This window comes from Schistocerca cancellata, chromosome 6 (assembly GCF_023864275.1).
Source record: "Schistocerca cancellata isolate TAMUIC-IGC-003103 chromosome 6, iqSchCanc2.1, whole genome shotgun sequence".
NCBI lineage: Eukaryota > Metazoa > Arthropoda > Insecta > Orthoptera > Acrididae > Schistocerca > Schistocerca cancellata.
Genome location: NC_064631.1, coordinates 626,131,104 through 626,203,192, shown reverse-complemented (window position 1 = coordinate 626,203,192; position 72,089 = coordinate 626,131,104).

Here is a 72,089-nt window from a genome sequence, read left to right as displayed (position 1 = left end):
CCACAACAGTTCCCGAGCCGGCACAGTGCGACAGCATATTTGGTAGCTATGGGACGGTCATCGTCTTGTGTCAACAACTTCAATGTAAGACGAGGACCCACAGTCCAATATACTTTTAATTATGTTTTACTACATGGACTTTCCAACTATTTGTGATGGTATTTTGTCTTTTTAGTCCGTTTAATTTCATGACATAGATTTTACAACCTGATGATGGGAGCATTGTCTTTGAAACGCGTTGTTAAAATATATGTATAAGAATCGCGGTTGAATGCTAACTGTGATAACCAGTATAACGACAACTGCTACCTCGACTCCACAATGGATTATATTTTAAAAAAATAAAATTGTCAGATTTTTTTCTTTTTTTGAGTCATCTGTCCGCTGACTGGTATCTTGCAAACCCGAGTTACAACAGCACCCTACGTCTTCTATTATTTGCTGGATGTATGCCAGTTTCTGTCTTTCTCCACAGTTTTTACCCTCTGCACCTCCCTCTAGTAACATAGAAGTTATCCCCTGATGCCATAACAATCCAATTAATTTTCAACGTTCTTCTGTAGCACCACATCTCAAACGCCTCGATTCTCTTCTGATTTCCCAATGTCCACGTCTCACCACGATGCAAAGTTTTGCTCCAAATATACATTCTCAGAAATTTCTCCCTCAAGTTAACACCCTCATTTCATACTAGCAGATATCTCTTGTGCTAATCTTCTTTTTACATCCTTATTCCTTTGTCCATCACTGGTTATTTTGCTGCGTAGATAGCAGAATTTCTTAACTTCATCTACTTCGTGATCCTCAGTTGTAATGTTAACTTTGTCGCTGTTCTCATTTCTCCTACTTCTCATTACTGTCGCCTTTCTTACATTTACTCTTAAGTCATTTTCTGAACTCATCACACTATTCATTCCATTCAGCACATTCCTCAATTTTGTTTCACTTTCACTGAGTTTAGCAGGGTCATGAGCAAGTCCTGTCATTGATATCCTTTCACCCGGATTTTTAATCTCACTCGTGAACCCATCTTTTATTTTCTCCGTCGCTTCGAAGATGTAGATATTGGACAGTAGAGGCGAAATATTACATAACTCTCTTACACCCTTTTTAATCCGAGCACTTTGTTCTTCGTGTTCCAGTCATAGTCTTGCCACTTGGTTCTTGTACATATTGTATATTACCTGCCTTTCCCTATAGCTTACCCTTATTTTTCTCGAATTTTCGAATGTCTTGCACTATTTGATGTCATGGAACGTATTTTCCAGCTCGACAAATCCTATGAACCTGTCTTGATTTTCCTTTATTTATTTATTATTTGGAGACAAATCCAAAAGGAACTATTGAATGAGTTTGAGGAACCACCTGTACAACCTAGAATAAACCTCCCTATAATAATAGTGAATATGTTGGGTATCAATGTACGTTGTCTGTTAGACAGTGGAAGTGAGGTGAGTGCGATATCTCAGTCCTTCTTTGATGCATTACCTAGTAAAGAAAAGCTTACCGTAATTAGGGTATCAGGATTAAGAATAATTGCTGCTACTGGCAAGGTGTCAAAAACGATAAAACAAGAAGCTTTGCTGCCCTTTAGCATTAATGGTAATTTAATTGATCATCCATGCTTAATTGTAAATAATCTCAGTATTGAGGTTTTAATTGGCATAGATTTCTTGTCAAAAATCAGAGTGTTGTTGACTTTCAAAGAAGCCAGTTAAAAATGGTCTTGCCGATAACCGGAGTAATTACGGTACCTTTTGAGGTTGTTCTGTAACCTCTACACAGTGTGGCAGCTGTGCAGTCCCACCTGTGTGAGATCTTCTTTCCCATTTCATATTTCACTCTCTCTTCATCTTTTCTGTCCACCTAAAATTTCGACCTCTACTTTCCAACACATTAAATTTTCCGTTATGGATATCAGGCCAATAATAAACTAAAATTCTGCCGCAACGGCAGAGTTATTTATCTGGTGCCTTAGCCTTTCCTACAGTCGAAATGGTTGTCATCTAACACAACCTCAGTTTTCTTTTCCATTCTTCTGTATACTACTTTTGTCAGCAACTTGAATGCATAAGCTGTTAAGCTAACTCTGTGATAATTGTCACATTTGTCGGCCCTTGATATCTTAGGAATTGTGTGAATGATGTTTTTCCGAAAGTTTCATGTTACATCGTCAGTCTCACACATTCTACATACCAACGTGAATAGTCGTCTTATTGCCACTTCCCCCATTGATTTTAGAAATTCCGATCGATTGTTATCGATCCCTTCTGCCTTATTTCATCTTAAGTTTTCTAAAGCTCTTTTAAAATATGATTCTAATAGTGGACTCCTATTTCCCTGCCGACTTCTGTTTTTTTTTTTCTATCATGTCATCAATCAAGTCTTCCTCCTTCAATGTACTCTTTTCCCTTATCGGCTCTCTCCTCTGAATTTAGCAGTAGTATTTCCTTTGAAGTTCTGCTGTTTCCACCCATGCTTTTAAGTTCACAGCAGGTTGTGTTTACATTCCTAAATGCTGATCCCATCCTTCCGATACTTATTTCTTTTTCAGTTTCTTCATCACATTTTCCATTAAGCCTTTTTGTTTTAGCTTCAGTGCGTTTCCTATTTATTTCATTCCTAGGTTACTTGTATTCCTGAATTTCACTGAACATTTTTGTACTTCCTTCTTTCATCGACCAGCCGAAGTAGGATCCATAGTTCCTACAACTGCATTCCAGTCCCCATGACTATTTGCTTTTCTTCTCCCTTTACGTACTGAACAACCCTTCAAAATCCTAGTACACTTGCTCTATCTCTTCATCTTCGGGTTGCGACGTCGGCATGTATATCTGAACTATCGTTTTCGGTGTTAGTTTATTGTCGTTTCTGATGAGAACAACACTATCACTGAACTGCTCACTCTAACTCACTCTCTGCCCTACCTTCCTATTCGTAACGAATCCTACTCCCGTTATACAATTTTTTTGCATCTCTCGATATTACCCTGTACTCGTCTATTCAGAAATTCTTGTTTTCCTACCATTTCACTTCATTCGCCCCCACTACACGTAGATTGAGCATTAGCATTTCACTTCTCCGATTTTCTAGCTTCCCTGTCACGTTTGAACTTCTTACATTCCACGCCCCGACTCGTATAATGTTATTTGTTCGATTTTTATTCAGTCTTTTTCTAATGGTCACCTCCCCTTAGACGGTTCCCTCTTGCATATGCGAATGGGAGACTATTCCGGAGTCTACTGCCAATGGAGAGTTCATTATGATGCTTTTTCAATTACAGGCCACATGTCTTGCGGATACACATTGTGTCCTTAATGAAGTGGTTTTCATTGTCTTCTGCATCCTCATGCCGTTTATCATTGCTGATTCTTCAGCCTTAAGGGCAGCTTCCCAGCCCTAGGGCGAGAGAGTGCCTGAACCAGTATCCGCTCCCCTCCCTTATTGAAGAAGCGGTTAGTTCAACAATGGTGACTTTTTATTATGGAAATCTTCGGCCGCTACTGTTGATAACCTTCGTTCAAAACTAAGCGCGGGTGTGGCTCGAAACCCTGGCTGAGGACGTTCAGACTACTAATGAAAGACCCTATCCCTTGACTGTAAGCCAAATACCTGCGTCTAACAGTTATTGTTTAGATCTGAGAATGGCTGCATAGCCGCCGATTCATGGTAGGAACAGTGAGAAATAGTAGGATGAATCATTCGAAACAAAGAAAGGGATTGTTGGGAAGCCGCATACTCACGCCTCATAAAATTCACATCAGTCTTTCCATTGTGTGCCAGCCTAGTCCGCTGTAACTAGCTCTGACGTCATCAATATTGCGCAATACTTTAAAATGAAGTAAATAACCTGAAACGTTTCTAGCATGTCAGGAGTAATACAAAATCAATATGTGTTGGATATCAGTTCAATAACTTTAACCATTTTCGAAATTTGGATGTTTTTCTCTAAAAATCATTGGCGCAACAGAAAAGAGGTAGAAACTTAAAAATTTATATTTCGATTCCTTTTGCATAATAATTTAGTAGAAACAGTGTTTGGGATCTCACAAAATAAAATTTTATTTGAAATTCATGATTTTCTAGTTTTTGTCTTAAAAATTAAGGAAGCCAGATAGATTAAGTAGGCGAATAAATAAAGCTCGGATGTTTAAATTTAAGTAGAAGGGAGATCCGCTATAATCATAAAAATGTGAGAAGTTTCAACAGAATAACTATAAAACTATAGCTATAGCGTATCTCCAAAGAGCAAGTTCAGAGCTCGTCTACTGCGTGTAGTGTAATTAAATTAATTCTCTCGCCAAAAATATTTGACTTAGCCACGTCAGACTTTTATTATGATTACTTACCCGTGTGCAGATTGCACATTTGAATTGAGAGCTTCATTGGCCATCAGCAAAGGAAGCAATGATTTATTCGATAACTTGAAGTGGTGCATTACTAGCCCAGCGGGTAGTCCGGAGAGCAGATTTGATCAGGCGTTCTCTCAGCCGTCCGCACCGCGGCTTTATATGTAAGAACGGTGCATGAGAGGAAGAAGGCCTCAGTTCTCTCCAGATGCTGATTAGCGCACCGCCTGTGCCGGGAGTCACGTCGCGTCGGTATCGTCGATATAAACAGCCTCGGATGCAGTAATGAGTTACTCGGGATACGAGTAACCATGAAATCGTTTTCGAGTGAAGTGTTAATTTTAGGATGACGTTAATGATCTATCTTTAGTTTGCATATGTCGTACTTTCACTTGCCGGCGCAGAACAGACATTCTACCATTATTTATCGTGGCGTTTGATGAACATTATCATCAAATTATGGCGAGCATTTACTTTAACATTTAATTTGAACAGTTATAGTTGCATCAGCACATTAGGCTCTGAACTGCTCTGGTAGTTGGATTGTGTGGATTCTTTTTGGTCTGTGTCTTTCAGAATATAGTAAACATTTTAGAGAGAATGGTTTTTGATTATGAATCCCAGATAATCTCCTAATTCCTCAGAGCTGTAAACTGTAGATATAAATGTATTTCTCAGATGAAGTGGCCACTACGAATTCTAATTACAGGCTTCGCGATTTGCTAATCAATTTCTGGTTGCCGATATTGTAGTTAGACAACCAGTGTTGATAACGGCAAACAACAGCAATAAATAAATAAAAGGAACATTATCAATTATTCCACCCGCCGCCCCACATATGGTGCTAATCCGCTGGGAAGGAAACTGAGTAAAAGTTAAAGTGATTTTTACATATTCGGATTCGGGAGTGAAATGCAACACACAACTGAGTAATAGAGCAGTGATAGTGTTACGTGTGCATGTGGACGACGCAATTGGATTAACAACGCATCTGGATTGACGGAGGTGGCACTGAGTCTAGCCGTAGCTAGTTTCCCTCACCGCAGTCGTCCGCCAGAGCAACCGGAGCCGCGCCTGTAGTTGCGGGCCACGCAAACACACAGCAGCCGTCGAAGTGCCGTCTGCAGTTCAACGCGCCGCGTCGCATCAGTAATGCTGGTACGCCGTGCCGGCAACGCCATACGTCGTGCAGAAGGAACTAAGTTAAGTGAAAAGCTGTTAAAATTTTTACTAACCTGCACTAAAAGACTGTTGGAGATGGAACTGCCAGAAGAAACTGAGGTTAAACTTAAATCAGAACCTAAGTCTGTTGAGGGAACTGTAAATCCAGACTACGGTTCAAGTGTAAATATGCATGAAAATAGTAATGTTAAAGAGAAATCCGAACTAGTGTCTCCTGACAGTTGTGTGAAAAAGGGTATCGATTCAATAGTAGAGACTCCTGTAGTAAAGCAGAAATCAGAAATTGTTAAGTTATTGGATGATAGTTTCTCTGATGAATTAAAAATGAAACAATCATCAGAATTGGTAGAGCTTAAAAAGGAGAAGTTAGATATGAGTGATCAATCAGAAGTTTCATTTAGTTTTGATGGTTCTGGTGTTGGAGCTAGTTTTTCGTCACCTGAGTGTGCTAAAAAGCCAGCTAGTGCGCAACCAATAGATACTGGAGCTATTGATTTAAATGTAATATTACAAGCAAAGCTGCCAGTAATGCTAGAATGACATCTGAGTTAAAATCTGATATAATTGAGGTAAATAACAGGATTGTGGCCAGCCAAACCAATTTTAATAAACGGTTTGAGGCAGTGGACAATGAATTAGAATCCAATAAAGCTGAATTAGAAACTTCCTTCAAGACTGGCTGCAATAAGTTGAAAGAGGATCTGGACAGTTTAAATTATAAAATTGATTACAACCATGAGGATATTAAGAAAAAGGTTGCTCAACGGTTATCTGAGATGTATAACACAGTAAAATCCGACGTTTCTGAGGTTCGCAAAGACTTCCAAATGGAGGATGCGAAGCTGGAGCACAAGTTAACAGAAAAGATCGAGGCGGAATCTGAACTGTGCTCAGATAGGTTTAAAGATGTTAATATAAAAGTAAACATATGTCAAGCAGAAGTAGACGCAATCAGAACTGATACTACTCATATTGTACAAAGAGTAGATAATGTTGAAATGAGAGTGGAAAATATTAGTACTAACATTGCTAACATTGAGAGTAAAGTAGCTTCAGTAACTTCTGGTAATGGTAGTATGCAACAAGTTGTAGCTGCCAACGCCGCTTTTATCGGGTGTCAGCAGTTCTTGCGGTTCGATCCAGATAAAAATATCCACCCGCTAGATTTATGGAACGATTTTGAAGATGTGATTCCACCAACTTGGTCTGAACGAGAGAAAATCTCATTTATTAGAAGCCATTTAGCGGGTGACGCCATGCGTTGGTCAGCTGATGTAATGTTGAAGTGTAAGACATTAGCGGAATTTAAAACAGCTTTCATTAATGAGTATTGGTCGAGCAATAAGCAAAATGAAGTGTTGAGAGAATTTTGGAGTGGAAAACGCTTCAATGCAGGCAAGGAATCTATTAAAGAATTTGCCATGTCATGGATCTCACGTTTGTCACATTTGGCCGAAAAGCTAAAACCTGAGATGATAATACTAGGTCTTGACGCCAAACTGCCATGGTATTGGCAAACTAAACTTATATCTCCTCTATAAACAATCTGGATCGTTTCATTGAATATTTGGAACGTGTAGAGAGTGTGCCTCCCAATTAGGAGCAAGCACGTAATAACAGAAATGCTAATAACACTAGTAGTAACTTTAAGAACGAGCAGAATGGCAATGTAAACATCAGAACAGAAGGTGTTCGTCATCCTAAGAGAGGTAGGAATTGGAGAAATAAATATCAGAACCAACAACGGCTTCCAAATGATAGTAATTATGTTCCGAAGAAAATTATGCATGTAAACAATAGTGCGGAAAGCAATGCTGTGCCAGTTAACTATAATGGAAATAAAGGAAACAGTAGTAGGCCGAGGTAGGAAAACTAGTTACCGTCTATGAGGACACTGGCGCTCACCAGTCGGTTACTTTTCCTATGCCAGTAATTACAGTAATTGGTAAGACAGATCAGAATACTCAGACTGAACATGTGGATGAGGGGTCGGTAGCATCTAAGGATACAGCAGAAATACTACATCACTCACAGTATTTAATAGATACCATGTTAGTGGGAAGAGAAAGAGAATGCGCAGCAGTGTAACGGTAGGGAAGAGCTACAAAATACTGAATTGTCAGGTGAAGAAGCAGAAGAAATTCATGCTTATATTTACGACAAGGATGGTGTGCTCTTATTTAAAGTGCCTGTGCAGGATGTTGATACTGTACTAATAGATTTAGGACAGGAGGTAAGTGAGAATATATAGGATAGCCTGTTGTGGGTCGATGAACCCAGTAGCTGTGACCAGTTGTCACTTGAGGAGGAACCCGACGATAATAGTGAAATTGGTTTAGCTGTAACTAGTGTTAAGCCCGGTCTGGAGGCGCAGAATAGCTCAGACTATAGTAATTTTGGTCATGTTCAGCAAACTACATCTAATGAAGCCGTGTAGTGTTTCGATTTAAAATTAATAGACCGACTGGAAAAGGCAGCTGAAAATTTAATTCAGGAAACCCCTACACACTTTGACCTAAATGTAATGAAGACAGATGTCGATCACTTTAGTTGCAGACAAATCCAAAAGGAACTATTGAATGAGTTTGAGGAACCACCTGTACAACTTAGAATAAACCTCCCTATAATAATAGTGAATATGTTGGGTATCAATGTACGTTGTCTGTTAGACAGTGGAAGTGAGGTGAGTGCGATATCTCAGTCCTTCTTTGATGCATTACCTAGTAAAGAAAAGCTTACCGTAATTAGGGTATCAGGACTAAGAATAATTGCTGCTACTGGCAAGGTGTCAAAAACGATAAAACAAGAAGCTTTGCTGCCCTTTAGCATTAATGGTAATTTAATTGATAATCCATGCTTAATTGTAAATAATCTCAGTATTGAGGTTTTAATTGGCATAGATTTCTTGTCAAAAATCAGAGTGTTGTTGACTTTGAAAGAAGCCAGTTAAAAATGGTCTTGCCGGTAACCGGAGTAATTACGGTACCTTTTGAGGTTGTTCTGTAACCTCTACACAGTGTGGCAGCTGTGCAGTCCCACCTGTGTGAGATCTTCTTTCCCATTTCAGATTTCACTCTCTCTTCATCTTTTCTGTCCACCTAAAATTTCGACCTCTTCTTTCCAACACATTAAATGTTCCGTTATGGATATCAAGCCAATAATAAACTAATAAAATCTGTAGGAAGGAGGTTGTTCTGTAACCTCTACAAAGTTTGGCAGCTGTGCAGTCCCAGCTGTGTGAGATCTTCTTTCCCATTTCAGGTCTCACTCTATCTTCATCTTTCCTATCCACCAAAGTTTCGACTCCTCCTTTGCAATACCAAAATTTTCCGTCATGGCTATCAAACCATGAGTTCCGTAACCATTCTATCCACCGATTAGTGAAGAAAGTACCTAATGTGACAAACCTAACAGTGACGTAACAACAGACGAGTATGATGTAATTAAGATACAAAGCTATTTGAGTCACAAGTATGTACAGAACCCTGGTAATATTATAAGTACAAAGTTGTTTTTTTATTGGAAATGTTCCACCAACAGTAATTTAAAAAGATATACAAATTCGTGTACAAGCAGGATCTGAAGTGGCAGTGAAACCCATTGTATGCTGTAGAGCTAACTAATTAATAGTAAAAGAGATTGCTTAGTGTTATGAAAAATATGCAGATAAGTTGTAAGAATGAACTCACCTTGTGTTGCAAGGAATGGCAGTGTAATAGATTTGAACAGTGTTTGTGGTTGAGACGTGAAGGACACGTCCTTGAAATATTTATAAGATTGGAGCTGGCCATTATTTGGTGTACTGTGTGACAGGACACACCTACACGTATTGAGGTTATAAGTTGGAGGCGTGAATGCGACCATAGGTACCCTTATGTTAGATGAGACAGAGCAGCTCATGTTGTCCTATAGGTTTAAGGAATTTAGCATTACGCTCGGCCATAATTACTTAATGTACTTTAGCGCTAGGCCGAGAGAGACTACCTGTGGTTTCAGCGCCCGATCGAGTGGAAATGGATTGCCACGTGAGCAAACTGATCAGCTGCAATACAATATAGCTATAAAATAAATGGGCTATCCTATGCTTTAAATTTTAATGGAGTGAGTATTACTTAAGTTCATACACTATCAAAGTAAGTAAGTACATAATTGCAGATGTGGAACTGACACAGCAGCAGAAGGCCAATAAGTGGATTTAGTAGGCAACTAAACGTAGTGTGTTTTGAACACTCAGAACTGTTCTATTACCACAAGTCACTCACATGTACAAAGAAGCTGAGAAGACAACTACTAATCAAATATACTCATACTATCTCTAAGAATAAGGTAATCGAAGATGAGTCAGCTAAGTAAATAAAATACAAATGTATCAAGAATGTACCGAGCATTGGTTCAGCGTTCTTGCCCAGAAATAATAAATTGAGATTAAATTGGATTTATGATTGCATGCCCTGAGCATAAATTTTCTCTAGTATGTGACCAACGGCGTTTTGAGCCATTTGTTTACCGATTTTATGACAGTTAAGTAACCGTGAGAGTAAAATTGAAAAAGTTGTGTTAACTTTGTTCCAGTAACATATTGAAAGATAAAATGTATATATCCCCATTTCATTGTGACCCACCCTTAGATATTAAGTAAATAGAGTCTGAGGCACTTTTTTGTTTGTTCTACAGGACAAACCAGATAATGGCAGCCTGGTAGCTGCGGGAAAGCGTGGAGTGACTTAGACACAACTCACGGTGACCCCTCCCTTTCCCCATGTAATTTAGAGTGAACCTGAAGGACGCACACCATAGCAACTTCCCCTCCTCTACCCTTGTAAGTGGAAGTGTAGAACGACAGCAAAAGCGGGTGCAACCACGTGTGTAAAAATGAATTGTCATGATTTGTGAAGTTTTGTTTCAGGTTTAGAAAAGACTGCTAAGATATAGTTATCTGTATATGTATCATGAATAACTGTGTTATTTTCTATGAAATTGTGTATGTAAAAATATTTACAGAAAATTTAATGGATTTAATATTTTCATAATTTTACATATTTTTATGTGTTTCTCTGTCTAAGGCAATATGTATGCCAAAGTGTTTAATTGATTTTGCTTAAATTTTGAGTGATACTGTTGCTTAAGAGGCAGTGAACATCGCAGCAATTTGAATAATTGAAGTAGTTAATAAGTTTTCTCTTAATATTTCTATATGTTTACATATCAATTTTAATTTTTCATAGGGAGCTAAGCTGTACTCTTGCTTCCCTTTTTGTAATTAATTTTTTTTCATTTACATTAAAAAAATTAAGTAGAGGGTGATGTAGGGAAGCAGCATACTCTTGCCTTATAAAATTCACATCAGTCTTTCCATTTTGTGCCAGCCTAGTCCGCTGTAACTAGCTCTGTCGTCATAAATATTGCGCAATACTTTAAAATGAAGTAAATAACCTGAAACGTTTCTAGCATGTCAGGAGTAATACAAAATCAATATGTGTTGGATATCAATTCAATAACTTTAATCATTTTCGAAATTTGGATGTTTTTCTGTAAAAATCATTGGCGCAACAGAAAAGAGTAAGAAGCGTAAAAATTTATATTTCGATTCATTTTGCATAATAATTTAGTAGAAACAGTATTTGGGATCTCACAAATTAAAATTTTAGTTGAAATTTATGGTTTTCTGGTTTTTGTCTTACAAATTAAGGAAGCCAGATAGATTAAGTAGGCGAACAAATAAAGCTAGGATGTTTAAATTTAAGTGGAAGGGAGATCCGCTATAATCATAAAAATGTGAGACGTTTCAACAGAATAACTATAAAACTATAGCTATAGCGTATCTCCAAAGAGCAAGTTCAGAGCTCGTCTACTGCGTGTAGTGTAATTAAATTAATTCTCTCGCCCAAAATATTTCACTTAGCCACGTCAGACATTTATTTTGCTTACTTACATGTGTGCTGATTGCACATTTGAATTGAGAGCTTCATTGGCCATCAGCAAAGGAAGCAATGATTTATTCAATAACTTGAAGTGGTGCATTACTAGCCCAGCGGGTAGTCCGGAGAGCAGATTTGATCAGGCGATCCCTTAGCCGTCCGCACCGCGGCTTTATATGTAAGAACGGTGCGTGAGAGAATGAAGGCCCCAGTTCTCTCCAGAGTCTGATTAGCGCACCGCCTGTGCTGGGAGCCGCGTCGCGTCGGTATCGTCGATATAACAGCCTCGGAAGCAGTAATAAGTTACTCTGGATACGCGTAACCATGAAATCGTTTCGAGTGAAGAGTTAATTTTACGATGACGTTAATGATCTATCTTTAGTTTGCGTGTGTCGTATTTTCACGTGCCGCCGCAGAACAGACATCCTACCATTATTTAGCGCGGCGTTTGATGAACATTATCATAAATTATGGCGAGCATTCACTTAAATATTTGATTTGAACAGTTACAGTAGCATCAGGACATTAGACTATGAACTCCTCTGGTAGTTGGATTGTGTGGATTCTTTTTGGTGTGTGACTTTCAGAATATAGTTGACATTTTAGAGAGAATGATTTTTGATTATGAATCCCAGACAATCTCCTAATTCCTCAGAGCTATAAGATGTATTTCTCAGATTAAGTGGGCACTAGGAATTCTAATTACACGCTTCACGTTTTGCTAATCACTTTCTGGTTGCCAATACGGTAGTTAGAGAGTCAGTATTGAGAACGTCAAACAACAGTAAATAAATAAATAATAGGAACATTAACAATTATTCCACTCCCCGCCCCACACCATGAAGAAAGATCTTATGAATTACACATTGTTTAAACACAGAAGGATATTTGTTGCTCTTATACCACCATCTCAACCCGTGACATATTGGACAATGAGCGAGAGAGTCAGCTACTGCATCAGCAAACCCTAGTGCATCTGTATGAACTGAGGAGTCAAAACTGACAGCAAAATAAACATTCAGAGCGACGCAAGCCAAGCTTCTATAACCACACTGTACAATACCTGCCAATTTGGAGATCCTTTGTCAATGAATCTCCGATTGAGCTCCTTGACTCATCTACACTGCTAAATGGCCAAGGCAGTGTGTGGAGAATGGTTACTGCAAAAGGGGCAAATTCCCAAATGCATATTACTTATCTAATGGCTTGCAGGGTCCCTGCCGCCGTTGGATAAGCAGCTGCCAGCAGAAAGTCGTATACTCCTAGCTCACTTATTTGTTACATAGTTTAATTCTTAATTTCTTTGCGTGCTTTTGGTACTTGCATTGTTTAATTCATAAATTTCCGGCGTATTATAGTATTTGAGAGTTGCAGCATCGCGTTATCGTACCTGAATAGTTTAAAATCGTATAGTCTCCTTCCGCTGCCGAGCAGTGTGTCAGCAGTGCGCAAGTAGCAGCATTACTGCATTTACTAGGCAATCTTGTATTTTAATAATCATTTAAATTTTGGGTCGATTTGTTTGTGCTCTTTATAGATTAGTTCAGACGTTCTTTGTACAACAGTTTTTAGCACGGATAGGGACTGCAACTGCTGTGTTCGAATGCAGGCTGAGTTGGCATCCCTTCGCTCCCAGCGTCAGGCAGTGTTGTCTTCGGTCACACGGCTTGAGGCTGTTGCCAATGGGAATCACCGTGGGGGTCCGGATGGGGGTTTGTTGGGGACAGCCAGCTCGTCCCACGCATCTCCTGATCGGACTACGACTGTGGCTGCCCGGGATGCTGCCCACATTGAGGCTGATCCCTCACATGTGGTAGAGTGGGAGGTCGTCTCAAGGTGAGGCAGGGGGCGAAAGACATTCCGAAGGGCTGAACGGAAGGCCTCTCCAGTTTGTCCGACGAACCGGTTTCAGGCTCTGTCTCAGGCTGATACTGATATTTGGCCAGACATGCCTGCTTGTCCTGTTCCAGAGGTTGCCCCTCTGTCTGCAAGATCCGGGCGGTCGCAGAGGGTGGGCTTACAGGTAGTTGGGAGCTCCAACGTCAGTCGTGTAATGGGACCCCTTAGAGATGGCAGCAAGACAGGGGAAGAAAACCAATGTGTACTCCGTGTGCATACCGGGGGGAGTCATTCCAGGTGTGGAAAGGGTTCTTCCGGATGCCATGAAGGGTACAGGGTGCACCCATCTGCAGGTGGTCGCTCATGTCGGCACCAATGATGTGCGTCGCTATGGATCGGAGGAAATCCTCTCTGGCTTCCGGCAACTATCTTATTTGGTGAAGACTGTCAGTCTCGCTAGCGGGATGAAAGCAGAGCCCACCATCTGCAGCATCGTCGACAGGACTGACTGTGGACCTTTGGTACAGAGCCGAGTGGAGGGTCTGAATCAGAGACTGAGGTGGTTCTGCGAACGTGTGGGCTGCAGATTCCTTGTCTTGCGCCATAGAGTGGTGGGTTTTCGGGTTCCGCTGGATAGGTCAGGAGTCCACTACACGCAGCAAGCGGCTACATGGGTAGCAGGGGTTGTGTGGCGTGGACTGGGCGGTTTTTTAGGTTAGATGGCCTCGGGAAAGTACAGAAAGGCAACAGCCTCAAAGGGTGCGGGGCAAAGTCAGGACTTGCGGAGACCAAGCAGCAATCGGTATTGTAAATGTAAACTGTCGAAGCTGCATTGGCAAAGTACCGGAACTTAAAGCGCTGATAGAAAGCACCAAAGCTGAAATCGCTATAGGTACAGAAATCTGGCTGAAGCCAGAGATAAATTATGCCGAAAGTTTTACAAAGACACAGACGGTGTTTAGAAAGGATAGATTGCATGCGACCGGTGGTGGCGTATTTGTCGCTGTTAGTGGTAGTTTATCCGGTAGTGAAGTAGAAGTGGATAGTTCCTGTGAATTATTATAAGTGGAGGTTACACTCAACAACCGAGCTAGGTTAATATGTGGCTCCTTTTACCGACCTCCCGACTCAGCAGCATTACTGGCTGAACAACTGAGAAAAATTTTTGAATACATTTCACATAAGTTTTCTCAGCATGTTATAGTCTTAGGTGGAGATTTCAATTTACCAGATATAGACTGGGACACTCAGATGTTTAGGACGGGTGACATTATACTCAGTGCACTATCCGAAAATTACATCGAGCAATTAAACAGAGAACCGACTCGTGGAGATAACATCTAGGACCTACTGATAACAAACAGACCCGAACGTTTCGAACCTGTAGGTGCAGAACAGGGAATCAGTGATCATAAGGCCGTTGCAGCAACCCTGAATATGGAAGTTAATAGGAATATAAAAAAAAGGGAGGAAGGTTTATCTGTTTATCAAGAGTAATAGAAGGCAGATTTCAGACTAACTAACAAATCAAAACGAAAATTTCTGTTCCGACACTGACAATGTTGAGTGTTTCTGGAAAAAGTTCAAGGCAATCGTAAAATTCGTTTTAGACCGGTACGTGCCGAGTAAAACTGTGAGGGACGGGGAAAACCCACCGTGGTTCAACAGCAAAGTTAGGAAACTACTGCGGAAGCAAAGAGAGCTTCACTCCAAGTTTAAACACAGCCAAAACCTCTCAGACAAACAGAAGCTAAACGTTGTCAAAGTTAGTGTAAGGAGGGCTATGCGTGAAGCGTTCAGTGAATTCGAAAGTAAAATTCTATGTACCGACTTGACAGAAAATCCTACGAAGTTCTGGTCTTACGTTAAATCAGTAAGTGGATGGAAACAGCATATCCACACACTCCGGGATGATGATGGCATTGAAACAGAGGATGACAAGCGTAAAGCTGAAATACTAAACACCTTTTCCCAAAGCTGTTTCACAGAGGAAGACCGCACTGCAGTTCCTTCTCTAAATCCTCGCACAAACGAAAAAATGGCTGACATCGAAATAAGTGTCCCAGGAATAGAAAAACAACTGGAATCACTCAACAGAGGAAAGTCCACTGGACCTGACGGGATACCAATTCGATTCTACATAGAGTACACGAAAGAACTTGCCCCCCTTCTAACAACCGTGTACCGCAAGTCTCTAGAGGAACGGAAGGTTCCAAATGATTGGAAAAGAGCACAGGCAGTCCCAGTCTTCAAGAAGAGTCGTCGAGCAGATGCGCAAAACTATAGACCTATATCTCTGACGTCGATCTGTTGTAGAATTTTAGAACATGTTTTTTGCTCGAGTATCATGTCGTTTTTGGAAACCTAGAATCTACTCTGTAGGAATCAACATGGATTCCGGAAACAGCGAATGTGTGAGACCCAACTCGCTTTATTTGTTCATGAGACCCAGAAAATATTAGATACTATTGATGCTATTTTCCTTGACTTCCGGAAGGCGTTCGATACAGTTCCGCACTGTCGCCTGATAAACAAAGTAAGAGCCTACGGAATATCAGACCAGCTGTGTGGCTGGATTGAAGAATTTTTAGCAAACAGAACACAGCATGTTGTTATCAATGCAGAGACGTCTGCAGACGTTAAAGTAACCTCTGGCGTGCCACAGGGGAGTGTTATGGGACCATTGCTTTTCACAATATATATAAATGACCTAGTAGATAGTGTCGGAAGTTCCATGCGGCTTTTCGCGGATGATGCTGTAGTATACAGAGAAGTTGCAGCATTTGAAAATTGTAGCGAAATGCAGGAAGATTTGCAGCGGATAGGCACTTGGTGCAGAGAGTGGCAACTGACCCTTAACATAGACAAATGTAATGTATTGCGAACACATAGAAACAAGGATCCTTTATTGTATGATTATATGATAGCGGTACAAACACGGGTAGCAGTTACTTCTGTAAAATATCTGGGAGTATGCGTGCGGAACGATTTGAAGTGGAATGATCATATAAAATTAATTGTTGGCAAGGCGAGTACCAGATTGAGATTTATTGGGAGAGTCCTTAGAAAATGTAGTCCATCAACAAAGCAGGTGGCTTACCAAACACTCGTTCGACCTATACTTGAGTATTGCTCATCAGTGTGGGATCCGTGCCAGATCGGGTGGACGGAGGAGATAGAGAAGACCCAAAGAAGAGCGGCGCGTTTCGTCACAGGGTTATTTGGTAACCGTGATAGCGTTACGGAGATGTTTAGCAAACTCAAGTGGTAGACTCTGCAAGAGAGGCGCTCTGCATCGCGGTGTAGCTTGCTCGCCAGGTTTCGAGAGGGTGCGTTTCTGGATGAGGTATTGATTATATTGCTTCCCCTACTTATACCTCCCGAGGAGACCACGAATGTAAAATTAGAGAGATTCGAGCGCGCACGGAGGCTTTCAGACAGTCGTTCTTCCCGCGAACCATACGCGACTGGAACAGAATGGGGAGGTAGTGACAGTGGCACGTAAAGTGCCCTCCGCCACACACCGTTGGGTGGTTTGCGGAGTATAAATGTAGATGTGGATGTACTATCAATATTTCGTACAGTAAGTCACCGAATTTAAAAAATTAGAATGAAATCATAATATACTAATTAAAAAGTATAATCCTATGTTATAGGCTTAAAACAGTCAGCCAAATGTTACAATTGGAAACTGTGTATATGCCTTGATACATGGCGCTCCAGTTTCACAGATTATATTCATCCAGCTTACGAGAATGAGATCACTTAACGGCTTCCAACGAACGTTAAACATAATTTCAAATCCTTTCCTAAACTTTATCTTGCCTGCATGTTTAACGACAACTGTGTGTTGTGGTCTTCAGTCTCGAAACTGGTTTGATGCAGCTCTCCATGCTATTCTATCTTATGTAACCCTCCTCACCGCAAAATAACTACTGTAGCCTACATCTTTCTGAATCTGCAGACTGTATTCATCTCTTGGTCCCTCCCTACGAAATTTGCCTCCCACACTTCTCAGCAATACTGAATTGGTGATCCCTTGAAATCTCAGAATGTGTCCTACCAACAGATCTCCTCTTTTGTCCTGGTTGAACCACAAATTTATTGCCTCCCCATTTCGACTTCCTCCTTAGTTACGTGAGCGACCTGTCCAATCTTCAGCATTTTTCTGTATCACCACATTTCGAAAGCTTTTAGTCTCTTTTTATCAAAACTGTTTGTCGTCCATGTTTCACTTGATGGCAGCACTCCGGAGAACTACCTTCAGAAAGGGATTCCTATCACATAAATCTGTATTCAATTTTAACACATTTGTCTTCTTAAGATATGTTTTTCTCGCCTTTGCCAGTCTCCATTTTATACTCCCTCTATGTTGTTGAGCATTAGTTCTTTCGCTGACAAATAGCAAAACTCATCTACTACTTTAAGTGTCTCGTTTCCGAATCTGATTCCCTTATCATCATCTGATTTAATTTGACTACATTACATTATCCTTGTCTTGCTTTTGTTGATATTCATCTTGTGTTCTCCTTTCAACTGATTTTCCAACTCCTTTGGTGTCTCTGACAGAATTACAATGTCATCGCCAAACCTCAACTTTTATGGTGTTTATAAATGAATTGTGAGGTTTTAAAAATTATAATAAATCTATTTATTAATTAATGTGGGCAAAGGTTACAGCTTAAGGAGCAGAAACAGTCACGCGTTCAATCACAATCCCGCAACATGTGCACTCTTGGTCACACGACAAACATCTACACAGCAATCAAATTCTTCCCATACACTGTACAGCATGTTATCCGAGATGGTAAGGTGTGCATGCTCCACCCAATCACGCATTTCCTCAAGGAACACGGCCACGTGCTGTAAGTAGACTCGGTCTTTAACAGACTCTCACAGAAAGAATTCGCAGGGCGGTAAATCCAGAAAACGGGATGAACAATACAGCGGTGGTAAAGGACACGATTAGGAATTTCTGGTACGTTCTTGTGAAAATGGGCCGAACATCGTACAGTTGCAGCGTGTAATCACCATAAGTGGTGTTCAGCTGGGATAACAACCAGGGTTCCAAAATTTCTCGAAAATGGACCATGCAGCTCCTCGAGCGACACGGCACAGAATATGCTGTTTTGGAGAGTCACGCTGATGCTCTATCAGCGTTTGGGTTTATCCCTTCCCCAGACACAAATACTGTGTGCTTTCACCTTGCCACATACATGAAAAGTGGCTTCACAGCAGAAGATGAATCTTTCCAGAGAGTCCTCCATTTTTAACTGCAGCTCTTCACAAATGTCGCCCCTTTCGCCATTGTCTGCTGGTTTAATGACCTGCAATAACTAGGTCTAAAACATGGGCACCTGCGCAGTACCTTCCACACCACAATCTTTGGCATGAACAATTTCCTTCTTGCTTTAATAAGTGAATTGCAAGGACTTCGGTGAAACACCTCGCGGACTCGTTCGACGTTCGCATCAGAAACCCGAGGTCGAGCAGAGCTCCTCGCCTTACAAGGGTTTCCAGTTCCCGCGAAATCTCAGTGTCATCTAGAGTTAAGCTGGGACAAATGTGTACACGGGGAAACCGCCGAACCTACTGTTCTTCTTGCTTCTTAGCGTAACGTGGCAGCCCTGCATCTTCAGTTGACAGATTTTAGGTTGCAAGACTATGCTGTGTTATTTTAGTGGTTTGCACTTTGAAGCTTTCAAGATACGAGGTAATTTAGTTTCCTGGAACTTTCGATCAAAGTATTTGCCATAAAAGTATTTCGTATGTAAGTACATAAACTAATTCACGGTTGATGCTTAGTTGTTATTTGTACAAGTCGTCGTATATGGCAGCTAATACCTGAATTTCGGAAATCAGCGCCACGGGTAAAGATTCCACGAACTAGCTAGGGAAATATCCGAATGCGTATCTTTGCGCTGAAACGTTTGTTTTTCCTTTACCCGCTTTTGATAACGAACGCTTAGGTTTATTTAACATATTTCTGGATCTTAATTTACAATTAACTCTTTCACATCGACTGATTCAGTATGAATAAGACTAATTCAGCTTGATGTTATAGAAAGTACACACCATTGTTTTCTACAACTTTAGAAGAGGCTAAGAAGGTAACTGAAAATGTATCCTCCATTAGATATGCAGCTGAAAGATTTTGGTGTAATGAATTCACACTACATAAAAGACGAAAAGGAGAACATGAAGTGGGGTTTCAGGGATGCTTCAAGAGAAAATTTTCTGAGACAGAGGAAACTGAATTGGCGGATATCAGTTTGCCGAAAATGATGGTTCAAACCATGCGTATAGTAAAAAAATCCAGGGGTGGCAGAATACTGGGCTCGCCGGCCGAAGTGGAATCGCGGTTCTGGCGATGCAGTCTGGAACCGCGAGACCGCTACGGTCGCAGGTTCGAATCCTGCCACGGGCATTGATGTTTGTGATGTCCTTAGGTTAGTTAGGTTTAACTAGTTCTAAGTTCTAGGGGACTAATGACGTCAGCAGTTGAGTCCCATAGTGCTCAGAGCCATTTGAACCAATACTGGGCTCACCCATTCCTGTTTGGTCATAATTTAAGTTTTAGGCAACCGGAGAAAACTTGTATGGGGCTCATAAGGGGGCTCAGGAAAGCACAAATGGAAGTTTTTTTCAGAAACTTGGGAACTTATATCTAAATATAACTTTCCGCCCTATCGAGTCTTTGCTGAAGAAGAAAAACGAAAACTGATTTTGCTGGGATAAAAGTGTTTCACGGAAAGCCCCAATAATAATACTACATTGTGTTAACTTGTTTTAAAATGTTTTGTTTTTAAATTAATGATAAGTTAGTGTGATGTTTGATGTTTAATACAATCATGATGACGAAGATGATGATGGTGATTATTTTGACATAGTAAATCATAATACTGTTTACTAAAATACTGTAAATTTCCTTTAGTGTTATATATATATATATATATATATATATATATATATATATATATATATATATATATATGCCTATGACAATAAGATGTATACCCCAGGCCTGGGGCAAAGATCCATTATTGCAATGTGTACAGTTTTCACTGTCATGTAACCAGAGAAGCATGTAACACCGAAAACGTAGATAAAATACCTTCTGCACCATCCAAACTTTTCGCCGTGTAATATTCATTGATAACGCACACTATACATTTGATTCTGAAGCCGTAATCTGTATTACAGAAACTATATTTAATACGTAAACGACAGTGTAGCGCATTTAATTTTGACTATATGTAAGTGATTCTGATTATAATGAAAGTATTGTAAATTGCTGGGATAGCCAAGGTCACTTTATTGAAATGTATCGATAGCAATGACGAAATGGTAATAGCTTTGCCGTTGTTTATCTTTGCGCTTGGAGAGTCTCTGTCGCGTTGCGAGCAGAGACCAGGCAAATCAGCTTGAGTCATGAAAGAGTGCGGAAGGGTTTGTTGGGCGTCCCATCGCTGCGGCGTGCTGCTATGCTCGCGCCAATGTAGACACACCTGATTTGTTAACCGCGAGGATTGAGAGCACGGTAGGAGTGGACAGGAGGAGGAAGCTGCAGTTCTAACTATTGCCTGTCTCACAATTATCCGTGGCTCCGGAGACAACTCGGGGCCCTTCTCATTGAGCAGCAGCAGCAACAACTACAACGGCATTTCAGCATTGCCGTCGGGTACATTCTTCGTCGTCCGTGCAGCTGCAACACCGTAAGACTGTTAACTGATAAACATAGTAATGTAGAAGTTTTGCCAAACAATATTCCTTTCACAAAATATGAATAACTTGAATAATAACTTGCAATATTTAAAACTTCTAGGGCACCTGTGTTGTCATTGTCCTCAGACATTATCACCAAGCGGGTTCCTTTCCTTTCCATGCAATCACCAAGTGTCAAAAGAACATCAGACATTAAATATTTACTGCCAGTTAGTTGTGTTTGTTAGTGACTAGTCTCAGTCTAAATTTTCTGCCTCAGTAACTGTATAATTTCACTGTCAAAACTAATAACTAAAGATACATCACAAATTAAGAGAGCGCAATTTCATTTATTCTGTATTTAGCTTAGAGAGTGACTTCGGTTGTTAATTTAAAAGTAAAATCAATTGTTCATTAGCTTCAAGTAAATTCAGTTCAATCTTTCAGTAATCAAAAGTAAATTGCTTGCGTTTTTCTAAATTTGGCATTACGTTACACTCGAGTTACTGAAAGTTATTTTTCTTTGCATAACAAAGTTCAGGTTAAGCCAGTCATTTATTTAGTCGGTAATTTCATTTAACGTTGCTTTCAAAATTTAGTATTTTAGAACAAGTAACGGCAAACTAAGTGCCTCTGATTAATTTATTTTCTCGTGAACTGTTTGCTATGGAAAAGCTTGACAACCTTCTGTTGTCACGCCAGTGATTACTTGGTTCAAATGGTTCAAATGGAGGTCATCAGTCCCCTAGAACTACTTAAGCCTAATTGACCTTAGGACATCACACACATCCATGCCTGAGGCAGGATTCGAGCCTGCGACCGTAGCGGTCGCGCGGTTCCTGACTGAAGCGCCTAGAACCGCTCGGCCACATCGGCCGGCCGTGATTATTTGTTTAAAATTCTTTGTCTACGTTTCTCAAGATTCTGGAGATCCATTCCGTAGCGGGCTAACGACCATTGAGTTCTTTTTTTTTTTTTGAGCTAACCATTGGTTTCTTGGTGTTATCAGTGACTTTGCAGCGAATATTACGTGGTATCCTTTTTCCCACCTGTGCGGTTCGGGAGCGAATGCACTATATTCCACCCATTTAAAAATTATCATTTGCTGTACAGTTTCCTCCCGCTAACCGGTGTTATTTTCCTTCGGTAACGACAGCCTTATTTACCGTAACATTTCATTAGGCATATGCGATCACTGTCAGTTATATCGCAGTCCAGTAGACCGATTAGGAAGGGGGAGGTAATAAGCTGAGGAGAAAAACACGAAAGTGTTAAGTGCGCCTTCCGTAGCTACGACATTCATGTGTGATGGTGCCCTCCTTAATCCTGCCCGAAACTCACACTGCACTATAACCAAATCCCGACACCTCAAAACGGAGCACACCGAAATCATTTTCCTACTGCGACGCCATCTTCGAAACAGACTCTATTCCAGCGCAAGAAGCATGACATGTGAACAGCAGGTACCGCATCAAAAACTTGGGACAGTTACCACTGCTTATGCTGTAAGGTTTCTCCATATGGAGAAGTAAATCGATTTATTATTGATTTTTTAAAACAGCACCATCCATTCACAAACACTCTGTATTTAACGCATTAACTCACTTGTGTAGTAATCAGAAGACTGAAGTTGTTTTGTACAAAGGGGTTAGATTCTTTAATTAATTAAAGATTTACTGATATTTGTTAAACGAGTAACGTCGTAAACGGGAGAATCACTTAACCATTACTGTTCTACACTTGTGTTATTCTGTTGTTGTTGTTGTTGTTGTGGTCTTCAGTCCTGAGACTGGTTTGATGCAGCTCTCCATGCTACTCTATCCTGTGCAAGCTTCTTCACCTCCCAGTATCTACTGCAACCTACATCCTTCTGAATCTGCTTAGTGTATTCATCTCTTGGTCTCCCCCTACGATTTTTACGCTCCACGCTGCCCTCCAATACTAAATTGGTGATCCCTTGATGCCTCAGAAGATGTCCTACCAAACGATCCCTTCTTCTGGTCAAGTTGTGCCACAAACTTCTCTTCTCCCCAATCCTATTCAATACTTCCTCATTAGTTATGTGGTCGACCCATCTAATCTTCAGCATTCTTCTGTAGCACCACATTTCGAAAGCTTCTATTCTCTTCTTGTCCAAACTATTTACCGTCCATGTTTCACTTCCATACATGGCTACACTCCATACAAATACTTTCAGAAATGACTTCCTGACACTTAAATCTATACTCGATGTTAACAAATTTCTCTTCTTCAGAAACGCTTTCCTTGCCATTGCCAGTCTCAATTTTATATCCTCTCTACTTCGACCATCATCAGTTATTTTGCTCCCCAAATAGCAAAACTCCTTTACTACTTTAAGTGTCTCATTTCCTAATCTATTACCCTCAACATCACTCGACTTAATTCGACTACATTCCATTATCCTCGTTTAGCTTTTCTTGATGTTCATCTTATATCCTCCCTTCAAGACACCATCCATTCCATTCAACTGCTCTTCCAAGTCCTTTGCTGTCTCTGACAGAATTACAATGTCATCGGCGAACCTCAAAGTTTTTATTTCTTCTCCATGGATTTTAATACCTACTCCGAATTTTTCTTTTGTTTCCTTTACTGCTTGCTCAATATACAGATTGAATAACATCGGGGAGAGGCTACGACCCTGTCTTACTCCCTTCCCAACCGCTGCTTCCCTTTCGTGTCCCTCGACTCTTATAACTGTCATCTGGTTTCTGTACAAATTGTAAATAGCCTTTCGCTCCCTGTATTTTACCCCTGCCACCTTTAGAATTTGAAAGAGTGTATTCCAGTTAACATTGTCAAAAGCTTTCTCTAAGTCTACAAATGCTAGAAACGTAGGTTTGCCTTTCCTTAATCTTTCTTCTAAGATAAGTCGTAAGGTCAGTATTGCCTCACGTGTTCCAGTATTTCAACGGAATCGAAACTGATCTTCCCCGAGGTCGGCTTCTACTAGTTTTCCCATTCGTCTGTAAAGAATTCGTGTTAGTATTTTGCAGCTGTGGCTTATTAAACTGATTGTTCGGTAATTTTCACATCTGTCAACACCCGCTTTCTTTGGGATTGGAATTATTATATTCTTCTTGAAGTCTGAGGGTATTTCGCCTGTTTCATACATCTTGCTCACCAGATGGTACAGTTTTGTCAGTCTACATTTTCCCCTGTTTGTCCTGTTGTTACCCCTGTTAAATGCGCGCAGTCGTTACGGTGGAACCGTTGGCACGTACAGAGCGCGGCGCCAGTGACTCGACATCCCGGTTGGACGGCCTCAGAGCTCGCCAGGCAAGCATGTCTGCCTGTTGTTAGCTGGCAGAGGCGGCGGCAGCGGCGGTGCCCGCAAATTGGCGCGTGGGTACGCCACGTCAGCCCAGCCGCCGGCTGGAGCAGCCGACTCCCCGCCTGCCTCTCGTCAGCGGCGACAGAAGACGGACAGCCAGGGGCGGCGCATTCCGCAGCGCCGGCTCCTGGTCGGCTCCCCGCTCTGCCGCTGTAGGCCGTAACCGCCTGCCAGTGATCGATGCCAGCGCTGGAGGGCCTCTTAACGGCGCTTCCTACGTAACACGAGTGCCGTACACAAGGAACCAAAACTATTAGGAAAGTTTCTTGATATTTGTATAGCTACAGCATCAGCTGCTGTCGCAAACTTTATTAATTTAGGAAAAAAAAAAAAAGAATCTGAATAGTGCGAAAAGTGGCAGTTGATCCTAAATTACGGAAAGTGTGAGGTCATCCACATGAGTGCTAAAAGGAACTCGTTAAATTTCGGTTACAGCGCCGGCCAGAAATTCAGCACGCGTGCGGTGCTCCTTCACATGTGCAATTTCCGGGTCACAGTGTGCACGCCGCAGCCGTCAGCGTTCCTGTAGTGCATGTTTCTACGCACAGATGTCGCTTTATCCACTTACTGGGATACTCTGTACCGGCGCATTCTAGTGCTCTTTCCAGAGCTTGCAAGCCAACCACGGGAAGGTATTTCGCGTATTAAACATTTAAAATACTGTCACAATCTACTCATTGAGACGTTTACTTTTATGTTAACAATTTAACCCAGTAAGACAAGTAATATAGTTAACAACCGTGAATTTTTATTAAAGCAGCTTGACTGACGGAACGTTAATATGGGTAATGTTTTTGATCTAATATTTAAGAAAGAGAGCACTTAGCGACTCCCCCCCCCCTTCCATCCTCTTTCTTCCCCGCCTCCCCTCTCTTTGCCTCTCCCCCGAGTCCTTTTACATTTCCCTCCTCTGCCTCCTCTCATTCCCTCTCGCGTCTGCCCTTCTCCCCCTTTATAAGTCCTCTCCCTCCTTGGTCCCCCCCCCCTTTTCATTTTTTCCTCTCCTCTCTCCTTGTTTTTCCCCCTTCTCCAAGTGCCCCCCCCACCATCTCCCTTTGGATTGGGAGTGCCATATTTGTGCCGCCATTTTCGTGCAGTGTTTTACGATGTGTTTTTCCAGTGAGTGTTCCGTGTTGTGTCTTTTGGGAAGTGTAGCGAACAGCCATCATACTGTCGCTGGGTGTGATTTTTTTATCTCTTGCGAATAGAAACCAGACTGTCGCCATGTTTTTTAATTGTGTGTCTACTATATTACTTGTTGTTACTTGTCAGATTCCTGTGTAATTTATCAACATTGCCAACCCCTTTTGCTTTCTGTTTTAACTTTCCGCATTTTTACGCAATTTTACACTTTACATCACCATTTTTTCGCCTGTTTTTCATTGTTTCTGTCTTCTTCCTTTTTTTTTTTACAAAAATGTCTGTAGAGTGTAGAGCAGCGTAGTAAGCTGCTGCCAGCCCGCCCCCTTTGGGGGGAATTGAAAATCAATACAGAAAAAAAATAGCGGCTTCCAACGAACCTTATTCATGATTTCAAATAACATTAAACTAATGCAAGGTTTCCTATAACTAATTCTCGGTGCCCTCAGTTACACTCACATAATTTCTGTCTCACTGACCTCTGAACAGAATGATAACCGCAGACCTCTCGATGATCACCTGTTATTTCAATACTATTATTGCTAATCTCTCATCAGTTCCATCTGAAATCTGCATATTAACCGACAATTAGATGAATGTTACGTTTTATCGACTTCAGCTGAGCGTAGCCCTTCACACATAAAAAAAACCTAAATGTAAGTATGTATTGGAACAATCGTTTTAATGACCAAATTCCTGATAATAATGTAACATGGAGCATATGAGGCAATAATGCACAGTTAGTAAACAATAACTTTTAATTATGAAAGGAATAAATCCAGACACGTTTATCACTGGTCATGAGAAATGATAATCGAGTTGATGTGTCTCATCCATTTTCTAAAGGACATTTAAATTTGCTTGCCGTTCTTCACTGTTGAGTACACTACACTCGTCTTTGTGATATGTATTGTAGTGTCTTTCAATTGAAAACTTACGCTGGTCGCCTATTATTCGGCGGCATAGCAAACACTGTGAGTTTTCACCAACGGCTACGAAAAAAAAATTGCAGTTCCCAGTCATTTTTAAACGACTGAGAACATAGATCTCCCGTCCTTTTCTTTTTCACAGTACCTGCCACTTCTCAGTACTTCTCTGTTAAGGTTACGGTTACGAGGGATAAACGAGACTGGGTATGTTGCGCTCTTGCTTGTACCACATAAACAGGAAAGTGGAGCCGCCGCCGTTCATTTAAGACACATGTCTAACACAGATGTCGCTGTTGCTGACTGTCGCACACGTGCGCACATGTGCAGCACTTCCGCACGTCTGCACACTGTGCAGCGTTTGGCCGGTCCTGGGTTCCACGATAAATCAGACTAATCTAAAAGCCGTAACTTCAACTAAATACCGAGGTATTACGATTATGAACAACTTAAATTGGAAAGAACACACAGAAAATGTTGTGGGGAAGGCTAACCAAAGACTGCGTTTTATTGGCAGCACCCTTAGAAAATGTAACAGACCTACTAATGAGACTGCCTACACTACGCTTGTCCGTCCCCTTTTAGAATAATGCTGCGTGGTGTGGGATCCTTACCAGGTAGGATTGACGGAGTACATCGAAAAAGTTCAAAGAAAGGCAGCACGTTTTGTATTATTGCAAAATACGGGAGAGAGTGTCACAGATATGATACAGGATATGTGCTGGCAATCATTAAAAGAAAGGCGGTTTTCGTTGCGCCGGAATCTTCTCACAAAATTCCAATCACCAACTCTCTCCTCGGAATGCGAAAATATTTTGTTGACACCGATCTACATAGGGCGGAACGATCACCACGATAAAATAAGGGAAATCAGAGCTCGTAGGAAAAGATATAGGTGTTCATTCTTTCCGCGCGCTATACTAGAGTGTAATAATAAAGAATTGTGAAGGTGGTTCGATGAACCCTCTGGCAGGCACTTAAATGTGATTTGCAGAGTATCCATGTAGATGTAGATGTATTAAGTGGCGACCAGTCTTGGTCTATACATGGAGTATCTGCTGTCACTGGATAAAAACTTCCGTGCAGAATTTCGTTCCTGATGCATTATAATCATCAGGAAAAACAAAAAAAATGAAAAATGTAACTTGCAGTGTCTTTTTTTTCATATTTTTAAGAAGTAGATGCATTCACGTATCTGGGAAGATTAACCAAAAAAGGAAACACCAAGGGTGAAATCTGGGAGAGAATAGAAAATTGTTCATAATTTTACTATTGTGTATGAAACATAAATATAAACTGGAAAATATACGCCAAAGCAAAGATCATGATGTACCGGTTACATTATCTGCCAATTGCGACCTACGGATCATAATGTTGGACTTCTACTGAGTAAAGTACAAGCAACAAAAAGGCGCTTTCTACGAGGGATCCTGGGTGAGACGTGAAGGGACAGTGTAAGGAATGAAACAAAAAGAAACACCCTACAGATGAGTTCACTAAAGGAAACCAAGGAGAACAATAAGCTGAAATGGTTTGGTCACATTAAAACAATGGGACCAAAAAAACTTTCGAGGAGAATCCCACAACTGACAGAATTAGGAGTAACACTACTTGGAAGACCACGAACAAGATAGGGGGACGAGGTGAAGAATGATATGAACCGGACTCCAGTGGGAGGAGATTCTAAATGATTGACTACGGAAGAAGCGAAAAGCTGTAAGAGACTCTGTCAAAGACCTGCTTAAGCTGAAACGTGTCACGAAGAAGCAGGTGAAGAAGAGAAAAGTGAATATTGTTACTACATAATGCTAATACACTGATACTAGCTGGACGCATCAAAAGTGTGTACTGACATGTAATAACAACACTCGAGCTAATATATTTCAGATACAATCAAACCAACTTCATAAAATGCATCATAAGGCAAAATGTTGTTACGAAATTTTTGACCAGTGGCAAAAGATGCTCCACCTACAGACCGGAACTAGAAGTCAGTAAAGGTTTTGACAGCAGCTAATGGTGTAGCTATACAAATATGTCTTTCATGAGACATTTTGTAGCTTTGGAGCACCACCTTGCAAAAATATTAAAGACATTGTGACGGTACAGTTTTACTTATGCTAAATGTTTTTGGCTCGCTGTCGTTGTCGCTGGGGATGCTGTAAACCTACCTGACACTTCCTTACTAAAAAACGTAGTTAATTATCACTGCTGTAGAAATCAGACTAAATAACTGTTAGGTTCTCGATAGCTGCAGCATACAAACAGTATTCGCCTGCTATAGTTAACTGTTTATTCAACTTCTGCACAAGTTAAATAGTAGACTGGTTACTTCTCTAATCACTCTCTTAACCAGATATAAACTAGCTGGAGTCCCCAAGAATGGTCAGAAAACTCACTATCAAATTTGCAATATTTATTAAAACCGTATGTCTCCTTAAACAAGAATAGTTCTATGTTCTGATTAGCACCAATCATGATACATGCAAGTACGTCGGACAGACGAAATAATTCTGTCGACCGGTGCTAAAAAATACTCCGCGTCACCAGTAAACAGTCTGAATTAAAATCCAACTCAGTATGATGTTACCCTAAGTCCTAATCAGCTCAACACACGAAACACAAGTTTCACCGAAACAGGGGTAAAATAATTGAAAGTGTTGGTTGTTGTGAAATTTTCAGAGTCCCCATAGAACCACGACATGAAATAAATCTAAGTATCGCGGTCGATGTCCCGGAAAACTTTTATGTAAGTTAGTAACACGTACGGCTAAAGTACCTCCCTGAGCAGCATATATCCTCCATTTTCTACTCCCTCTGGACGAATGGGGAAGACGTAAATTGCTCTCAGAGGTTCGATCTTTAACGTAGTAGTGTCGTTAGAAGTGCGCTGTAAGCTTGATTAAAATGATATATTGCACATAATAACACGTTAAGTAGTTCGCCCACATATCTAATTTGAATGTTTCCACTTTTCTATTGCAGTGATCGGTTTTCGGTCTTTGCACAATGTACCTAGAATAATTTCAGTACTCATGCATGGGGCATACCAGCCATGGAGGAAAATACCTGCTCTTTTCATGTGTGCAATTTAAAGATCGTTAATGATATTTTAATTGTGTGTGAAACTAAGCGACATTCTGATTAATAAATAAATAGGTATTTGTACATACAACAATTATTATCCAATATTGTGTGGGAACTTTTTATATATTTGCCAATACATATTGACATGTCGATCGTGTTTCTGTCGTGGTTTATTAATTTACGATGTCTTTAATTAAATGCGTCGTTAACTTGCCTGTTGCTGATTAATTAAGAGCATAATCTATCATATAGACAACTCACTTGATGCACCTAGATGCGCTCTTTAATTTTTAGTGAGCCAACGGCCTTGCCGTTGTGGTAACACCGGATCCCGACAGATCACCATAGTTAAGTGCTATCGGGCTGGGCTAGCGCTTGTATGGGTGACTATCCGGTCTTCCGAGCGCTATTGGCAAGCGGGATACGCTCAGGCCTTGTGACGCAAACTGAGGAGCTACTTGATTGTGAAGTAGCGGTTCCGATCTCGTAAACTGACATACGGCCGGGATAGCGGTGTGCTGACCACGTGCCCCTCCATATCCACATCCAGTGACGCTTGTGGGTTGAGGGTGACACGGTAATGTTGGGCCTTCATGGCCTATTCGTGCAGAGTTTAGTTTTAGCTATATAACTATTACTGTTATTACAAGCACTCTACAGGTATATTCTTGCATCTATAACTCATTGCAAATGTTGCTTTTGCAGTCGATCTATATACCGTGTAACGATACAAGTATCATTGCCACCCTCATTTCGATAACACAGAATGTTTTCGTAACTTGTTATCACGAGTATTAACCGTGGTTACATGGATAACAATATGTAGAAGGCAGTGAGGTGTTAGAGTAAGCACAATACGCTTCTGCATCTACTTGGATACCCTGTACATCACATTTAAGTGGCTGGCAGAGGATTCATAGAACCAATTTCACAATTCCCTATTTTTCCAATCCTGCATAACGCGCGGAAAGAACGAACATCTATATCTTTCCGTAAGAGGTCTGACTGCCCTTATTTTAGCATAGTGATCGTTTCTCCCTACGTAGGTCGGTGCCAACAAAATATTTTCACATTCTGGGGAGAAAGTTGGTGGTTGGAATTTCGTGAGAAGATTCCGCCGCAACGAAATCCCTTTTGGTTTAATGATGTCCACCCCAAATCCTTTATCATCCTGATGGCTTCTGCCATTTAGCGGTAACTGTTATAAAATGAACTCATCTACCACCGTGCGGTGCTGCCACCAGGCAGATAAATGAACAATCTTAAATCGTAGATATATTTTTGAACTTCACTGTTTAAATAATGACTTGTGTATTGTTATATGTAGTTTGCAAGACTTCTATTATTAGTGTAATCATTAAGGTATAATCAGTTGGGAAATTCCCGCAGATGGTTTTTGGCGGAAAAATTACCGTCTTTTACTCACTAGAACAATCTCTAAGTGGAAGAGAGTCGCGAGTTACGTGTGAAACGGTGAAAACGTATACTATGTTGTGTTGGAAAAATTGAGCATAATTAGTATAAAAGCCTAAAATGGACGGGATGAAGTTACTAATGTTAATTCTGCAGTGTCTTTAAGCAGTTCTTATCCAAGGAAGAAAAGGTAGCTACATATTTTGTGGGCCAGTTTTAACTCGTTGTATGCTTGCTTACAGCGTGTATTACGTTGCAGCAAGATCTATTGTGCTGCCGAAGTACGACTATGGAATGTACTACGACATCTAAGCCATAATTTGAAGCTGCAAATGCATCGTACTGTAGCAGTTCTCGTTTGACGCTAAAAGCAGTGCTCACAATCTGTGAAAAGAGTGAAATATATTTTCATTGGTGCAGTTCAGTGAATAATAGTTTTCAAACTACGACGACATATTGTAAAAATCTTGGCCGCCTTTGTCTTTTTGTGGAAATATTTGAGGTGGTTATAAATATAACATGTTCTAAATTTCATCGTAATTTTCACAAGGAATCTTTACCAGTTATTTTGCTATAAATATTACTACAAATTGGAAGCAGTGTTGCAGAAGAAGACACAAAGAGATACTGTGCAAATTTTCACTTTTTATGGAAATATTGGAGATGGTTATAAATATAACATGTTCTAAATTTTTATTTCTGGTATATTTGAGTAAAACATCGTAGTGTTGCCAAATAACCTTAGCCAGTTATTTAGCTATAAATATTACTATAAGTTGGAAGAAGTGTTGCGTAAGAAGACATCAAAAGTTACTGTGTAGTTTTACCTACTTGCAACAGAGAAATGCTGTAGTGGCACTTCAGTGTACACGATTTCATAAATTTATTTGCATTTGACGAAATTAAGTTCCAGTTTGATGAGGTGTACAATACAGTATTTTTTGTTTAATGAAAGTGCATTCACAACACTGTATGCTTTCTTCGACATAAAGTGTAATGTTTTAGTATTAATACAAATCACATTTCCATACAGAGCGATCAGATATTGTAAAGTAATAAGAAAGTAATGATTACTAGGTACATTACTAACAAGAGCACCATTACAGTAAGGAAGGGAAAGATTTATTCGTTCTGAAGGGAAACCACAGTACCACCACAGCAGCTAAGCATCTTCAATGCTTAGCAGGTTTTTTTTCTCCTAATGTGTCACTATACATTTATTTGTAAGTGTATCACGTTTACAATAGGGAAGTTCTGTGCACATTAAAGTATTCTTTTCCCAATAATGAAATAAGTGCATGTATGTTGTCCAAGTTAGTCATCTGCAGAGTAGCATCGTCATCTCAAAGTTTGTCCCATTAATATTTGTGCCTTCTCTTCATTAGTATTAATAACGTTAGTCTGTTGCTTCCTTTCATTAAAATCCTATATGCATCGTAAGATACAGGCTGTGGATTCTACAGAGGTCAGTAAATTGAATGCTGATTACTTGCTACATGCGAGTATCTGCCCACAAACGTATACGAGTCCTGTCGCAGCTCACGGCCAATTAAAGGCGGATACCTATCCATACTAGGATAAACTGGGTGGGGCATCGCAACCAAATGAGTCGTCACTCTGTCTCTGCACTAGAATTGGTGCGTCGTACGACACTGTCAGTAACAAGGATTACTGAAAAGTAATACCTCCGAATTTTTATGTGCAAATCTTACTGCTCATTAAATAAAATAAAGGTAATTATCATTTTGCATCTTTATTCTTCATGTCTGCATACTTACTTCTCAACTCAAAAATGCTTACAAGTACGACAAACATATGTCGCCCAACGAGAGACCAGTTTGTTGATACCGTCAGTTTAGAGTGTTCAACTTTGCTGACAGACCCACAGCCCCTGCTTGCACTGCTTCATGACTAGCAAACTGGAGTCTTCGAAGATGTTATTTAAGTTTTGGAAATAGGTGAATATACAGGGTATTACAAAAAAGGTATGGCCAAACTTTCAGGAAACATTCCTTACACACAAATAAAGAACAGATGTTATGTGGACATGTGTCCGGAAACGCTTAATTTCCATGTTAGAGCTCATTTTAGTTTCGTCAGTATGTACTGTACTTCCTCGATTCACCGCCAGTTGGCCCAATTGAAGGAAGGTAATGTTGACTTCGGTGCTTGTATTGACATGCGACTCATTGCTCTACAGTACTAGCATCAAGCACATCAGTACGTAGCATCAACAGGTTAGTATTCATCACGAACGTGGTTTTGCAGTCAGTGCAATGTTTACAACTGCGGAGTTGGCAGATGCCCATTTGATGTATGGATTAGCACGGGGCAATAGCCGTAGCGCGGTACGTTTGTATCTAGACAGATTTCCAGAACGAAGGTGTCCCGACAGGAAGACGTTCGAAGCAATTGATCGGCGTCTTATGGAGCACGGAAAATTCCAGCCTATGACTCGCGATTGGGGAAGACCTAGAACGACGAGGACACCTGTATGGACGAGGCAATTCTTCGTGCTGTTGACGATAACCCTAATGTCAGCGTAAGAGAAGTTGCGGCTGTACAAGGTAACGTTGACCACGTCACTGTATGGAGAGTGCTACGGGAGAACCAGTTGTTTCCGTACCATGTACAGCGTGAGCACAGGCACTATTAGCAGCTGATTGGCCTCCACGGGTACACTTCTGCGAATGGTTCATCCAACAATGTGTCAATCCTCATTTCAGTGCAAATGTTCTCTTTACGGATGAGGCTACATTCCAACGTGATCAAATTGTAAATTTTCACAATCAGCATGTGTGGGCTGACGAGAATCCGCACGAAATTGTGCAATCACGTCATCAACACAGATTTTCTGTGAACGTTTCGGCAGGCATTGTTGGTGATATCTTGATTGGGTCCCATGTTCTTCCACCTACGCTTAATGGAGCACATTATAATGATTTTATACGGGATACTCTACCTGTGCTGCTAGAACATGTGGCTTTACAAGTACGACACAACATGTGGTTCATTCACGATGGAGCTCCTGCAAAATTTCTGTCGAAGTGTTTGTACGCTTCTCAACAACAGATTCGGTGACCGATGGGTTGGTAGAGGCGGACCAATTCCATGGCCTCCACGCTCTCCTGACCTCAACCCTCTTGACTTTCATTTATGGGGGCATTTGAAAGCTCTTGTCTACACAACCCCGGTACCAAATGTAGAGACTCTTCGTCCTAGTATTGTGGACGGCTGTGTTACAATACGCCATTCTCCAGGGCTGCATCAGCGCATCAGTGATTCCATGGGCCGGAGGGTGGATGCATGCATCCTCGCTAAAGGGGGACATTTCGAACATTTCCTGTAACAAAGTGTTTGAAGTCACGCTGGTACGTTCTGTTGCTGTGTGTTTCCGTGATTAATGTGATTTGAAGAGAAGTAATAAAATGAGCTCTAACATGGAAAGTAAGTGTTTCCGGACACGTGTCCACATAACATATTTTCTTTCTGTGTGTGTGAGGAATGTTTCCTGAAAGTTTGGCAGTACCTTTTTGTTACACCCTGTAGATGTTGCTAGACGGAACACTATGGATGAAGATCGATAACTGACCCCAAGACGTTGAACTGTGCACACGCGGCAGCGTTCTTGTGTGGCCTGATATTGTCACGCTGAAGGAGAAGGTAATAAAGTGTGTATGAACTCTTTGAATTAGAAACTCGATCACAGCAAGCTGTTTCTCGCGTACTGAGCACTGACACTGTTATGTTACACACCACATTAGAGGCTACAATTCAGAGCCCTTTAGCCGCAGAGGGCTGCTACTTCGTAGACCTGAAGATTAAAGATGTAGAACGTTAATTAAGTTTGTTTTATTTAAATAGCTTAAAGAGTTAACACATAGAAAATTCGGAGGCACTACTTTTCAGCAGGCCTTTATATTATGGTTTACGTTACATGTCCGGAAACGTATTCGAGACTATATTGTCATTTGTCTGTACTGCTGCAGGGGTGCGGGGCCGTGACATCAGTTTCAGGGCCCATGAGAATTATTACAGGTCCGCGTGTGTTCAGTGAATCGCCTCGTGGAGACCACCACACCTCCGTGCGAAGTGTCGAGGCCGCTCCAGACTGCACCTGTGCTATGGCATACATAGACCGCTGCCCCACACAAGCACCAACAATCGCCTCTGAACTCTTTGCAGTTTGTCGTACTGCAAAGAGCGCGGATACAGCCAATTACAAACAGGCCCATCACTGATCTTCAATGGTGTTCAACCACTAAGGGACATCAGAAGAATCAGAAACGTCAGGCATTCTCGAAGTCTGAGTACGAATGTGACTCAGCCTGAAAACTAAGAAAATTTTAACGTTAGTATTAGCTTTTACTGTTTGATGTATGCAGAGAGTCCCAGGAGAAATGGTCATTATTCAGTGATACGCTAGGAACCATCGTTCAAAGCAAATGCATCCAGTAGAGATGAATTCTAAAACGCTTACCATGTGAGCTTTAAGCACTTATTGATCTTCGATACTGTGAAACAACTATTTTCTACTGTAGACCCTTTGCTTTCCATATTTGAAAGGAGGTAGTATGGACTAAAACAAGAAAGACAATATGTGGCAAACATGGCCTTATCTCTTATCGTCCCGCTCCATTTTCATCATCACTCTGTAACAGCCAACGAAGCTGACTGGTATATTTGTGGGCTGCCGTTAGAATAGTGGAAACTCCCCATTGGGACCACTGTCATTGTATAGGGAAGTTCCATGGCGCAGCCCACAATATATAGAACTTCAAGTAACAACTACTGCAATAGATACTCACTTTCATTCACAACTTAAACGGGCTTGATGCTCGCTTTCTTGAAGAGCCCTTGTCTAATTTCGGTATAAAGAATGACCAGATAAGGGTCCTTCCTGAGTGTGTTGAGAAGTATATTTCATTCTCTTAATGAATGACGCCGATAATTACACTCCACTTCCTTGACTCGCTATATTTTATGCTGGCTTAACTCCAGAAAGTTGTTTAAACTCTATCTCAGAAGGATATGCACATCACTCTAGCTGCATTCCTCAGTTAGGAAAAGCCTGAACTTGTGATTAAGAAGAGGTTTTCACGTACAAGGATCTGACTAGTATGGCAAAACTGAACGAAATGAGGCTCCCTGACATAACTGCATTCTCCAGTAACCTTACAGGTGATGCCATAACTGATGTAGAGAATAAGCATGCTGTCAATTTCTGGTGGCAATACAACACCTCCACTGTAGGAGCGTATGCATAGCTCTACATGGACGCAGACGTGTGCTTGCTCATGGACCTTTTTGAGAAATTCCAGAATCCTAGCATGACCACATATTCTCTGTATCCCGCTTCTTATTATACAGCATCTGGGTTTTCTTGGGATGCTATGCTCAAGAAAATGAAGCACAAAATCTGACTGTTGGCCGATATGCTGTCATGCTGCTTCTCTTTGAGCGAGGGATCCATGGGTAAGTTTGTCACTGTGTCCATAGGTGCAACAAGGCTAATAACCCACATATGGGTGAGAGGGTCAATGTATCCCTTATTCGAGTAGTTATGTACTTGTATGTCAATAACCTATATGGGCATGCCATGCAACAATCACTGCCAATTGGTGTGTTTAGGTGGATATCCAAAGAACAATACAAGGGACTGAGTGGGAAGATCGAAAGTATGGCGGCAGATTTTCAGGGGGAATGTGATGGAGGGAGGTCTCACAATCCCTATTAGGCAGAACTCACATACCTTATTATGCAGAAGTCACCCTATTGGTTTTCATGAGGTGCATGGCAATTTACTGCTGCGGCCAGGGCAACTAGTTCCACAAGGAGGCTCCATTCCTAGGTTGATGACAGCAATAAGGAATAAATAAGATATATAGAGATACATAATTCACTGCTATAATCTCAAGAAGCGTCTCAGACTTGGGATGAGACTTTTTAGAATCAAACAGTCAATTTCCTTTAAGCAATCCCTCTGACTGAAGGAATACATTGAGTTACATACGAAATAGAGAGCTTCCACAATATGTGAGTATGAGAAGGTATTTTTGGACCAATGAATAATTCTATTTTGGGCAAAAGTATGGAATATTTTATGGAACACCATGAACATTTGATTAGATTCGAATGCAGTTGATGTTACGGTATAGGAGAATTCATCATGAGACGAACCTTAAAATGGCTCACAATGTTCAGTAAGAACTTTGTTGCTGTGAAGATGGTGAAGGTGTCAGCATCATTCACAAAACGTATCTACACTCCTGGAAATGGAAAATAGAACACATTGACACCGGTGTGTCAGACCCACCATACTTGCTCCGGACACTGCGAGAGGGCTGTACAAGCAATGATCACACGCACGGCACAGCGGACACACCAGGAACCGCGGTGTTGGCCGTCGAATGGCGCTGGCTGCGCAGCATTTGTGCACCGCCGCCGTCAGTGTCAGCCAGTTTGCCGTGGCATACGGAGCTCCATCGCAGTCTTTAACACTGGTAGCATGCCGCGACAGCGTGGACGTGAACCGTATGTGCAGTTGACGGACTTTGAGCGAGGGCGTATAGTGGGCATGCGGGAGGCCGGGTGGACGTACCGCCGAATTGCTCAACACGTGGGGCGTGAGGTCTCCACAGTACATCGATGTTGTCGCCAGTGGTCGGCGGAAGGTGCACGTGCCCGTCGACCTGGGACCAGACCGCAGCGACGCACGGATGCACGCCAAGACCGTAGGATCCTACGCAGTGCCGTAGGGGACCGCACCGCCACTTCCCAGCAAATTAGGGACACTGTTGCTCCTAGGGTATCGGCGAGGACCATTCGCGACCGTCTCCATGAAGCTGGGCTACGGTCCCGCACACTGTTAGGCCGTCTTCCGCTCACGCCCCAACATCGTGCAGCCCGCCTCCAGTGGTGTCGCGACAGGCGTGAATGGAGGGACGAATGGAGACGTGTCGTCTTCAGCGATGAGAGTCGCTTCTGCCTTGGTGCCAATGATGGTCGTATGCGTGTTTGGCGCCGTGCAGGTGAGCGCCACAAGCAGGACTGCGTACGACCGAGGCACACAGGGCCAACACCCGGCATCATGGTGTGGGGAGCGATCTCCTACACTGGCCGTACACCACTGGTGATCTTCGAGGGGACACTGAATAGCGCACGGTACATCCAAACCGTCATCGAACCCATCGTTCAACCAATCCTAGACCGGCAAGGGAACTTGCTGTTCCAACAGGACAATGCACGTCTGCATGTATCCCGTGCCACCCAACGTGCTCTAGAAGGTGTAAGTTAACTACCCTGGCCAGCAAGATCTCCGGATCTGTCCCCCATTGAGCATGTTTGGGACTGGATGAAGCGTCGTCTCACGCGGTCTGCACGTCCAGCACGAACGCTGGTCCAACTGAGGCGCCAGGTGGAAATGGCATGGCAAGCCGTTCCACAGGACTACATCCAGCATCTCTACGATCGTCTCCATGGGAGAATAGCAGCCTGCATTGCTGCGAAAGTTGGATGTACACTGTACTAGTGCCGACATTGTGCATGCTCTGTTGCCTGTGTCTATGTGCCTGTGGTTCTGTCAGTGTGATCATGTGATGTATCTGACCACAGGAATGTGTCAGTAAAGTTTCCCCTTCCTGGAACAATGAATTCACGGTGTTCTTATTTCAATTTCCAGGAGTGTATGTCAGGACGTGCATACTACACCTATCTGCACTCCATTAGTACCAATTCCATTACAAGTTTGCAAAAACAGATTTCGCTGATTCTACATTACTTTATATGGATACAGATACCGTCATCTACTGGGTGTAGAGACATGATCCATATTGAGTAAAGACATGCCTTGTTAAAGAATTTGACACGTTTTCATATACGGCTAATAATCCTCATGACGTTGTTCCACAGAACTTGAAAGTTATTGGTCTAATTAACGACATGTTGAATGGGTAACTGATTGTGTAGTTCGTAGGTCTGCGTTCAAATATATATGCGTATCCCATATTGGAAGGTGCTTCTCATTATGGGCTAAGGGTATGTTGCATCGAGAGCCCACTTGATCGAAGACTGTTTGCAGTGACTGTACGGTATTGTTAGTGGTCGGTTCAGCAAACTAGTATATGATCGAGAGCATATGAGATGTACACTGTGATGCACTCTGTAGTCGGCCTGTCGCCTCATGACGATAAAAGGGTTACTTGTGATAATGAGATTGAAGTCCTCCCATACTCTTTCTACTCACTTGTTGAGAGAGGACGGGGACTCCGACTGAGTGAGAGGGAGAGAATGAGACTAGGTGAAAATGCTGCAGAGCCCTTTCATCAAATTGTAAATAATTGTGTGTGTGTGTGTGTGTGTGTGTGTGTGTGTGTGTCTGTAAATATTAATTTATATACAACTTGAATGTGGGGAATAAATATATACCTTGTAAAATAACTGCCCAGACATTACATTTGTTGACAAAAATTGTACTTGTCAAATATCTTTGCACAATGTGGGTTGACAAACAAATTTTCCAACAGGAATATATATACTCACCTTGTGCATCATGTAAATAGAGCAGTTTTTAGGTTTCACCTGTCACTAGCCACCTCAATCTGAGTAGTTTTTAGTAGTACATGTATACATACAAGGTTCACAGTATGTCATATTGTTGTTGTAGCTTAGCAAGCATCTAAATTCTACAATTGGGACTGTCGAATTTAGTTGTATGTTGGAATAAAAGTGTCTCCACATTATATTTAGTATTTGAAACTGTAAATAGTTCAACCAGTAAATCTTTTTTGTTATTGTGTAAAAAATATATCTGGATTGAAATAGTAGCATTTAACTGTATCTCAAGAAACAGCTAGAATCACAAGAAGCAAAATTTATCTGTAAGACTTAAATAAATGAAAAATTCTTTACTGTTTGTCTTTGTTGGTGTTATTTAGAGAAGATCTAAAATTATATCTCATGTGTTAGAAGAGAACCACAGACTTTATGTGTGGGTAAAATTACATAATAACAAAGTGTGAAAGAAAGGACACAGATTATGAGGTAAGAATTCATTTATTTTTCATCTAACTTAAAACGTATTTTACATTTTCATAAACAGACACAACACTATTTTCACATATATTGTAGGGTAATTGTCAGTTTGGTTTCCCACCCAAAATAAAGAAAGATCTTCAAGCAGCATGTGTTGGTTGTTTCTCACTAGTTTCAAACGTCTCCCTGCCAGCAACAGTGACCAATACACCAATGTGAGCACCTCTAATTCATTTAGGGTGGGGCAGTGGATTAGGACAAAGTTGTCTCCTTGACTGGATATTTCAGGAAATATGAACAGTTCCAGTTCAGGCAACAGTCTAAATGTGTTGTGAAATGCATCTTCAGTCCACTGCAATGCATCACCTTTGCTTGCTGAAAAGTATTCCCTCTACACTTTCATCACCTCCTTCCAGTCCTCACACAGGAGACAATGGACGCAGTCAGCTGTATGCTTATAGGTAATATATTCATTAAAGTCTTCCTTGTCCAACTTCTCATCAACTTAACACATTTTCCACCAGAACTGAAGACACTACCTTCCTATGCAGCCTTTTTCCCATCAATTCACAAGTGGGAGATGGGGGTGGGGGTGGGGGTGGAAGCAGTCATGTCTCTCACAAACTAACTACATAAAGTCTAGGGAAACTGAATTTATAAGTAAGGAATACGTTATTATGTGCTCTGCAATGTAATTGTCATTAATTTTAATTCTCAATCATGAGATCCTTCCTCTGCAGCAGCTTAGTGCAAATAGAGCCTTTTCCCCGCCAATTCACATGTGGGAGGAGAAGAGGGAAAGTGGAGACAGAGAGGGGAAATTGGAGAGGGGAAAGGAAGCCTGGGGGATTAGCCAGGACAGGAGAAAAGTTTCTCAGAAATTAACTGGTGAGGAGTGACAAAAATGTGTCTCAGGATTAGCAACCTCTTTCCCTGGGGCTCTGGTAGGAGAGGGGGGGATGGGGGGCTTTATTTACTACCAGGAGGTCATAAATGAACCACCTGCTGCTCATAAATCAGTTAGGATAATAATAATTATAGGGGAGGTGGAGGGGGATATTTTGGCCTGAATATATGCTTGTCACAGATCGTATGCACCCTGCAGATTCAAAACGAACCAGAGCCTGCTTTTCCCCCAATAGTCATGAGTGTAGATCATGGCTCAGCCCATATCAACACGTCTCGGCTTTCCTCACTCCTCCAGGAAACTGTTCCGTACAGTGTTACATTTATTTAGCAGTGCGACAATGTTGCATTTGGCGACATTTTGTGATTGGCGCAACTTTCTGCAGTTCCTTAGACTTGTAGTGTCAGTACTGTTTATCATTCACTGTTTAAACCTAGTACAGAGAACATTCATAGGTCTATCAATTCCTCTTCTTTTTATTTCCGTTCCTGGGCCAACCTTTTCATCTCAGAGTAGCACTTGTCACCTACGTCCTCAATTATTTGCTGGATGTATTCCAATCTCTGTCTTCCTCTACAGTTTTTACCCTCTACAGCTCCCTCTACTACCGTGGAGGTCAATCCCTCGTGTGTTAACAGATGTCCTATCACCCTGAGTTACCTCTGTGGCAGTGTTTTCCACATATTCCTTTCCTCTCTGGTTCTGCAAAGAACGTCCTCATTCCTTACCTCATCAGCTGACCAAATTTTCAGTATTCGGCTGTAGCACCACATCTCTAATGCATCGATTCTCTTCTGTTCCAGTTTAACAACACTTCATGTTTCACTACCATACAATGCTCCGCTCCAAACTTGCATTTCCAGAAATTTCATCCGTAAATTAAGGACTTTGTTTGATACTAGTAGGCTTCTCTTGGCCAGGAATGCCCTTTTTGCCATTGTTAGTCTGCTTTTGATGTCCTCCCTCCTCCATCGCTCACACTTTACTGCGAAGGTAGCAGAATTACTTAACTTCATCTACTTTGTGATCATCGATCCTGATGTTAAGTTTCACACCGTTCTCAATTCTGTTACTTCTCATTACTTTCGTCTTTCTTCGATTTAGTCTCATTCCATATTCGGAACTCATTAGATTGCTCATTCCATTCAGCAGATCATGTAATTGTTCTTCACTTTCACTCAGAATAGCAATGTCATCAGCGAGTCGTATTCAACTTGAATTTCAGTTCCACTCCTGAAGCTTTCTTTTATTTCCAGCACTGCTTTTTCGGTGTACAGATTGAACAGTAGGAGTGAAAGACTACATTCCTGTCTTCCACCATTTTTAATTGGAGCACTTCGTTCTTGGTCGTCCACTCTTATTAATACATCTCGTCTCGTGTACATATTGCGTATTACCCGCCTCTTTCTATAACTTACTCCTGTTTTTCTCATAATTTGGAACATCTTGCACCATTTTACGTTGTGGAACGCTTTATCCATGTTGACAAATTCTATTAAAATGTCTTGTTTTTTCTTTAGTATGGTTTCTATTATAGCCGTAACGCCAGAATTGCCTCTCTCGTGCCATTACGTTTCCTAAAGACCAACATATCCTCATCTAGCGCATCCTCAATTTTCTTTTCCGTTCTTCTGTATATTGTTCTTGTATACAACTTGGATGCATGAGCTGTTAAACTGATTGCGCGATACTTCTCGTACTTGCCACCTCTTGTAGTCTTTGAAATTGTTTGGATGATATCTCTCTGAAACTCAGGTGGTATGTCGCCAGACTCATACATTCTACACGCTTGCGTGAATACTCGTTTTCTTGCTTCTTCCGCCATTGATTTTAGAAATTCTGATTGAATGTTATCTAGCCCTTCTGTCTTATTTGATCTTAAGTCCTCCAAAGACCTTTTAAATTCTGATTTTAATACTGGATCGCCTATCTCTTCTAAATCGAATCCTGTTTCTTCTTCTATATAATGAGACAAATCTTCCCCCTCATAGAGGCTTTGAATGTATTCTCTCCATCTATCCGCTTTCTCCTCTGCATTTAACAGGGTGATTCGTATCACAGTCCTAATGTTACCACCCTTGCTTGTAATGTCAGCGAAGGTTGCTTTGACTTTCTTGTATGCAGAGTCAGTTCTTCTGACATTCATTTCTTTTACGATTTCTTCACATTTTGCATGCAGCCATGTCATCTTAGCTTACCTGCTCTTCCTGTTTATTTCATTCCTCGGTGACTTCTACTTCTGTAATGCTGAATTTTCCGGAACATTTTGTACTTCCTCCTTTCATTGATTCTCAATATGTGTAAATTACACGTAGAGAAAATATACTACGGAGCAGTATCAGGAAACCAGGCAGAAAGAACATAAAGATGTGTTTGACGGTGAAAGAGCAATGAATTACAAAGATCAGTGGATGATCTGTATGGGATTCATTGTGCATCAAGAAACACTTCATGCAAAATTAGCATGCGTGAAGAACAGAGTGAAATAGGCGGTACGATGAGGAAATTTTAGAACGTGGTAAGCGACACAATATCGTCGTTGGCCAACACTTTATCATGCAACTGAACGAAGAGCACGGAGACTTCACACGTGACTGCTAAAAACCTTCGTCAAGTTAACGGGCATGCCTGAAACGGATTTTTGATTTAAGACCCGTCATTGTTGAGTTTCTGAAAGTAAAAGAAAAGCAGGAACGAAATTAGAACATCCGGAAAGGATTGCAGACACCTCACTTTTAAGAGGACCACACACTACCTACACGCAGTAAGACGTTTCAAGGTGAGAAAAATCTTGATTCTGATTCGGTGGGGATACGTTTGAAAAGAAAATCGCATTGTGGAAGGGGCAATATCTGACAAAAATTTCATTTCCTTAAGCATGGTGTCATTCGAGAGAACACGAAGAATTCATTGTGACGATAAATTATATGCAGGAATAATCTTATAAACGTTTTGAGGACACTGTCACTCTTAAATCGTTTTTTTAGCAGTTTCCGAGACAGTTTGTCGTTTCAGTTGAATGCGCCGCTTTACATGTGCGGAACGAACCGATCGGTCTGCAAGCAGACAGTTTCTTTCTCTATAAAACTGCCTCGGAGTTTTGTATTGTTTCATTTGGAAAGAGTTTCCATGTATCGTTAATGAGGTTCTAACGTGATGCAATTCTTCAATCGATATATGTGCGTGAAAGGCTGTTACAAAACGAGTAGAGTCGCTATTACGAGGCAGTTTGCTAAAATGTCTGTGACGGTATGTAAGCCATCTGTTTCTACGAGACATAACATTTATCACGTGCTCAGAGCGCAAAAGTAGTTGTGATCTATTTTGTTATGAAATATTGAACCAAGCCGCAAGTACGGTGTTCAGTATTTGTTGCTCGACTGCAATGCCATCTAAAAGAACCGCATTCAAGGTTTTCAACACCCCCTCAACTTTTCCCTCAGCAGCCTGGCGTGAAAGTGGGGGAATTGTGCAGCCAGGTGACAGAACTCCGCACGTGAGCGAGAGCACTGCACAAAAGCTAAATTCTTGGTCATTCGAGACCCTAACTTCAGATGATAGGACGTCATTGTGTACTTGGATCAACACACACGTACACTCACAATGAACGATGTATGGCTCTTTAGATTTATCTGTACCTCTCTTATACTGTTATCTACATTAAAATATGTGTTAGCAGTCAAACGTTCTGTAGCAGATGTATAATCTGTACCAAACCGAAGAAGTGATTCCTTGATACAACCTTCATATATTTCAGATGGCTGGTGATCAACTATAAACAGTTTAAGACCCAGCGTAGCAAAGAAAATCTGAACGTTACTCACCTCATCCTCGATGATCCTGAACTCAGCAGATCCTTCTGTCACCTTCGTTAATCTCTTGGTATACGTTATCATTCCTTATGTTAACATTAAACGTATCATTTGAGAAATTTTATGGCAACACAAGGAAGCAAAATATGTTGACAAAGAATGGCTCAAATGGCTCTGAGCACTATGGGACTTAACATCTGAGGTCATCAGTCCCCTAGAACTTAGAACTACTTCAACCTAACTAACCTAAGGACATCACACACATCCATACCCGAGGCAGGATTCGAACCTGCGACCGTAGCAGTCGCGCGGCTCCGGACTGAGCGCCTAGAACCGCTAGACCACCGCGGCCGGCGACAAAGAATCACATCAAAATCTTTGACTTTTCAAAGTTAATCATCGAAACTGATACCGAACTTCAGTGTAGATTTTTGAACATTTGATTCCATTACTTGATTCAAGTATGAACATAAGGAATGTCGTATATAAAAAGTGAATCATCGAGACACGACTGTTTTCTATCAATGACGGTAGTAAAATCATCAAAACAGTAAAAAAGTTCGTGTGATGGACATTATCTGTTATCAACACGATAGGTTAGAAAAATTTTAGAACCTTATTTCGCCCATGTTTTTATTAACTATTATCGGCACCTATTACGTTAACAATGAATTATGTATATTCATAACAATAATACAAGTTAACAGGATTAACGTACGTGGACTCGTGTAAATACATACGAGTAAATTCACATTCATATCAGCAAAGGAAAGGTCAAATAATTGTACACTAATGGCTTAACAGCAGTATAAAGAGAAAGATCGTGACCTCAGCTTCCAGTATTTCTGTCAAACCAGTGTTTATGAGGAAGTGAACAATACTGTTTAGATATAAAAGTTGACGAAATTTATTCTCCTGGTTATCACCTGTCACAAAATGCACACTTTTGAGTGTTGTAAGCTCATTGTACGAATGCTAATGGTTCCAGATAAGTAGAAACGATTTACATTTCTTACTTCAGTAATTTTATGAGGTGACTTGGACAACGACTGTTCGCGTCCGTGACATACCGTGAGTCATTCGAGTCCTCTGGGTGGTGCTGAGGAACAGTCACTTAAAGGCAACTATCTAAAGCCAAGAAGCAGAGACAGCCAGATAACCTCAAAGATCACATGGCGAAAATGAATTTGTCACAAGACATGGATTCAGACGGTTCTGCAGAACCCTCCAACTATAAACTTTGGACCTCTAACTTCACATCAATACTACAGTCTTAAAGAAAATTTTATCAATATATAACGTCGATGTTGTTGCTGTTTAGGAAACAACTGCTGAAGATGAAGAGAAAATGAATCAGAGAGCAAAAATTCCTGACTTTAACTTAATAGGAGCTTATTGAGTTGCAAAATATATACGATTCTCAATTAAGAATGCATAACGATGCCCTGTATCTAATCCTCAATGACATCCACGGAGTTACAGCAAAAATACGAGAACTAACAGTAATTAATGTATACCAACCCCCACTTATCTTTTGCCTCCACAGGTTCTCCCGGTATCACGATCCCCCCCTCATGTAACTCAGAGATTCTAACAGCCACCATACTCAATTGAAGTGTAAGACAAGTGATGAAAGTGGTGAAGGTATTACAAACTGCACAGACAGTAGCTTATATTTGAGGTTTGATGCAAAGGATAAGGGAACGTTTGTATCAGCAGCCTGAAGACAGGAGTATAACCCTGATCTATGCTTTGTAACAACTATTGAAAATAGATTAACTCTCCAAGGGTCGCGGTTCATTTCGCGACTTTCCACATAGCAAATACCGTCTAATCTTAATCGAAATAAGGACAAATATCACACTCGCGTCATTCTTCCCGCGACCTAGATGGAACTTCGGAAAAGCAAAATGGTATGCATTTGCTAAAAATCTGAACATATGTCTTGGTAGGATTCCCCCAAAAGCCAAAAACTACCCCATGCTTGTTAGAGCTACGATAACTGTCGTAAACAAGGCAATCCGTAGGGGCTATAGGAAACAGTGTATTTCAGGTGGGAATGAGACTACTGAGAAACAATATGATGAATTTCTAACAAGCGAGAACTAGAAAGAAGCAGATAACCTACTTCATGACTTCGATACAGGTGGACAGAGACTGTCATTTAGTCTTCAAACATCAAGTACAAAAACATGGTCATTACTAAGGAAGTTGGATGCAAACAAAATTAAAGTAACGAACTACATTCGCGTATCAGCTAATAGGATTGCATCACATTTATCGTCCCCATCAAGAGCACTAAGGGATGAAACTAACAAAAGATACATCAGACGCTAACTTACATCGCTAAAAAAAAAAAAAAAAAAAAAAAAGCACTAACAAATTCTCTGACTTTTAACGAACATGCTCTGTACATGACATTTTTGCTGCTCTTAAAATTATAAATCGAGGAAAGGCACTGGGAAATGTCGGTATCCACCCAGAATTTCTTCTGCATGGTGGGAACTACGCAGAAAGATGGCTGGCGGATTTCTTCTCTGACAGTCCCACAAAAACTGCGGCAATGAAGAATCACAGTAAAACTCAAACCCAGCAAGACATCAGACCAGCCCAAGAATTATCGCCAAGTCACACTACTCAGTACTAATGATGAGTTCCTTGAGAGAATTCTGTATAAGCGGGTTAGTCCATTAATCTTCCTATTGAGCAAACTGGATTCCAACCAGACTGGAACTGCGGTAATCAAGTCTTACCTCTAACAATGTTTACTGAAACAGGACACCAAATGAAGCAGAAAACATGAGCTGCCTTCATTGCGTTAAATGGAGCATATGACACGCTTTGGTGTCATTGACTGCTTCATAAATTATTGCAACTTGTCCAAAACAAACGGACAACAAAGCTAGCTGTGCGAGCTAACATCCCAAAGATGTTCGGGCTCACATGCGGTTCCTCTTCGTCGAAATTTCTCTGCTCAAACTCGTCTAGGGGTTGAACCACAAGTGTCGCATTACACGCTCTAAACTAGACGCTTGTGACCCTTTGGTTAAATTGTTTGGATGATGGCAAGTTTGCGAAATACAAAGTTAACATAACATATGATAACAGTAATAATAATATTGGGAACTACATTAACAACCCATAAATGAAGTAGGCCACACAGTTACGGTTTGGTTAAAATAATGTGTATTCTGAAGGCAAAGAAACAGCGAGAGTGGTCGTATTTAGAGTTACTGTTACACTCGAGCGCATATCCATTTGACAGTTCGAACATTCTCAATCTCATCGCGAATTACAAGTCCGATACTCCACCTCGTTAACTATAGAGTTCACACCAGGCGCGCCGCAGCTCACTGCTCAGAGAAAAAGTCCCGCGATACCACACAGCGCGAAATTTTTCTACGTCGTTTCAGTTCCTAGTTGCCTAAAGGCCGACTGTCCGCTTTCGCGTCTCAATCCGAACTGTACCCTTTGGTGTCTCTGGCCGAACTGTCCCTCTGCCCATTCCGGCCGTGTTCCCTGCGCTCCGTATATCGTTGCTCAACTGACAAGGGCAGTTCTCTTTCCTGGAGCCGTCTATCTGATTGGCTACAGCTTGTTCTAGATTATTTTACATTCTGAAATATTTAAATAATCAAAGCTTGACCACTTTCACATTCTAAATAACGTAACAATAATACCAATTACATAATAAACGTTAATTTTTTTTACATAAAACCAATACAATTTCCTTCTTAACTTCGAATGTCACGGCCAGTAGCCTTGCACCAATGTGCTTTCTGATAAGTAAATAAAGAACAAAAGTACGTATTATGCGCTACACTTCGAAACAAATATTCTATTACCTAATGATTCAATAAGGTTGAAACGTCCCCTTAGAACATTTATACACGACTGTGCTTAAACTGACACACAATATTTTTTTAGCGCAACGCAATCTGACTTTCAGAAATCCCTACAAAGGAATGGCCCTGACTAACATTAACCTATACGTTTCACAAATCACTTACCTCACAACAATCTTCATTACTCGAACTACTGCAATACAGCGAGCGCCACTACTGCCAGCTAAATAAAAGACTCAAACTACGGAAGTCATTAACTACTGATAGGGATAGTTAGCAAATGAAAGATTTTAATAGAGAACAAACACTGTGTTTACCTTAATAATCATAATATATATAGCAGTTCAATTTCAAAACTCCGCTATCTCTCTCCCCACATCCACCACTGCTGGCGGCTCACCTCCAACTGCGCAACGCTACGCGCTGTTCACCTCCAGCTGCCGCTGCCCAACACTACAATGGCAGACAACAATGCAAACTAGCCACAGACTGCACACAGCTTAGCCAGTGATTTTCATACAGAGTGCTACGTAACGTTGCCGATAAGAAAACATAAACAGCCTACTTACATAGCCCCCATGCTGCCCACAAAAAATTTTACAAATTGTTTTGGACACTGGGGAATACATATTTGTTAAAATTTTTCATAATCGTAATTACAATAACAAAGAAATCAAATGCACACACTAATTGATACAATGTTGGTCAAAAGCTAAAATTTTCTCACAGTCCATAAAGATAGTCCTGATCATTCATCATAATAGTAATTACAGTTTTTTTTCACAAAGTCTCATTAGTAAAAGAAATTGCACACAGAAGTAGTGGATTTCCATGCAGTCTTGAAGAAGTAGTGTTGTATATGAAACGTCCCCTTTGAACAATTTTATACATGACTATGCTTAACCTGACAGACTGTGCTTAACCTGACAGACTGTGCTTAACCTGACACACAATATTTTTAGCGCAACGCAATCTGACTTCCAATAATCCCTACAAAAGAATGGCCCTGACTAACATTAACCTATACCTTTCACAAATCACTTACCTCACAAAAATCTTCGTTACTGGAACTACTGCAATACAGCGAGCGCCACTACTGCCAGCTAAATAAAAGATTCAAACAACGGAAGGCACTAACTACTGATAGGCATAGTTGGCAAATGAAAGATTTTAATAGAGAACAAACAATGTATTTACCTTAATATCATAAAAAGTCATAATATATGTAATTTCAAACTCCGCCATTTCCTTCCACACATCCACCACTGCTGGCAGCTCACCTCTAACTGCGCAACGCTACGCGCTGTTCACATCCAGCTGACGCTGCCCAACACTACAATGGCAGACAACAATGCAAACTAGCCACAGACTGCACACAGCATAGCCAGTGATTTTCATACAGAGTGCTACGTAACGTTGCCGATAAGAAAACATAAACAGCCTACTTACAAAGTGTCATGATGTCATCGTTCAATGTGTTTTGTGTGAAGGAAATGATGATCTAATGCTTAACTGAAAATACTGATAATTTAAATTTACTGTATATTTTAAACAAATAAAGTCACGGAGTTGATATTTACAACGCTTATCATTTTAATGATGCGCTTCTATATGAAAAGTGGATCATTAAGATCGACCAACGCGTTCAGATTTTAGCATTCCTGGCTTTGTTACAAAACTTGTTAATTTCACTTTAAAAGTAAATCCTAAGCTATTATAGATATGGTCGATATTCAAGTTTTATTGGGCTCACCATGAAAATTTATGGAGGGTGAGAGATTAAAATTACTGTGGCTTCATTCCTTGCATTAGGCCTACTATAGAATTAAATAATTTTCATAAATGTTTCCCTTTATGGCCGATATTAGGTCCGCCATATTTAACACTGCTACGTGTTCCTGGCCACGAAAGGCTTCAACTGGGTTTCCCTATGACGTAAGTTCTCGTCCGTCTCACTCGCACACTACAGCGCTTACGCCTCAATAGACAATAGACGCCTGTTAAATTCCCCATCTCGTGGTGCATCTGTGCCCTTTGTGGCACACAGTCCTCAACGACAGGGTTCGTTTCACAATTCCTGTAGACTCACTCATTCGGCCATTTATTTAAATGAGAGTGCAATCCTCGTTAACTCATAGCTGCAAGGACATTTACAGCAATTACAGAAATTGACACTAGCTCCCCAGGAGAGTGAATATTGGCTTATCGATCGGATCCGTCCTTGCTCCTCTGTTCTTTAATCTATATATATATATATATATATATATATATATATCCGGTATTCCTCCAACTCCAACACAGTCTAGAAAATTTTGCTATGCAGACGACTGGCCAGTAGCTACCAAACTCAAATAAAACAGAATATTCATATTTTAATTTTTCCAAATGGATTGGCACACCAATGGCTACTTTGAGGAAGACAAACTTTGTCGTAATATACACTCCTGGAAATTGAAATAAGAACACCGTGAATTCATTGTCCCAGGAAGGGGAAACTTTATTGCCACATTACTGGGGTCAGATACATCACATGATCACACTGACAGAACCACAGGCACATAGACACAGGCAACAGAGCATTAACAATGTCGGCACAAGTACAGTGTATATCCACCTTTCGCAGCAATGCAGGCTGCTATTCTCCCATAGAGACGATCGTAGAGATGCTGGATGTAGTCCTGTGGAACGGCTTGCCATGCCATTTCCACCTGGCGCCTCAGTTGGACCAGCGTTCGTGCTGGACGTGCAGACCGCGTGAGACGACGCTTCATCCAGTCCCAAACATGCTCAATGGGGGACAGATCCGGAGATCTTGCTGGCCAGGGTAGTTGACTTACACCTTCTAGAGCACGTTGGGTGGCACGGGATACATGCGGACGTGCATTGTCCTGTTGGAACAGCAAGTTCCCTTGCCGGGTTAGGAATGGTAGAACGATGGGTTCGATGACGGTTTGGATGTACCGTGCACTATTCAGTGTCCCCTCGACGATCACCAGTGGTGTACGGCCAGTGTAGGAGATCGCTCCCCACACCATGATGCTGGGTGTTGGCCCTGTGTGCCTCGGTCGTATGCAGTCCTGATTGTGGCGCTCACTTGCACGGTGCCAAACACGCATACGACCATCATTGGCACCAAGGCAGAAGCGACTCTCATCGCTGAAGACGACACGTCTCCATTCCTCCCTCCATTCACGCCTGTCGCGACACCACTGGAGGCGGGCTGCACGATGTTGGGGCGTGAGCGGAAGACGGCCTAACGGTGTGCGGGACCGTAGCCCAGCTTCATGGAGACGGTTGCGAATGGTCCTCGCCGATACCCCAGGAGCAACAGTGTCCCTAATTTGCTGGGAAGTGGCAGTGCGGTCCCCTACGGCACTGCGTAGGATCCTACGGTCTTGGCGTGCATCCGTGCGTCGCTGCGGTCCGGTCCCAGGTCGACGGGCACGTGCACCTTCCGCCGACCACTGGCGACAACATCGATGTACTGTGGAGACCTCACGCTCCACGTGTTGAGCAATTCGGCGGTACGTCCACCCGGCCTCCCGCATGCCCACTATACGCCCTCCCTCAAAGTCCGTCAACTGCACATACGGTTCACGTCCACGCTGTCGCGGCATGCTACCAGTGTTAAAGACTGCGATGAAGCTCCGTATGCCACGGCAAACTGGATGACACTGACGGCGGCGGTGCACAAATGCTGCGCAGCTAGTGCCATTCGACGGCCAACACCGCGGTTCCTGGTGTGTCCGCTGTGCCGTGCGTGTGGTCATTGCTTGTACAGCCCTCTCGCGGTGTCCGGAGCAAGTATGGTGGGTCTGACACACCGGTGTCAATGTGTTCTTTTTTCCATTTCCAGGAGTGTACATCGAAAATACCTTGGGACATATTATACAAGACACCTCTTTTAAAGAGCACTTGACACGAACATCAGATAAGCTCAATACAATAAACAACATTCTCCATAAACTCTGTGGTTCGCGTGGAGGATCGTCAGCAGACACTCTCGGGGTATCAGCGCTCGGAATGTTATACTGAGTAGCAGAATACAGTGCGTAATCCTAGCTTAATAGATCACAACTAAAATAAGGTAGACGTGCAACGTAACGACGCCAAGCGCATTGTTAGTGAGTCAATACGATTTATTGCCACATGCTGGCTACTTACTGTGTCTTGAGCCACATTCCCCCTCCTGATATCAGACGGAAGAGCGCACTACTGCGTGAATACCAGAAGATTGGTAACAAGACCAACCTTCCAATAGTGGACGACGTATTCCCTCCGGAGCGGAAAAAAAAAAAACTAATATCAAGACATCCCACTCTCATCATAACCAGGTGTCTCACTGACATTGAATTAAATACCATCGATGAATGGAAACGCTGCTGACAACAAAACTGTTCTCCACAATGCCTGAAGCAGCATTGCATCCAGTAGAAACCCCCTGGATTCGACCAGCCCCGGGCAATCTGGACTACTTTGAACCGCATCAGAACGGACCGTGGATGATGTGCAGACACTCTCTACAAGTGCAACAAATCTTCATCACCCTCGTGTGAATGTGGTGTGGAACGAGAAATATTAGGTCACGTTTTATCGACATGTCTCTCACTTGCGTGCAAGAGTCCTTTCGAAGCTTTCCCGACCGCGAAGAGTGATGTTATAAAGTACATTAAAGACCTTGATATCCGTATATGGCTCTTGTCATTTGTATTATTTTACGTGGAGAACTGTTCTTAGACGTTGATGTGTAATAGTTTTGTAGGCGTTGTATATGTATTGCCATACGATAAAAAATAAATATGAAGGGAAGAAAGTTGGTGTTGATAAATAATTCAATTTCTGTAACTAATAATCCAAACTGGTTAATCAGATCTATTGACACGCTCATTGAGAATTCGAGGGGAGAAATTATCTGATTGATGAGAATTACAAGCTAGCCTTTGTGAGAGACATTTTTCTGTTCTAATGAACCACTGCGGCTACAGCATGGAGGTTACTCAGTGCTTTAGTGCCGAGAGCAATGATCGTTAGCAGGTCATAGCTGAAAGCCACGTGTCCTGTTGTTTACTTATCGACATGGCTTTATGGCCTCACCGAAGACAGACTGATTATCGTCTGGTAACAACACGCACTTAAGCACTCCCGAAGTAGCCAATATTCATTTTGTCTCTTAATAACAATAACTTAAGTTTGTAAACTGACCAAAAGACTTCTCACTGATATAATGAACACTATGTTGTTTTTTTAGATACCTTTCCTGGACAATGTATTCGAGCAGAACATAACTCGTATCTACTATGTATAGATGTTCAGCCCTGCACTTGCGCCGTTTACCACGTATAATTCAACACATGTCCCAACACGTACTGGGACTGGTCAACAACGTCACAAGCAGAAGTAACACTTTCGATCCTTCTAAAGTGCTCGAATAAGCCACCTGGCAAACAATCTCTTAATACTGATGGTGTATCTTCTTAATGCATAAATACGTAAATATCTTTTTTTTTTGTCTTTTCTCGATGCGGTAAATAGGTCAACAATTGTTATTTGTCAACATTGTCGTGTCAGATTACTAACTTGCAATTAAAAGCTAAAAATATTTCCCATTTTCCTACAGCTGCGCTTATGATTAACCTCAAGATTCCTTCACAATCAAAGGTACGCAATGTGAAGAAAATTGTTTCGTTTTATTGGTGTACTGACTACGTTGCTGCTCTCAGTAACCGTATGCAGACTGTGTTCCATAGAGAAGCAGAGAAAAATTGGCGTCATTTTTTAATAAAAATTATAATGGTTTTCCACTGTCTGGTGACATGTGATTGCGTATTGCATTTCACACTGTGATCCCAGTCACCGTTCTCGGTTCGCAAGGTAATGAATTCTCTCCGTTCCGCTGAATAATTTGTGACTTACGAATGTTTTCTATGATTTTCACTTCACCTAGTATGCGAAGTTTACATGCATTATCTGTCGTATCGTGCTTAATTATAGACTGAGGTTGTCATAAATGATTTCGCAACTGCAATATTCATCACTTTACTTATTAATGACTCCAGAATAACCTTAAAAAATCGTGTCCTTGCCAGATTGAGCTTAGTGTGTGCATTAGATTAGTGTTACCATTCCTTAGCGTATTCTCGTGCGATATTGTCCAAATAAATATTGCTCAGAGAAAGACGACCAATGTATGCTGCTCTGTACAGGAACCTACTCTCAAACCTAAAATTAGCAGTATTAATATGGCACTTAAAAAACACTTAGAGCGTAGACTTTTGTTGTATTGTGCCTTGATTTCTGCTCATTTAGCAGCGTTTGTTTTTCATTTTCTATTACGCTTCGCATCTCGCACCTCTCCCTTGGGAAATTAATGTCCCCGTGCTCATTTGTGTACCGGGCTAAAAGCTGTTTTCGAGGAAATTAGAGAAAAGAGATGTTTTCCATTCCACCTGGAGGAAGATATCAGCAAAGTTCACATATTTTAGTTTTAAATGATGCAATCTATTTAACACTGGAAATGGAGTTTTTCCTAACGATTTTACGTGTATGTTTTGCACTCGTCCTATAGGATATTGTCATATTACAGTACATGTGAGTGAATGTGCATGTGTGTTTTTCCACATACAGAACTTCATACCTGACATGTCAGTATTTTTGTTTCTGTTCGAATACTGGTTACCTCAGAAGATATGTATGCGTAGATGCATTGGATTCTACATGCACCTCATATATTTTTGTGCTTTGAAACGATGTTAAGGGCGACAAACGGATTATGTGGAGTGACAAGATCTTTTTCGAGGCAAAGGAGTTGTCGTTGTGTTCTACTTATCATTCCGGTGCGTGGTGTTATCAACATGTCTTATCTACCGATAGAACAGTCACAAAAGAATAGGAAGCTTCCGGATTTCTGGAAGACATTGGCTATGACACTCACTTTTATACACCTGAAGACGTCGCACCTGTCATTTACAGACGCATTTTACGGCTTTTACATAGTCAGTATCCAGTTTGAACAGCCTGCGGCTCTGTGGCACTATCGCAGGTGATTTTAGTTATAGACTTCCTCTGACAAACCACAGTAGGAAGCCGTAAACCCATATTATTTTGAATTGACATTTAATACACGTTGGTTGGGATTAACTTTTCCTTGTATACATTCACTTTAGGAGACGCAACGGCAATTTCATCACCGGCTCTTGTTATCTACGGAATTGTGTGTTTGACGTCTTTCCAACAGTCCAAAGACGTATATCCAATTTCATAAATTGTAAACGCTAACTTAAATAGTACTTTTGTTGCTAGTTCCTAGATGATTTTGGAAACTCCGATGAAATGTTATCTATCCCATAGCCTTATTTAATCTCAAGTCTCCAGAGGTTTTTCGAACTCTAACTCTTGATCCCCTATGTTATCAACATCGATAACAATTTCTCTTTCTACCACGTCATCAGACAAGTTCCCCCCACCCTCCCCTCTCAGAACGGCCTTCAGTGTAATCTTTCCACCTACCCGCCAAAGCTATTTCACCAAAAGTTGTTTGTCTTTCCTTTATGCTGAGTTATTCCTTCCTCCTTTCCTTCTTCACATTCTTCATGCTGCCATTTTGCCTTAACTTTCCTGCACTTTCTGTTTATATCATTTCTAGGTGATTTGTGTTTGTGTATTACTGAATTTCCCTGAACGTTTTTGTACTTCCTTCTTTCGTCGATCAACTGAAGTATTTCCTCTATTACCCATTGTTCCTTAGGAGTTACCTTCCTCCCTTTTTCTTACCAATATCTGTGAATGCCATTTTTAGAGGTATCAATTTCACTTTATTATAGCAGCATCAAGAACCTCAGAGTATTTCCAGCGTATCTCTTCATTCCTTAATAACTTGCGTAGTCGTATTTGCACATGGATTATACCTGAGTAGTTTCTTAGTCTTCTATGATCTGTATCTATATCTACTCATGGATACGCCTTACAATCCAATACATGTTTCAGCATCTCTACCTGACCATTATGTAATCGCCGTCCGCTGTGACCAAGCGCTTCTAGGCGCTTCAGTCCGGAACAGCGCGTCTGCTCAGGTCGCAGGTTCGAATCCTGCCTCGGGCATGGATGTGTGTGATGTCCTTAGGTTAGTTAGGTTTAAGTCGTTCTAAGTTCTACGGGAATGATGACCTCAGATGCTCAGAGCCATTTGAACCATTATGTAATCCAACTGGAACCTTCCCATACCTTCAGGCCTTTTCCAAAAATACCTCTTCCACTTGCGAATCTTGAACAGAGTTTTCGATTTTACTAACTAATATTTATTTCAGAACTCAGTCATTTTCCTCTTTCATATCTACTACCAGATCCATATTCTCCCGTAACCCTTTGTTCTACTCGTTCCGAAACTAAACATTCCTATCCCCCATAAATATTCGATTTTCTTCTCCCTTTACATACCGATAGCCCATTCGCTATCCTCTCACTATTTCTATATCTTTTCTTCTTCTGCCTGTGAAAGTTGGCATGAACACCTCAAGTGTTGTTGCCACTCTTGGTTTGTTGCCCATTCTGATGGGAACAACAATATCACTGAAATATTCACAGTAAATCATTCTGTGTCCTCATATTCATAACATATGATACTCCTGTAATAACATATTTTTTGCTGTTTATATTAATTATAGTTGTCTGACCAGATTCACTTGTTTTATCTCACTTCACTGGTTCCCACGATATCTACGTGGAGCCTTTTCATTTCCTTTTTCTGATTATCTAGCTTCCCTTCAACTTTCAAACTTCTGATATTCCATGCAACAGTTTGTAGAACGTTATCCTTTCTTCGCAAATTCAATCGTTTTCTCGTGGTCACCTCTAACTCGGCAACCAATTACTGACGTTCTGAATGATGGATTAGTACAGAGTCTTTTGCCAGTGGGGAGACCATCATGACATCTATTCAGCTACAGGTCACATGTCTTGTGGATACACATTGTGACCCTAATGCTGTTTCTTCCACTGTCTTCTGCATAATCACTCCGTTGACCATTGCTAATTTTTCCGCCTTTTAGGGGTAGCTGAAAGAAGGCAAGTCACTCTCTCACTTTAACTACTCTGTTAGTCGTATTAATATTCATACTTTAGGTCACTGTCTCTGTGTTCCCCAGTACTACATTTGGTATATGTGGCTTATGGCTCTTTGTACATGAGGAAATTGTGAGCAGAATGTTCTTATAACTACATGTGTAGCCTGCGCAGAACTTCTACCAGAGAGGCTGTTGTGGAGGCGACGGAGGTCAGATGGATTATGACCCATAAAGTTGTGTCCAGTGACCTGGTTATGAAAGTGATTCCGGGAAGCAGTGCTCTGTGAACCGTACCTGCAGAGGGACCTCAGACAGTAGCACTCCATTCTTCCCACTTAGGATTGGACAAGGAGGGCACTAGCTCGCAAAACATACCTGGGCCAAACAATAGTCCGTCGCGAAAGTGGCCAGAAGGCGAAAAGTTGGTGGAGAAAGCCATTTAAGAGAGACTACTCTAATCTGAGCTTTTATACAAGCGGCCGGACACTCATAAGATTATAAGCATTCCCATGTTGGAAGCTGGGATGATACGATCACAGCGGCTGGTGCACGTGATTAGTGGAGGCAAGACTGTAACTCTCCTGACGCCAGGAAGTCGCCAGGTTCATTTAGCGAGCGAAAAAAAAGACATATATTTCACAGATATGACTGCCTGTCTTTCAGAAATTAGATCTACATCTACATCTACGTCTACGTCCATACTCCGCAAGCCACCTGACAGTGTGTGGCGGAGGGTACCTTCAGTACCTCTATCGGTTCTCCCTTCTATTCCAGTCTCGTATTGTTCGTGGAAAGAAGGATTGTCGGTATGCCTCTGTGTGGGCTCTAATCTCTCTGATTTTATCCTCATGGTCTCTTCGCGAGATATACGTAGGAGGGAGCAATATACTGCTTGACTCTTCGGTGAAGGTATGTTCTCGAAACTTTGACAAAAGCCCGTACCGAGCTACTGAGCGTCTCTCCTGCAGAGTCTTCCACTGGAGTTTATCTATCATCTCCGTAACGCTTTCGCGATTACTAAATGATCCTGTAACGAAACGCGCTGCTCTCCGTTGGATCCTCTCTATCTCTTCTACCAACCCTATCTGGTACGGATCCCACACTGCTGAGCAGTATTCAAGCAGTGGGCGAACAAGCGTACTGTAACCTACTTCCTTTGTTTTCGGATTGCATTTCCTTAGGATTCTTCCAATGAATCTCAGTCTGGCGTCTGCTTTACCGACGATCAACATTGTATGATCATTCCATTTTAAATCACTCCTAATGCGTACTCCCAGATAATTTATGGTATTAACTGCTTCCAGTTGCTGACCTGCTATTTTGTAGCTAAATGATAAAGGATCTATCTTTCTGTATATTCGCAGCACATTACACTTGTCTACATTGAGATTCAATTGCCATTCCCCGCACCATGCGTCAATTCGCTGCAGATCCTCCTGCATTTCAATACAATTTTCCATTGATACAACCTCTCGGTACACCACAGCATCATCTGCAAAAAGCCCCAGTGAACTTCCGATGTCATCCACCAGGTCATTTATGTATATTGTGAACAGCAACGGTCCTATGACACTCCCCTGCGGCACACCTGAAATCACTCTTACTTCGGAAGACTTCTCTCCATTGAGAATAACATGCTGCGTCCTGTTATCTAGGAACTCCTCAATCCAATCACACAATTGGTCTGATAGTCCATATGCTCTTACTTTGTTCATTAAACGACTGTGGGGAACTGTATCGAACGCCTTGCGGAAGTCAAGAAACACGGCATCTACCTGTGAACCCGTGTCTATGGCCCTCTGAGTCTCGTGGACGAATAGCGCGAGCTGGGTTTCACATGACCGTCTTTTTCGAAACCCATGCTGATTCCTACAGAGTAGATTTCTAGTCTCCAGAAAAGTCATTATACTCGAACACAATACGTGTTCCAAAATTCTACAACTGATCGACGTTAGAGATATAGGTCTATAGTTCTGCACATCTGTTCGACGTCCCTTCTTGAAAACGGGGATGACCTGTGCCCTCTTCCAATCCTTTGGAACGCTACGCTCTTCTAGAGACCTACGGTACACCGCTGCAAGAAGGGGGGCAAGTTCCTTTGCGTACTCTGTGTAAAATTGAACTGGTATCCCATCAAGTCCAGAGGCCTTTCCTCTTTTGAGCGATTTTAATTGTTTCTCTATCCCTCTGTCGTCTATTTCGATATCTACCATTTTGTCATCTGTGCGACAATCTAGAGAAGGAACTACAGTGCAATCTTCCTCTGTGAAACAACTTTGGAAAAAGACATTTAGTATTTCGGCCTTTAGTCTGTCATCCTCTGTTTCAGTACCATTTTGGTCACAGAGTGTCTGGACATTTTGTTTTGATCCACCTACCGCTTTGACATAAGACCAAAATTTCTTAGGATTTTCTGCCAAGTCAGTACATACAACTTTACTTTCGAATTCATTGAACGCCTCTCGCATAGCCCTCCTCACACTACATTTCGCTTCGCTAATTTTTGTTTGTCTGCAAGGCTTTGGCTATGTTTATGTTTTCTGTGAAGTTCCCTTTGCTTCCGCAGCAGTTTTCTAACTCGGTTGTTGTACCACGGTGGCTCTTTTCCATCTCTTACGATCTTGCTTGGCACATACTCATCTAACGCATAATGTACGACGGTTTTGAACTTTGTCCACTGATCCTCAACACTATCTGTACTTGAGACAAAACTTTTGTGTTGAGCCAACAGGTACTCTGAAATCTGCTTTTTGTCACTTTTTCTAAACAGAAAAATCTTCCTACCCTTTTTAATATTTCTATTTACGGCTGAAATCATCGATGCCGTAACCGATTTATGATCGCTGATTCCCTGTTCTGCGTTAACTTTTTCAAATAGTTCGGGTCTGTTTGTCACCAGAAGGTCTAATACGTTATCCCCACGAGTCGGTTCTCTGTTTAACTGCTCAAGGTAGTTTTCAGATAAAGCACTTAAAAAAATTTCACAGGATTCTTTGTCCCTGCCACCCGTTATGAACGTTTGAGTCTCCCAGTCTATATCTGGCAAATTAAAATCTCCACCCAGAACTATAACATGGTGGGGAAATCTACTCGAAATATTTTCCAAATTAAGATATGGTCGGCTTGGAAAAATTAGATCTCTTGGTAAAGGAGGGGATGTGATTCCACGTTGGTAGACCGTTTTTGCCGAAACATGGCCATACGATCCATGAGAACGTAGCCGCCCTAGTCTAAAACACTCTTTTCATAAAACAGTGATTTAGAGTCGCTGATTGGCTCCCTTTTGGATATACAAAGCGGAGGCTTTCTCCCAAACGTGAAAACTACGGCGCGGTGTCTGTATTGACTACTAGGCCAGCAGGACAATGAAGAGTGGAGACTTACTGAGTGGAGGCGGTTTTTTCTGCAAATTTGGCTCCTATACAAGGCTTGCAGGAAAGTGATTGTGATTCTTTGCCTTCTTTACCTTCTGGTCCTCCTCTGGTGGAGAACTTCAGGTCTTTCCTAATGAGTGAGACTTGCGGTTTGTGACCTGTGGTATGCAACTTGTGGTGATCTAAGAGCCAGTGGCAGTTCTCAATTGTACTGACAGTGGAATTCGTTATCATCTCTGACCTATCGTGTGTCGCTAGGCTGAACTTATTCATTTGTGTCGGCCGTGTGACGTTTGACAATTCCAGTATGCAGGGTTGTGTCTGTGAGTCAAATAGGTTGGCCAGACCAATGAACGAGTGCACCTAATCCTGAAATCTGTCGGGATTTCGGGGCTCTGATGGGGAACTTTCATGTGCTCTAATAAGCAGAAAACCAGTCCGTGTAGGTTGCACGTTTTTGTGGACACGTCACAACATTACAGGTGCCGCCATACCCCGCCCCTCACCCACAGAATGTTGTTTTCTACTGCCATCTGAATCAAGGTGAAAGGGTAAACTATTGCTGCACTGGCGTAGGACTGAAAATGATATTCACAGCTCCATGCTCTCTGTGAACCATAGTTTGTGGAGTGCATGATCCTAGTTGATTCGATTCGAATTTAATTTGGCCTCACAGTGGACTCATGTACAAGAATAATTACGTCGTAAAAGGGATTAATTCAGGGGAGAACTAGTATGGTTTCCACCTCCATGAATGCTTTACCAATCAGGTACCATTCCGTTCCTGATATATATACAGGGTGTTTCAAAAATGACCGGTACATTTGAAACGGCAATAAAAACTAAACGAGCAGCGATAGAAATACACCGTTTGTTGCAATATGCTTGGGACAACAGTACATTTTCAGGCGGACGAACTTTCGAAATTACAGAAGTTACAATTTTCAACAACAGATGGCGCTGCAAATGATGTGAAAGATATAGAAGACAACGCAGTCTGTGAGTGCGCCATTCTGTACGTCGTCTTTCTGCTGTAAGCGTGTGCTGTTCACAACGTGCAAGTGTGCTGTAGACAACATGGTTTATTCCTTAGAACAGAGGATTTTTCTGGTCTTGGAATTCCACCGCCTAGAACACAGTGTTGTTGCAACAAGACGAAGTTTTCAACGGAGGTTTAATGTAACCAAAGGACCGAAAAGCGATACAATAAAGGATCTGTTTGAAAAATTTCAACGGAATGGAAACGTGACGGATGAACGTGCTGGAGAGGTAGGGCGACCGCATACGGCAACCACAGAGGGCAACGCGCAGCTAGTGCAGCAGGTGATCCAACAGCGGCCTCGGGTTTCCGTTCGCCGTGTTGCAGCTGCGGTCCAAATGACGCCAACGTCCACGTATCGTCTCAAGCGCCAGAGTTTACACCTCTATCCATACAAAATTCAAACACGGCACCCCTCAGCGCCGCTACCATTGCTGCACGAGAGACATTCGCTAACGATATAGTGCACAGGATTGATGACGGCGATATGCATGTGGGCAGCATTTGGTTTACTGACGAAGCTTATTTTTACCTGGACGGCTTCGTCAATAAACAGAACTGGCGCATATGGGGAACCAAAAAGCCCCATGTTGCAGTCCCATCGTCCCTGCATCCCCAAAAAGTACTGGTCTGGGCCGCCATTTCTTCCAAAGGAATCATTGGCCCATTTTTCAGATCCGAAACGATTACTGCATCACGCTATTTAGACATTCTTCGTGAATTTGTGGCGGTACAAACTGCCTTAGACGACACTGCGAACACCTCGTGGTTTATGCAAGATGGTGCCCGGCCACATCGCACGGCCAACGTCTTTAATGTCCTGAATAAATATTTCGATGATCGTGTGATTGCTTTGGGCTATCCGAAACATACAGGAGGCGGCGTGGATTGGCCTCCCTATTCGCCAGACATGAACCCCTGTGACTTCTTTCTGTGGGGACACTTGAAAGACCAGGTGTACCGCCAGAATCCAGAAACAATTGAACAGCTGAAGCAGTAAATCTCATCTGCATGTGAAGCCATTCCGCCAGACTCGTTGTCAAAGGTTTCGGGTAATTTCATTCAGAGACTACGCCGTATTATTGCTACGCATGGTGGATATGTGGAAAATATCGTACTATAGAGTTTCCCAGATCGCAGCGCCATCTGTTGTTGAAAATTGTAACTACTGTAATTTCTAAAGTTTGTCTGCCTGAAAATGTACTATTGTCCCAAGCATATTGCAACAAACGGTGTATTTCTATCGCTGCTCGTTTAGTTTTTATTGCCATTTCAAATATACCGGTCATATATATATATTAGTTTTCTTGTACGATTTCCTAGATCGACTGTAGTTGTAAAAGGATGAATAAAAACTTGTCACTACCTTTGTAAACTTAAGTAGACACTGTTCCCATTCACACTTCTCCAATTAACTTTATGATTAATTTGGGTTTTTAAAGTGACTACAGACAAAGGCAACAATTGTGCCACGAGTAAATTCACACAGTATATGGATAAAATTAAGGGTGTAGCTCACGATTCGAATATTTGAGACGATAATACACACATCGAAAATGTCTTGCGTCATCTCGGTTTCGAGAGTTCCGGAACCTATACAGAAAACCGGAATAGAGATCAACATTAACATCATTACCGCCCTTTTTTTGCTCATAAAAACAACACATTGCATGTTGTATCACCTTACAGTGAGACCTTCAGAGGTGGTGGTCGAGATTTCTGTACATACCGGTACCTCTAATAGACAGTAGCACGTACTCTTGCGTTGATGCTTGTCTGCATTCGTCGTGGCATACTATCCACAAGTTCATTAAGTCACTATCGGTCCAGATTGTCCCATCCCTCAACGGCAGTTCGGAGTAGATCCCTCAGAGTGGTTGGTGGGTCACGTCGTCCATAAACAGCCATTTCTAATCTATCCCAGGCATGTTAGATAGGGTTAATGTCTGGAGAACATGCTGGTCACTCTAGTACATCGATTTCGTTATTTGAAGAAAGTCATTCACAACGTGTGCACGATGGGGGCGCGAATTGTCGTTCATGAAGAGGAATGCCTCGCCAATATGCTGCCGATATGGTTGCACTATCGGTCGGAGGATGGCATTCACCTACCGTACAGCCGTTACGGCGCCTTCCATGACCACCAGCGGCGTACGTCGGCGCCACATAATGCCACCCCAAAAAAGCACGATACCTCCATCTTACTACGCTAGCACGATTGTCTGGTTGAAGGCATATGCGACACTCATAGGTGAAGAGAAAGTGATGCCAGTCCTGAGCGGTCCATTGGGGATGTTGCTGGGCCCACATGTACCACACTGCATGGTGTCGTGGTTGCAAAGATGCACCTTGCCATGGACGTCGGGGCTGAAGTTGCGCATCATGCAGCCTATTGTGCACAGTTTATGTCGTAACACGATGTCCTGTGGCTGCACGAAAAGCATTATTCAACGTGGTGGTGTTCCTATCAGGGTTCCTCTGAGCAATAATCCGTAGGTAGCGGTCATCCTCTGCAGCAGTAGCCCTTGGGCGACCTGAGCGAGGCATGTCATCGACAGTTCCTGTCTCTCTGCATCTCCTCCACGTCTGAACAACATCGCTTTGGTTCACTCCGAGACGACTGGACACTTCCTTTGTAGAGGGCCCTTCCTGGCACAAAGTAATAATGCGGACGTGATCGAACCGCGGTACTGACCGTCTAGGCATGTTTGAACTACAGACAACGCGAGCTGTGTACCTGCTTCCTGGTGGAATGTCTGGAATTGATCAGCTGACGCACCCCCTCCGTCTACTTGACGCTGCTCATGCATGGTTGTTTACAACTTTGGTCGGCTTTAGTGACATCTCTGAACAGTCAAAGGGACTGTGTCTGTGATACAATATTCACAGTGAACGGCTATCTTCAGGAGTTCTGGGAACCGGGGTGATGCAAAAGTTTCTTAATGTGTGTACAACGGCACGTTCAAACTCACTTAAATCTTAAATCTGCCATCGTAGCAGCAGTAACCGATTTAATAACTACGGTGACACTTGTCTTATATAGGCGCTGTCGACAGCAGCGCCGTATTCTGCCTGTTTACATGACTCCGTATGAGAGTACGCATAAATGTTTCTTTGGAGCCTAAGTATATTAGACTTTCATATTGGCTCTACAGAACTGTTACGATCCGACCAATACGTTCCAGGAATCCTTCGAATTCTATTGTCATGCCTCCATAATATGGACTTTTTTTATGCGTTTCCGGTTTCCTTCGACTCGTCTTGTCATGCTTCCCTAATAATGGAGTTCCTTCTTGTTCGAGAAGCATTTAGTTTAGTTTCTTACCGTCATTTATCCATTCGTCTTTGAATACGTATTTCACAGAGAATATTGGCAAAACTACACAAATGTCGGTAGTGTACGCTATGTTTCTTGTTCGACAACGAACATTTTTTTCCATTCAGACACTGTACCTGTTGTACACAGCAATAATGATTTTACACCTGTGAATGCACTTAGGAGATGCAAGAGTAATTTTGGTAACGAATGAAACAAATCATAACTGTAATATTTCTCAGGGAAACGCAGATGCCTGACGCCAAAACACGCAAAAAATATTCCTAATGTGCCTGCTGAACTTTCTTGGTACAGTCTCGGTTTACCTTATGTTATTCAGTATGTGAAATATGATTATTTTTGGTTTATTTTTTATTTCATTTGTATTATTTAGTTCCAGGCAAAGACCATTTCACGAGATATAATTATTAGACATAATGATACAATCTGAAATTTTTCTGATCTCATTACAAATTATAAAATATAATAATTAAATGAGATTAGGGTCCAACAATGTACAGTAGTCAGTCAGTTCCATTACAATAGAAGCCACGGAGTTCCACTGCGAGATCCAGTAACATAAATAAATAACAAAACATTCCAAAATCCTCACATTTGCAACCTCTCTTTTACAAAGCTGAATAAAATGGCAAATACATATGTAAAGGGACCTATTCATGGAACTCATAGCTACTCGTAAAGAAAAACCATCCTTATATCTTAAAAATAATGTATAGCGTAATTGTTCTTGTATGATGACATTGAACACAGTCTATAAATATACGTATAACTACCTCGTCAATGAAGTAGGAATCACAGGTTGTAAAAGGAACTGCTTTTAGCAATTGTCTCCTTTTACAGGTATTCACAAGATCCGCTCTTAGTGTGTTAAGAGAACCAGTTTCCCTTCTCATGAGCAGCAAGACGTCGTGGAACCTGCTGCTGGATCACACAATACTCTGTGCCTTTCATATAACGAGGGTTGTTGATAAAATATCGATATATCGATATTTCTTCCCTAAATATCGATATACGTTGGCGGAATTTTCTCACCCGATATGAAAATGGCAATATCGAGCGCCGATATTTTTATTTTATATTAAATTTTTAACACATTTCGGTATATATTTGAAGCTGTTATTTTGAAATTGTAGTAGAACATAATTTCACTTACACTGTGCGAAGGAGTCTTACTACATTCTGAGTTTTCAACACATCAATTTTTTCTGTTTGTATCAAGTATATGTGGCTCAAAAGAAAACGTTCGATTGCACCTGGGAGTGTGACGGTGTGAATGGAATAACAAGATTTCGGGTATGAAGAAATAGCACACCTGTTGCTTTAAAACGCAATTACTGAGGTATACCATCACATCGGCACTCTTCAAAAACATTTATTGAAAATGATGAAGAAAAATCAAAATCACAAGTTTGGTCTTTGCTGTGGACGGAGACGTGTGAGGGGAAATTCTGACGTAATCGGTGCTTGGCACTAGCAATAGAATTTGCATTTAGCTTGACCACTCAATTTTTTCGACACTAAAACCGCTAAATCGCTGGCATTGGCATAAATGGGAAAAAAACGCCAAACTGACATGAAGTGCTACGGACAAATCCGTTATGTGACGATACCAAGCGACGAATCCCTCGAACATCTTTCATTGTACCACTTACATGCAGTTACCACTGTTTGCAAAGTGGTTGTCGCCGAGCGTGAACGTGCATCGTTTTCGTTTCAGTTCTTGCTCCGAGGGGGACAGTTAGGATGCTTGTTTGTTGATGTACAGAATATCCAATAACAAATCAGTACTTAAATATACAGTTCTAAAACCGGCAGTATATTTACAATGTGAAGCCGCAATTTTTGTGAACTGGTATGTCGTTTTTTACCGTCGATGTATCGTTAATTTTCTTCGAAATATAGAGAGCTCATGAGACCTTTTTAAAACCATATATCGGATCGAAAATATTTTTAAAACTATTCTTAAGAATGTTAACCATCCTAGACGTAATAGTCTTGTACACAAGATTTGGGCGTCCCGTTTAGCTCAGCTGGCGAGTCTTCTATGAAAAATCTCTGAGTAATAGGGGTACGCTGATGGATGGTAGATGCTGCACCACTATCGCTAAATGACGTGCACGTTCGTTGCCCTAATTCCAGCATCTTCCTGTATCCATAGAAGATGAATGAGTGAATGCAGCTCCTTTGCCCCTCTTCGCATTATATTTTTGCCAAAGGATGAACAATATTTTCTTAGACTGTGGCCGTACGATACTGGAGGACACTCGTGCAGTAGATATTCTGACCTTGGCGACTTGTATGCTGACTATGTAAAGTATAGCCTAATGAATGATGTACAACTCGGCGTATAAAGCGAGGAATTATCATCACGTTGCGTGGTAAGGAGTCCTCAGCGCACCTAGCGTAATAAGGACGGCAGGCACTTGTTCTGTGGAGAGGACACCCTCTGGGAGACCGCAGACGCCGCTCTTTGGCAGTCGCGTTCCCCAGAGCGGCTGCTCTCGTTGTGGGTGCGAGGCCGCGTCAGAAGGGTTTCGCGGCGGTCACGGCGCGTACCACTGCGCAGGCGCCGACTCCAGTCCGACCGGCTTAATGGAGTTAGCGGCCGGCGCGCCCGCTAAGAATGAGAATGAACGCCATTAGTCATTCGGAGGGCGCAGGGGCCCGTTTCCGACGCCTTTTGCCCCGGGCACCGCCACTCCCACGGGCAGAGAGATGCAGGACGCTCTCTGGAAGCAAATCCTCGCTCCACGAAAGTCGCGCGACGCACGCGAAGTGTGGTCGCCGCCTCCTTGCTGTTGGAATGCAAGAAAGTCTTCGAGAGTTGCATTAAACACGTAAATCTTATCAAGACAGGTTGCAGATGTGGTGAGCTAGTTTCTAATTCTCTTTTCATGTAATCTGTTTACGTAGACTATTAAATATACAGGAACAGCACATTTAAGGCTACTCCTATAACCGAAGCGGAAATTGAAAATGAAACCGGTGCTTTTCGATGCAACAAGGAATTTCAAAATCCGACCCCCACATGAATACACTCACAGGAAAAAATAATTGTCACTACCTCAAGGTAGCCCACTGGTCGCTTTTGGGTGCTATAATTGTTGAAGAGCTGCAAACAGGGGCTGCTGAGAACCTCCTACGCCGGTGTGGCCATGAAGTGGTATGTGTGTCCCAGGCGGTTTGTACGCAACCATCGCGTAACAATACTGGACAACGAGACGTGACACACTGTCAGGAGGAGCTGTCGTCTTTGACATACCCACGATCACTGGGAATAACGGTTATTATTAGCGATCGTGCAAAAGAAGTGTATCTTCTGTAAGATATTAATGGCAAATCGCTCCTTGCGGGATAAAAATGAATGAAATAAACAAAGATAGTCGGTTTCAAACCCGAAATGCATGTCTGCTGCCACCGAATGCTTGTTGTTGTCCTGAGACTGGTTTGATGCAGCTCTCCATGCTACTCTATCCTGTGCAAGCTTCTTCATCTCCCACTACCTACTGCAACCTACATCCTTCTGAATCTGTTTGGTGTATTCGTCTCTTGGTCTCCCTTTACGATTTTTACCCTCCACGCTGCCCTCCAATACTAAATTGGTGATCCCTTGAACATGTCCTACCAACCGATCCCTTCTTCTGGTCAAGTTGTGCCACAGATTTCTCTTCTCCCACATTCTGTTCAGTACCTCCTCATTAGTTATGTTATCTACCCATATAACCTTCAGCATTCTTCTGTAGCACCACATTTCGAAAGCTTCTATTCTCTTTTTGTCCAAACTATTTATCGTCCATGTTTCACTTCCATACATGGCTACACTCCATATAAATACTTTCAGAAACGCCTACCTAACAATTAAATTTATACTCGATGTTAACAAATTTCTCTTCTTCAGAAACGATTTCCTTGCCATTGCCAGTCTACATTTTATATCCTCTCTACTTCGACCATCATCAGTCATTTTGCTCCCCAAATAGCAAAACTCCTTTACTACTTTAAGTGTATCATTTCCGAGCGTAATTTGCTCTGAATCACCCGACTTGATTCGACTACATTCCATTATCCTCGTTTGGCTTTTGTTGACGTTCATCTTATATCCTCCTTTCAAGACACTGTCCATTCCGTTCAGCTGGTCTTCCAGGTCCTCTGGTGTCTCTGACAGAATTACAATGTCATCGGCGAATCTAAAAGTTTTTATTTCTTCTCCATGGATTTTAATACCTCCTCCGAATTTTTCTTTTGTTTCCTCTACTCCTTGCTCAATATACAGATTGAATAACATCGGGGATAGGCTACATGCCTGTGTCACTCCCTTCCCAACCACTGCTTCCCTTTCATGTCTCTCGACTCTTATAACTGCCTTCTGGTTTCTATACAATATATAAATAGCCTTTCGCTCCCTGTATTTTACCCCTGCCACCTTCAGAATTTGAAAGAGAGTATTCCAGTCTACATTGTCAAAAACTTTCTCTAAGTCTACAAATGCTAGAAACGTAGCTTTTTCTTTCCTTAATCTTTCATCTAAGATAAGTCGTAAGGTCAGTATTGCCTCACGTGTTTCAATATTTCTTCGAAATCCAAACTGATCTTCCCCGAGTTCATCTTCTACCAGTTTTTCCATTCGTCTGTAAGGGATTTGCGTCAGTACTTTGCAGCTGTGACTTATTAAACTGATAGTTCGATAATTTTCACATCTGTCAACACCTGTTTTCTTTGGTATTGGAGTTATCATATTCTTCTTGAAATCTGAGGGTATTTCGCCTGTCTCTTGCATCTTGCTCACCAGATGGTAGAGTTTTGTCAGGACTGGCTCTCCCAAGGCTGTCAGTAGTTCTAATGGAATGTTGTCTACTCCCGGGGCCTTGTTTCGATTTAGGTCTTTCAGTGCACTGTCAAACTCTTCACATAGTATCATATCTCCCATTTCATCTTCATCTACATCCTCTACCATTTCCATAATATTGTCCTCAAGTACATCGCCCTTCTATAGACCCTCTACATACTCCTTCCACCTTTCTGCTTTCCCCTCTTTGCTTAGAACTGGGTATCCATCTGAGCTATTGATATTCATACAAGTGGTTCTCTTTTCTCCAAATGCCTCTTTAATACCGAAAACTTATCAGTCCGAAATAATTCCCGAGCGCAAAATGAAAGGGAGTAGCCTGCAGTGGACATCTGGTATAGTTATCTCACAAAAAGAGAATTCCCCCAGCGGCACAGAAATTATCATGTCTTCATTGCGCTTAAATACACAGGAAGTGGACAGTGGCTGACAGGAGACGTTTATAGCGGTCCGCCGAGTCCCTAATTTGCGTCTTTGCAACTGTTGCAGATCGTATGGCTCCCGTTACCCAATGTTTACTCTAAACTCAGTCTTTAATGAGGAAGTAATGTATGCCAGAGACGGTTCTATGATATTTTGGTGAAAGAATGGTGAGGTCCTCAATTTGAAGCCTTAGACCTACTCTTCACGTCACGTTACCGTGAACATGAGCCAGCCCATGTATTTCATTCTCGGAGATCAGCTGTGGTCCTTGCTTCTACATCTTACAGCAATCAACTTTACACAGTTGTATCTATACGATGCCAGTTCTATGAACTCCCAGGCACCCTATCGCTGCGTTACAAGCCTGCTGAATCATCCTACTGTAATTTTCGGAAAATGACTAAGGCTATTTCGAAGATTGGGTGAAAAACAGCAGTTAATATTGTGGCAGTCTGATATTCTAGCGGCTCTAACCATTACAATCGGTGTCTTCAGCTGAATAAGGCTAACCTGAAGAAATTTGTAGACTGTCTTCCACGCCGAACTGGGGCCGTTATCAAGGCTATATGCCTGTCTCCCTGTTCTAGCCTTTATATCAAATGGTTCAGAAATTTCTCCCATGAATTTAACTTTACAGCTAGTGCCAGATAAAATTCCCTTAATCAGTGTTAGAGTTTTATTATCTAGCTCATGTTCCCTTAAAATCAGGAAAAGAGATTCAAGATCAACTGCATCGTAGGCCTTTTTAAAATCCACAAATGTACATATATTATTGTTACCAGAAATCCCTTGGTGCCTAAGGATTAGTTTTAAATTAAGAATTTGTCCTGGACGGGATATGTTTGTCTAAAGCCTGCTTAGTATTCATCAGTTTTAGTTTCTGTTCTTGGGCTCGATCACGTATACATTGCGAGAAAATTTTGTATATGACCAGGAGAAGAGAGGTTCCTAGGTAATTATTAACATCGGTTCTGTCCCCTTTTATAAATAGTGGATGGATCAGGGCGGTTTTCCAGTTACATGGATGACGAATAATATGTCCATTTGGCTTCCTTAGTGTTGAAATCGCGCTTCTTTGTTCTGTTACTTAAGCTAAGATTCCACTGTTTTTTCCAATGAAATGTCGTTCATTCTTCTTTCTCAGAGTCTCAGTCGCGTACCGACGAGAATCGTATAGGCTTATCTGTCAGATTATAAAGTTATTGCAAATTTTTCGTTACACTTCAACATCCTTACATCTCTCTACCCTGACCGAGTTTCTCGTCTGTCTCCAGGAAGGCCGGCTGTATGTCTACTCAGTACCGAAAACACACAAAAAAGGACAGCACAGTGTCAGTCGGCCAGAACACTCTCACTTTCTCACGGCGTCAAAACATTTCTCCTCTGCCACTGCTAACATTTGACATGTAGGTTTCCATGTAAAATACGTAGGACGACAGTTACAGGTAAGAACAGATAAGATTGGAGATGAGGCTCTCAATTCAGCGATGTCAATTAATTAAAT